Raw genomic sequence first — 72,089 nt, forward strand, 5'->3', positions numbered from 1 at the left:
GGAGTTGCACTTGACCACTCCTCAAGTAGACACCATGGCATCTGGAACCAAAATCAGACTCATTTGAATTGATTTGGTTTTAAATCCTATCTCAAGTCACAGCAGTGGTACTGCAGTGTGTAGAATAGGGCTGGCAGATTTGCACTCCATCTATTGTCCTTGGGTCGTTGGGGTCCTCAGCGCAGTGCCCCGGGGATGTTGAGAGGTGGTGCTTGCACTAGGGGACCAAGGTATGGCCGAATGCCCATGTCAACCATCCAAGCATCCAAAGGGTGCAGGGGAATCCTCTAGGGTTTGCTCTGGCAGGTTGGTTATGGGATCAGCTCACAAGCTGGCCCAGTATCCCCTCCCGGGAGGGTGCAGATGAGTACGCCTTGCGAAATGTAAAAACTTTCTGGGCCCAGAGGGAGTTCTTCCAACCCAAGTCAATTAACCTCTGTAAGGGTCAGAGGGGTGGTCAACGATGACTCTATTGAAATGTCAGTTTTGGAGATCCAAAGTCTACCTGCTGTCAATTATGCAATCTTTCATGCAAAGGATGGTCGAATTTTATATGATATGTAAATAGTTGATGTGTTGAATTTTTTGTCTATTCGTGTTTGATGGAAAATGTAATAAATAAGGCCTGAAAATTGTTAAGCTCTAAAAGCAAATACCTAATGAGTCAGGTTGTGTTTTGTTCTGCTTACTATTCTTGGTATGGTTCCCCAATTAGGGCGTTCCGCGTCCCGAGTTTAAGTGTAGTCTCCCACCTGTTCTTTGAGGCTCCTCCAACAGCACTCACTGCAGTACATTGGATTTTAGGTTGTATTCCCAGCTTCGCAGAGGAGTTCCCTGTCAAGGACATCAGCCATAGGAATCAGAAAGCTTTCTCCACATCCTGCTGTGTGGACCTGGGTAAAGTCGGTGATAAATCCCTGGGGCCTCATTTATGAAAAGCGACGCATCGCTGCGTGAAAACAGCGATGTGACACTTTTCACTGCGCCCTCCTTGCACCACCAATGATGCGTCATATTTACTGTATGAGTCATCATGTCGCAAGGAGTTACAGATACGTCAGTATTTCTGATGCATCTGTATGGCGCAAAAGTGACGCATTGCAGGAGTGTGTCACAAAAGTGACGTAACTCCAGCAATGTGTCCTTTCACATGGGGCAAGCCCCATGTTAAAGGGCCTGCGTCAGTCTTACGCCTGCTGTGAGGCAGGCGTAAGAAATTGATGCCTTTGTGTCCTAGAAGTGGCGCAGTGAAATCTCATAGATGTCACTGCGTCACTTCTACGATCCTTTCTTGCGCCGGAACGCCCCCCCTGCATACATTATACCTGGCGTAGGTATAATGTAGCGCAGGGGTTTACAAAGTGACGCATCTACCTAGATGCGTCACTTTGTAAATATGGTGCAACAAGGCACATTGTTTACGCTGCTGGTGCGTCACAAAAAGTGCCCCTGGAGTTTTTTACTTGGAGCATCTGATTAGCATTTTTCTTTTTCTGACAGAAGTGATTTCTGCAGGCTCTCTCTGTTTTGAGTGATTTCTGCTCTCAGGGAAGGGGACATCCATCCAACAGTGCTTCCCAGCCACGTCTTTTGTTCTGCATACTTGGAAGGTCAGAGGATGGAGCTGTGTTTTCCTGCCAGGGGACATGAAACTATGGCACACAAGGAAGGGATTTTTCCTGCATAACTACTGCACAGAACTGCCTGCATCACACCTCTGGAAAATAATGTATGAGGAATAGGGCAGGGAAAGTGTCTATACTTCAAAGGGGGCACAGTCCCTGCCCTCCATTCATGAGGTGCTGGCCAACTTGTAAGGGATGTAGGAATGTTCACTGACTTTCTACGTTCTACTAAATCACCTCCCTGCCTGACAGGCTCATCCCCAGCCCCCATCTTGGCCATGTCCACACACAGGAGCTCCAAAATTAAATGAATTCCTGTTTCCATGCAGTAAAGCAAAACACACATAATCCATGCTCAGACTGCCTCATTCCTGCAGCTCAGATACAAACCAAACACAGCCCCAAAGGTTTCAAAAGGATCCCACGCCATCCCTGTTATCATATATCCATCATCCGCTTGGACAGGAGATGGGGCAGCAACCATCAGCTGGGAAAACCTACAACTCAATGACCAGCTCTCCAGCTTTCTGTGCCTTTTAAAATGATTGCCCCCAAGCCTCTGGAGCTTCATGTCATATATCACCTGCCAGGAGGCCATACAATCTTTGTGGGGCAATTGAATGAGGGCGTTCGCTGAGGGGCACCAGGCCCAGCTGACAGAAAGGGTACCGCTGTGTAAATTTATTCGTCAGGGCTGTGTCCTGGCACCAACCCTGTTTTCACTTTTTATTAATGATATTGGGGCAGATGTATCAAGCCTTTTGCGACTCGCAAAGGCCGAAATTCACAGAATTTCGGCCTTTGCGAATCGCTAAAAGCCTTTTTGCATGTTTTGGAATGTATTAAAAAATCGCAATTTAAGGAATCGCAAAAAATTGCGATTCCTTATTTTGCCATAGCATTTAAGGAATCACAATTTTTGCGATTCCTTAAATGCTATGTATGTAGCAATTTCAATGTGCAAATTTTGGTTAAGAAATCGCAGATTACCACCAACTTGTTGTTAATGGTAATTTGCGAATTCTTTTAAAAAAGCACAAATTGTCATTTGTTAAGGTGGCATGTGACGCACACACATGCCCATAGGGCATGTATGTGAGCCATATGCACACACATGCACATTTCAGGGGTGCAGCAGGGTGTCTTTGAGACACACCTGCACCCTTGAAATAATTCTCAAATTGCGATTAGCAAATTGCGAATTCGCAATTTGAGAATTACTTCACAATCATACCTATGGGCATCCTGGCCCATAGGAATGCATTGGAAACTATTCCTTATTTGCGAATTCGCAAAATGCGAATTCGCAAATAAAGAATATTAAGGAATCACTTAAAAATTGCGATTTTGTACATACATCCCATTTTGCGAATTCCAAATAGCGATTCGCAAAAAATTGCTATTTAGAATTCGCAAATTGGAATCTTGATACATATGCCCCATTGTTTCCTATTTGTCCCAAGTGGAAGCAGATGCTCCATCTTTGGCTGGTTTTAAAATTCATATTCTTCTTTTTTTCAGGTGTCACCCTGTGGATCTCCAAGAGCCCGTCAGGGATCCAGGAAATCTTGACTCATTTTAATGATTTCTGTAATGATCAGGGTTTGTAGATCAATACCCTTAAAACCAAGGTGATGATTTTTAACCAGCATAAATATTTTATGGGAAGCTTTTTTGCAGGGGGAGTTCCCCTAGAGAAGGTTGACTTTTTGCATATCTGGGGGTCACATTTGCAGAGGGTATGTCATGGCATCTCTCCATATCAACAAGGCAACTACCAATCTCAAGCAGATTTCAGGTACAATACTTAAGGAGTTTTACTAAACCCATCTCTCCTGCACTTAAGATGTACAAAGGCCAAGGGCCTTGGATCAGCCCTGCATGGGGCTGAACTGTGGGGTTTTAGAAGCATGATGTTCCCATGAGAACCACAAATAAGTACCTTTGGAACCTGGCATCTCTTCCAGCAAGCACCCTTTATACCCATTATTTAGTGATCTGGATGTTATTGAGGTCTCGGGTAAAATCCGCCTGCGGCCCTTGTATTGGAGACACATGTGGGCGACTCCTGAATTTGTCCACTATACAGAAATCCTAAAGGATGTTATGAAGGCCGACCAATTTAATAAAATCTCATGGCTTACAAACATGAAATCAGCATTGTACTCACCGGGGCTCCACAACCTGTGGGATCATACAGCCTCATAAGCTTTTCCTTCAAAGGTTGTGCTGAAAAAGAAATATTGGATTTCTGGAGGCTAGAGTATCTCAAAAAGCAGCTACTGCCAAGCTGACCAGTGATTTAATGGACATTAAGGCGACAAAGGGACTCGAGTCATTTCGGAATCTATGAGCATATTACCAAGGCGGGCGATATGTGATTATTGACGCTTTAGCGGACGTTTTCGGCCGCTAAGCGGCGAAAATTTTATCGCCCTATTAGCAAGCAGTCGCTGACAGCAGTTAGCGACAGCTTGTAGGCGGTAGCGAGCGGTTTGGGGCCCGCTTTGCATTTCAGCGATATTTACCGCTAATGACATGCATAGTGGGCGTACCAAATCTGTTAGCGACTGAAAGCATTCGCTAACGACGCTATCGCCTATTAGCAAGGCAGGCGTAGCGATGGAAATATTCGCGCTAAGCGTGAATATCTCCAAAATATAACGCCTGCTCAGACCAGTTATATCCAATGGGAGGTGGATATAATGGCTAAGACCCTGTTAGCGATAATGCGTGAATATCGCTGTATTCTCAGCGATATTCATGGATTTCGCCGATATTGCCGGAAATATTATCGCTTTTGAGATAAACGTTGCTAATAGCACGTTATCTCAGCGATAATATCCAGCGATAAAAAAATTGCCGCTAAGCCTACTTAGCGATAAATATTCTGGCGTCAGATTCTCGTGCTGATGCTTGCCTGCTACGTGCATGATTTCAAGACTTTATTTGCCCCCTACGTGGGGTTTGACATATGTTTATATTGGAGCATTTTATCTTACGTGGACTTATTTGCTGGGATTATAATCCTGTCGATTTAACAACATTGTTTATTATAAAATTGGATTTTGCTGGCGGCATGAGAATATATCTAATTGGATCTGCCCTGAGGAAGTCTTTTTTGCGTATACCGCTTTTTAAGACGAAACACGTGCTGGCTAGGATCCACAAGGATGTTGCTGTGAAAATAATAAAAGAAGAAGAATAAGTATACGTGTGAACTGGAACTCTTTTGTTGGACTATAAATTGTTTTGTAACCATTTGTGATTTTACTTTTGTTCGGGATACAACGTATGGAATTTTATTGATGTGGATTTTTTCTACATCTAATGATGGCGTGTGATGGACGTCATCTTTATCCCTGGGAGCAGCCTGATATGTTTTGAAACTACTAATCACAACTGAGCGGAAGCCTATAACCAACTATCATCCTCTTGTTTTGTTTTGACTCCTGTAAGGAGTCAAACTTTCCATCATGAGCCAGATTTAAAGGTAATAACCCAACTACTTTTCTTGTCAAGGCTTGGCTACAGAACTTCCTTGCTAAGACGTATTCCAAACCTACCCCTGGCCGCTCTCGAAGCAACTCTCCTTGTGGCCGCAAGGTTGGCCATGGACACTTGGGCATCTCATCACATATCCCTGATCCTACTGTTGCTCAAAAGGCTCCCATTGAAATGAGAAGCGTCTTCAGCCTGCATCACACAAAGTTTTATTTCTAAGGACCCCCGATACCTCGCCTCAAAGCCAAACATCTCAGCTAGGTAGCCCCTCTTCAGAAGTAAGGATAACCTCCTCCCTGAAGCACCACGATTTATAGAAACGAAAGAATCCAAACAATCTTTCTCAGGCTGTGCCCCAAGGGGCTCCATAGTAGCATCCATCAGAACCATCTCCTGCGGTGACATCTTCACAAAGGGAAAGAAAACCTATCATTTCAAGGCCCCTATCAGACTTGATTGCCTCTCTTCACATCACTGACTTGTCATAAAGGAGATGCTGCTCACTAAAATGATGCTCACTATGGTGCCCGATTCACAGAACTAACTTAAGACAACATCCTAAACGTACTACTTTTGGTATTCACAGAAGTTAAGATTTTGTCTTAAGTTTGTCTTAAGACAGAATCATAACTTAAGTCTGTCTTAAGACAAACTTAAGACAAAATCCTAACTTCTGTGAATACCAAAAGTAGTAAGTTTGGGATTTTGTCTTAAGTTAGTTCTGTAAATCAGGCCCTCTCTAATTATCTGTTCTTCATTAATATTTTACATTATTCCCACTTGCTAATATTTGTTTGTTTTCCCATATTTCCATGTATGTAAATACGTGCTGAGGCTACCATTTCATTATGTAGTAAGGAGTACATGCTCTATTGATCTGTAAAGCGTTCTGACTGCTTTAGGTCACCACCGCGTCCTAAAAAAAACATTTAATAAAATAGGAAAAATAAAATAAAGAAGTTTTCTCAATCCCCATCTCACACGAACAGAGTGAAAGGCGCAGCTAATAGGAAAAGGCAGACCTTGATAAATAGGAGAGTCTGGTATAAAACTCTCTCGCTGAAGGAAACAGGTAAAAGTACCTGCTCCTTTTGCTATGAACCTTTTCTGCCCATCCAGCCTGTCCTCAGAGATGACACTTGTTAGAAAAGGAAGGGTACAGACCATCTCCAGACATCAGAGCCCTGCCTGTCCTTCTCAGCCAGAGAAATGACAGTAGTTAGAAAAAGAAGGGTATAGAACAGAGGTCTTCAATCTGTGGAGCGTGACCCCCAGGCGGGCTGTGGAATCATAGGAGATGCGTATTCCCCAGCCTTACTTTTGCCTGGAATCTGAAAAAAGACAATTATTTCCCAAAGATTAATTCTGATAGTTAAAATACATCAGCTGAGGGAGACGCGCGAGCGCGTCAACCAAGATGGCCGCCGCCACCGGAGCTCCGTGATCCTCGAAGCCTTTAAACTCAATTTAACGACGATTTCCAGTCATAAAATCAGCGAAAATACCAGCGCTTGCCTCCTGATGCATATCCTTACCTGTGGAGTCGTTTTTGTTTTTTTCACAACCGTTTTTATTGAAAGTTCAGGCAAGCATAGATACAGTTCCCCACAATCAGTAGAACACTGTCCACAATAGACAATTAGTAGAATGACCAGAAGCCCTAAACTTTGAATCACCCCCCTCCCCATCCCCTGTCCCACCAACCCCCAATAAACATACCCCAACTCCCTTCCCCGGCTACCCACCCCTTATACCACCCTAACCCTGTGCAATGCAGGCGTCAGACATCGACCTAGGTCCCAAGGTCCCCATCTGGAGGTAGCACATCATCTATGTCAACTGGGGGATCCAGATTCAGCCCCCTGTAGTCTGCCCACCACTTCCAGATCTTATAGTGTTTCCGGGGGCACCCCCTGGCCTCAAACACAGGTAATTCCAGCCCCATAAGAAAATCTAATCCCGCCTTCCAGGCGCTGAGTAGGGGGGCACGGTCACTCTTCCAGGCTCTCGCCAGATCCCGTTTAGCTACAACCAACCCCAGGAACAGGAGGTGGCGTTTGTAGATGTTGCCTCCCACATTCTCCAGGACATGGAGGAGGCCAGCCTAGGCGTACGAGGGAGGTCCCACCCCAGCACCTCCGACAGACAGTTCCACACCCCATTCCAAAATCGGGTCAGACCCCACAAGAGCACACCGCATGTAGTAGCGTTCCTCTTTCAGCTCCACAACGCAAGCACTCCGGGGCGGCAACGAGGCCCGCCCTCCACAACCTCTCCCTAGTGTAATATGCCCTATGCAGGTATTTAAACTGTATAAATCTGAGGCGTACAGCTATGGCAGCCCCACGGGGGGACTCAAGGGCCTCCCTCCAATCATCCTCATCCAAGGGGCCAACATCAGTCTCCCAGGAGGCCTTCAGTGGCAGGAGAGAAGAAGAGCAGTGCGTAACCAGCGTTCGATATATTTGGGAAACTTTCTTATCACCCAGGTCTCCCATGAAAAGTTTGTCCTCAACTGGGCTGAATTCGGGAAGCTGGTCCATCCCCACTAGGCTCGGGACGAGTGCATGGCGGAACTGGAGGTATCTGAAGAATTGGGTCTTGGGCATATTAAATTTGGAGCTGAGGTCCTGAAAGGATTTGAGTGTAGTCCCCATGAGGACATGGCCGAGTGAAGAGATCCCGATAGCATCCCAACCTCCAAAGCCCAACAGGGAGGCCAGTGCTGGAAGCTGTCCGTTATTCCACAGCGGAGTTTCGGCTGTCAGCCTGCCCCACCAACCCATGTGGCGCAGTGCCTGTCTCCATATCGCGAAGACCACCTGGGTGACCCGCGGCAGCACCCTCCGCCGCCTGGCCGAGTATAGTAGCGTATATAGCGTGGCATCTCCCATCAGAAAGTGTTCTAATGCATATGCCGGGTCACTGCGGTCACCATACCCCCACTCATTGAGCACCAGGAGATGAGATGCCTGGTAATAGGACAGAAGGTCAGAGGTAGCCAGACCTCCACAGTATGTAGATAGAAAGCATGTCCGCAGTGCCACCCTAGAGGCACCCCCGGCCCACAGAAAGCAGCTAAGTACTGAATTTACACGACGGAACCACTGCGGGTCGATCCTGTGCGGGTGATTCTGTAGTTGGTAGAGGAGCCGTGGCAGGGCGACCATCTTAAAGATGGCAGATCTGCCATAAATATTAAGGGGCTTGCGTGACCAGGTCTTAACGTCCAATTGGACCTTGTCCCATACCGGCAGCACGTTACGTTCCCACGCCACCGTAGCAGAGTCTGACAGGAAGACGCCTAGGTGTTTTAGACCACCGACTGCCACTTGTAGAGCCGAGGCCCATGGGTATGTCTCCGGCTCATCACCCAGCACCCACAGGGTCGATTTGCGTGGATTGAGGAAGAGCCCTGAAACCTCGCCAAACCCTTGCATCATGTCCAGTATGCGAGGGCCAGAGCGGTGAAGGTCGGTCATAAAGAAAAGGACATCGTCCGCATACAAGGCAATGCGGTCTGAAAGTTCTGCCCCCCACACAAAGCCCCGATACCGTGCATCTAGGCGCACTCGTACGGCCAATGGCTCCATGGCCAGTACGAAGAGGTAGGGGGAAAGGGGGCACCCCTGACGGGTACCCCTGGCAATTGGGAACTTCTCAGAGATCGCTCCAGAGACACGCACCGAAGCGGTGATGTCTGTATACAGCAGCCTCACATAGGAGATGAACACCGGCCCCAAGTTGAGGAGCGGCAGGAGGGCAAAGAGATAGGTCCAGCTGACCGAGTCAAGCGCCCTGTCGATATCTGCGAACAACAACGCTGCCCGATCCCCGGTTGCCCCCACAGCATTCACCGCAGCCTGTGCACGCCGAATGTTGTGTCTCGTCGCCCGGTGCGGCATAAAGCCTGCCTGATCCGGGTGGACCAGGTCTGCAATATGCGGGAGCAGGCGGTTCGCCAGTGCCTTGGCCAGGAGTTTGGCCTCGAAGTTGATCAAGGAAATTGGGCGATAGGACTCATGGCGGTCGGGAGGCCTACCCGGTTTTTGGAAGACCACAATTTCGGCCTGACGCCAGTCTGATGGCAGGCTACCGCATTCCCGCGCCAATTCCAATGCCCGCCTATAGTGCGGCCCAAGCTGCAAGTGGAATTTCTTGTAGAACTCGCTGGGGAACCCGCTCGGTCCCGGCGCTCTGCCTACGTTAAGCTGACCCAGTGCATCACCCAGTTCCTCCGCTGTCAAGGGGAGGTCCAAGGCCTCCCGCACCTCGTCCGAGACTGCGCGAGGGGGAACATCCGCAAGGAACCCATCGATCGCTTCGGGTGGAAGGTATTCCCGAGAGGCGTACTGCTCCGCATAGTAGCATGCAAAGCTCGCCGCAAGAGTCGCAGGGTCCGTTATCACGGCCCCCTCCCCGTCAGTGAGACCTGGTAGGGTGATCGGTTGCAGCGTTTGCTGACAGAGCCTATGAAGCATGGTGCAGGACTTATCCCCCCATTGGTATACTCTGCTCCGCGTAGCCAGCCATGCTTGACGAGCCTCGTCCATCAACACTGAGGCGTAGGATTGCAGTGCCTGTAGAAGCAGTCGCAGCGCCACGTCATCACCCTCTCCCCGGCATCGTGTTTCCAGCACCTCCACCCACTCCGCAGCTGTAACAATGCTCTCCTGTCGAGTACGACGGGCAGCAGCGCACCATGCAATGTCAATGCTTCTTATTGTGGGCTTCATGGCTTCCAGCACCGTCACCGCGTCAACCCCTCCCGCCAAGTTGTCCTGCCAATAGTGGGCAATCGCACTGAGCATATGCTGGGTGTAGGCCGGTTGCTGTAGGTGCCATGAAGACATCCGCCACCGAAATGGTTGGCGTGCCTTGCGCAGGTCAATCTGTACTGCTACTGGGGAGTGATCAGACAGCACCCGAGGCCGGATTGCAGCCCATCTCACCCTGTCAAGGAAGGCCCCCGGTACGAATACACAATCCAATCGTGAGAAGGAACCATGAACCGCTGACACATACGTATATTCCCGCGCCCTGGCATGCAGATGCCTCCATGCATCCCCCCATCCCAGCCCATCAATCATCGCCTTCAGCCGCGTAGGAGAGGCCGCAGCCGCAACCCCCTGCAATCTCTGCCTGTCCAGACTCACATCCACTACATCATTCCAGTCACCCCAATCACCGCCAGGGAGTGGGGGATCTCGGTCCATAAGTCAAACAGTTTCTCCGCCAGGGACCATTGCAGCGGGGGGGGGCATACACACTGCCAAACACTACCGGTTCTGCTACAATCCTCCCCTTCACAAACACAAACCGACCCTGAGGATCAAGCCATTGACGCTCGTGAGTATATGACAGCCGTCTGTGGACAAGAATGGCCACCCCCCTTGAGCCACTGGAAAGCCCTGCATGGAATACCTGGTGGAAGCCAAATCGCTGCAGACGCAAAGCCTTAGTACCCAACATATGTGTTTCCTGGAGGAGCATCACATCAGCCAATTCCCTTTTACCCCAGCGCAGCACGGCCCGCGCTTAATCTTGTCCAACATCCCCCGGACATTCCAGCTCAAAATTTGCAAAGAGTCACTAGCAAGTACTGGTCCCGGGGTGTCAACCATGGTCTCGATGAACGAGTCTCTGCGACCTCCAGGGCCCGGCCCAGGTCTCCAACACCATACAAGCAAAAATAGCAAGAATCACGTGCACCCCTTTCAGAACACCCACGTCCCCCCTTGCCCACAGCAACCAGCCCCGATCCCCAAACAGCCCAACTCCCAAGTCCCACCCCCCACCCCTATACCTCATGAAACACTGAAGTACCTGTCGCGGCATGGGGAGCTTCAGGCCCAGAACAGAGCGCCTAAAACTAACCATACCAATGGATCCCAACTACTCCCCCCAACCAACAGGGCACACCCTCAGGACCACCCCCAACCCAGGGAGGACCAGGCAGCCCACAAACAGTACCCCGAACCCCATTATATCAAGTATCTGGTTCACAAGGAGGGCGCACCCGATAGGCGCCAGCCCACCGAGGGCCCCCAGTCTCCACCAAGACCCAGGTCATACTGCACCAGTCGTCGTCCGCTCCACCACCAGAGCCAGGTCCTCCATAGAGTCCATCAATAGACCAGGGTTAATCGACAAGAGCCAGAGTTATATGGTGATCAGTTTTCTTTGCCAGATTGATCAGTGTCGGGCTGTGTGTCACCCAAAAGGGGGTCTCGGGACAGGGACCTCCGTCTTGAGCGGGACTTCCGATGTCTTTTCCCTTTACCGGCGGGGTTGCTCCTCTCCTGGGATGAACCACGCGAAGGTCCAGAGCTCAGTCCCGGTTGGACGTTCGGTCGGATCCTGACCGTCTCATCTGTCCACTTGAAGACGTCCTCCGGAGAGTCGAAGAAGTGGGTTTTGGAGTTGAAAATAACCCGGAGACGGGCCGGATACAGCAGTGAATATTGGATTTTTAAGCCGCGCAATTTGGCCTTTGCCGCCAGGAAGGAGTGTCGCTGCTGCTGGACCTGCTTGGTGTAGTCCGGGAAGATCATGATCCTGTGATTGTCAAATAGCAATGTCTCTTTGATCCTTGCTTCCCGGAGTATGACATCCTTGTCATGAAAGTTCAGGATTTTGGCGATGATTGGCCGAGGCCATTCCCCCACCGGTGGTTTCTGCGTCAGGGCTCTATGTGCGCGCTCCACCACGAAGCAGCGCGACAAGGTGTCCGGGGGAAGCCAGCTCTCCAACCACTGCGGAGTCGTTTTTTGACAAGTTTCTACGCCGGAAGTGTTTTCTCCAGCCTCCATGGTTTCTGCTCCCAGCTGCTCCTCCAGGTAATGCCGGAATTGAGAGCCTGGGGGCGGGGTATTATTTATGGCAGAGGCTGGCTTGGGCCTAGCTCCGTCTACTGTCCTGTTTAGCTGCTGCACCTGGGGTTTTACAGAGTTTTCTGACGTTTTTGTCCTTATTTACTACATTTTGCTCACATTTTGAGGCTATTCTTCCTCATTCTATTTATTCTACGTTTTAAGGAATATTTTTTCACCTCAAAATGGATTCTAAGAACTCCTCCACTAATAAAAGGAAGCAGCAGGTTTCCCTTCCTCCAACCAAATCTAAGTTGGTGGAATCCTCAGAACCTTCTTTGGCCCTAATTTTGGAGGAAATTAAAGCCTTACGTCTGAATACTGACACCATTGCCTCAAGTCAAAAATGTTCATAAAGATATGGCTTCTATTTCGATGAAGGTGTCAGATAATGTCATTAAAATTCAAGATAACAAAAATAAGTTGGACGCGTTTACACCTTTAATGGCCAAAATTATTCCAATGCACAATCAGCTGCTGGACTTGGAAAATCGCAATAGGCAATATAATCTTCGCATTTTTAATTTGCCTGAAGTAGTTGAAGGGACCAATTGTCGGCTCTATCTTGAATCTCTTCTGCCTGGTCTTTTGAATATTAAATTCACAGAAAAATTTGAGATTGACAAAGTCCATAGAGTCCCTTCACACCGGAATCCTCGTTATTCAAAACCAAGGCAAATGATATTTAAGGTGCTGCGTCATCATCATTTGGTTCTTATTCAAAAAGCTGTGAGAGAAATCCCGTCATTGTTGGTGAATGGAAAAAATCTTCATCCATCAAGATTTTGCTAAAGAAACTGTGGCTATTCGTAAAGAATTCTCTTCCCTTCGTCCACAGCTGAGGCACCTTGGTTTCAAATATGGACTATTTGATCCTTCTACAATGCGTGTCTGGAAAGACAATGTCTCTAAATCTTTTCAGCGTCCAGAAGATCTTCGTCTTTTCCTTGAACAGCAAGCTCCTCCATCCATGGATACACAAGATCCTAATTCTTGACTTGAGTTCGCTGACTTCTTGTGGCACGTTTATGAATAAATTTCTTCATGGGCTCCAACAGTAACTAGCCATGCTTGAGGAACGGGTGTGCATTTCCTTGTCTTTATTCATGTTGCTTGTTTGTGCCTTACTCTCTCTTTTCTGTTTCTCCCTCTCCTATTTTTCGCTTAGAGTTACTCCTTTGACCTGTCTTTCTCTTCCTTCTTCTTGTTCTCATTCCTTTCTCTCCTTTCTCTTAAATCCTAATGGCTAATATTCATAATATTAAAATCGTTTCTCTTAATGTGAAAGGTTTAAGACACCCAGTAAAACGTTTGAAAATTTTAGATTATTTAGGTAATTCTAAAGCTGATATTTGTTTTGTCCAAGAGACACACGTTGAAGATAAAGTTTTAAATTATATGAACAAAAAGTGGGTTGATTCTATTGTCTCTTCACCTGCTAAAGGTAAAAAAAAATGGGGTCGCTATTTTCTTTGCCAAAAGATTACATTGTCAAGTTTTAAATAAGATTTCAGATTCTGAAGGTAGATATATTATAGCCAAAGTTAAAATTCATGACTCTATTTTCTTTTTGATTAATGTGTATGGCCCTACAGCTGATGATCCTGTTTTCTGGGCTACTGTTACGACTGAAGTTCTAAAGTTGGGGAAAGTTCCATTGATTTTTGGTGGAGATTTCAATGTTTTTGCGGATACCTTGTTAGATAGATTATCTACCTCTAGATTTAGACCATCCAAGACTTTTCATGCCTTTAAGACTTTTCTTCATACCACCAAGTTAGCGGATATTTGGAGATTGCACTATCCCACTGGTAAAGAGTTTTCCTTTTTCTCCAATCCTCATAATTCCCATTCCAGAATTGACTATTTTTTACTTTCCCCTTCCTTCATTCAATTTGCAAATAATCCTACCATTGGTACCATTGACATATCAGACATATCAGACCATGCAATAATTTCATTTGTTTTAAATGTTTCATCTTCTTTTACTAAACAATCAAGATGGCGTATGAATACTGATATTGTCCTTAATGACACTCATAAACCCAAATTCAGGATTATTTTACATTCAATCCGGAAGGCTCTACCTCTATTACTAATCGATGGGATGCATTTAAAGCCTATGTCAGAGGTACTACAATTTCTATTATGGCTCTTGAAAATAAGAAATTTAATTCTAATGTTAAATCTTTAGAGAAACAAATACCTCATTTTGAACGTCTATTTATTACGTCTAGTGATCCTCCATATAAACTTAAACTACAAAAGCTAAGATATGAATTTAATGCTATTCTTAGTACAAGAGCTGGGATTCAACTTTCTAAATCCAATGCTAAATTCCGCTTTAACACCAATAGGTCTGGTAAGCTTCTTGCTAATTATTTACGTATTAAAAGAGATAAAACACAGATTACCTCTATTCAAGGTCCTCACGGTAAAATTGCACTTTCCCATAATGATATTGTTCAAGAATTTTTAAATTTTTATACCACATTATATAATAAACCAGATTTTTGTGATGAGTCTATAATTGATGCCTTTTTAAAACATTCTGATTTACCTTACATTTCTCCCTCTGATAAACTTGGGTTAGATTTGCCTATTACTAATGATGAAATCCTATCTGCCATGAAATCGCTTCCAAAAAATAAATCCCCTGGTCCTGATGGCATCCCTGCCGAGTTCTATAAAGAGTTTCAACATCATCTTTTACCTTATTTGTATCAGATTTTTTCTCATTTTTCTTCATCAGGTACCATTTCGGGTTCTTTTTCAGAAGCATTAATTGTTGTACTTCCTAAACCTGATAAAGACCCTACCCTTGTTGCTAATTATCGTCCCATTTCTTTGATTAACCAGGATTGTAAATTATATGTTAAAATTATTGCCTCTAGGTTAGCTCCTGTCCTTCATTCTATCATCCACCCCGACCAATCTGGTTTTATGAAAAATAGATACTCTGCTAACAATACGAGAACGTTATTACATATTATTGAACAAAGCTCCACAATTCCTGTCCCCGCTTGCGTTATGGCATTAGATGCAGAAAAGGCTTTTGATAAAATTCATTGGCAATTTTTATTTAAAACTTTACTATCTTTTAATTTTGGACCATCTTTTATTCGTATGATTTCTGCTTTATACTATGCTCCCACTGCTCGATTATTTATTAATGGCCAGATTTCTAACCAATTTTCCCTTTTTAGAGGAACTCGTCAGGGTTGTCCCCTATCCCCTCTTTTATTTTTATTGGGAATTGAGCCATTTCTTAATTTCATTCGTAAATGTGAAAAAATTCATGGTATCACTATCAAAGATGTTACTGTTAAAACTTTGGCTTATGGGGGCATGGCCAAGATGGCGACAGAGTAAGACGTGCCTGCGAGCTCCTCCGGCACCCCGAGCCTTTCATAGCTTTGTTTAGCGGCATTGGGGCGATTTCAGCCTCGGCTCTGACTCTCCTGGGTTCGCTGAGGTGTCCTGCATTGGTTTGCTCCTTCTCCCGTCGAGCTACGACATGGGACGGCGGACTTAGCCGAGGTGTTACTTTGGTGACGCACGAGCATCGGAGCGGCCTACGGAGCTTTGTCTGGGCGACATCGACTCTTCGCACGAGGGGACTGAAGCGCTTGCATTGCGAGTCCCCCCCACTGGGATGGTGGCGACCTGCCTGTGATCCCGGCGTCCTAGCTGGCTGTTGTCGCCGAGCGGAGGTTACGAGGAGGCGCCGGCCTGCCTGGAGCTTTGCTGGACAGCGCAGAAGACGAACGGACGGGGAGGTGGTGCCATCTTGCCTCTCACCATCTGAGTTGCGGAGTCGCACCATGTCGAAGAGGAGTCGCCTGAATAAACCGGGGAAGGATGGTCCCGGTAAGGGGGCATCTGGATCGCCCCCCGGCCCTAGCAAGTCGCCGACCAAAGACAACGTTGATGGCCCGGTCACGAAGGCCTTCCAGATTGAGCTTTTTTCCTCCATCAAGGAGGATATTACGGAGCTGAAAGCACAACTAGCCTCCGACCTCCGTGAGGTCCGCCGTGATGTAGACGGCATCGGCGAGCGTGTAGCGAGCTTAGAGGACCACGACTTAGGCCTCAGCGGGGATGTCCATCAACTACAGCAAGATTTGCTCCAGCTCCGCGAGCAAAATCTGGATCTCCAGACCCACTGCGAGGACTTGGAAAACCGGTCCCGTCGCAATAATATCAGAATACGAGCGGTGCCGTGGGATGGAGATGGCGGAAACCTGCGGGAATATGTGGAGGCTCTCTTTTTGCACATTTTGGCGGAGCACGATCGCAATGAAGTCAAGATGGACAGAGTACATCGGGTGGGCCTGCCACGTGGCGCACGCTCGCCGCCTCCCGACATCTTGGTTTGTGTCCACGACTTTCAGCTGAAGGAAACGATCTTGCGGAAGGCAAGGGATACCAACAATTTGCTTTTTCGAGGGCACAGCCCTCAACTTTTTCAAGACCTGGCGGCTTCCACCCTGCAAAAGCGACGGGACTTCCGTCCGATCACGGCCTTCCTGAGGGTGCACGGGGTGTCCTACTCCTGGGGTCACCCCTTTCGGCTTATCTTCCGGTGGCAAAATAGGCTGGTGCAAGTGCGGACATTAGCGTCCGCCAGGGAGCTGCTTGGAATGGAGGAAACATCTGCGTCGGCGAACGCCAGCGCCTCTCCAAGAAGACGACGCCGTTCCCGATCCCCAGCATGGCAGAGTGGGCCGACTTGGCGTAGCGGAGGGGCCATCTCCATCGGCAAGCCAGAGTGAAAGGGGAGAAGCTTTGGCCTCAGTGGCCCAGGTGACTGAATCGAGCCGAGTGGACAGCTCCTCGGCGGCCTAGGCCCCCTCAACAGCGGCCCGTGGGAGCCAGGGGGCTCTACCAACTCAGGTACTCTGTGGGACAGTTCTCCGCTGGAGGGTTACCCCGACCCTGGATTCGGGGGGGGCATTACCAGGGTCTTCCACCCCCGACCCTTACGGTCATGTACGACTTTCATTGTTCTCTTTCCACTTTTTGCTTTCCCTTCTTTATGTTTTGTTTCTGAGGCTCCGCTGGGTTTTGGTAGGCTTGTTGGGGATGGATCCCGGTGGTGGTGGCTGGGGACCTGGTATGGCTGTGGTATGTCTGGTGTGTGTCTAGCGGTGGGCTGCATTGATTGGAGCGATTGGGGGAGGTGTTGGACTCGATGTCGCCTGTTACGATAGGCTCCTGGAACGTTAAAGGCCTTAATTCTCCTCAAAAGCGCCAGAAAGTGTGAAAGTATATTCTTGATCATCAGCTAGATGTGGTGGGCCTGCAGGAGACTCATTTGGCCTGTAAAGATGAATCTAGACTTAAGCACAAGCAGTATCCCCTGATTTATAAATCCTCAGCGACTACTAAGCACCGAGGGGTTGCGCTTTTGTTCCGCTCTTCCCTTCAATTTCAGCCTGTGGGGGTGCGGGGGGACAAGGAGGGGCGGTGGTTGATGGTGAAGGGTATGCTCATGGGTAAGCTTTGCACGTGGGTGGTTGTTTATGCTCCAAATACGGGCCAACATGGGTTTCTTGAGGCTCTTCTGAGAGTGAGTGGGGACTTCGGGGAGGGAGCCTTGATTGTGATGGGGGACTTCAATTTGGTTTGGGATAAATGTCTGGACTGTTCGCATCAACAGAGGACGGAGACGGGTCTCTTTTCCCCGGAGCTCCGCGATACTTTGTTGAGTCTGGGCCTTATTGATAGCTGGCGCTCCCTCCACCCCCGCACTAGGGATTACACGTTCTATTCTCATGTTCACCACACTTATTCCCGTCTTGACCATATTTTTGTGCATCAATCTCTACAGGGCGACCTGCGCGATAGCAAAATTTTTCCACTTTCGGTTTCTGATCATAGCCTTTTGGCGACGTGCTTGATCTGGGCCCCAGAGTCGTCCCCTCACCGCAAATGGTATTTCCCGGCATCCCTTACGCGGGATGAGGATTCCTGCAAGAAGCTTAGGGCGGCCATTGGTGAGTTCTTTGCGCTTAATAAGATTGGCGACACCTCGGTCTTCACCCAATGGGACGCCTTCAAGGCGATGACTCGGGGCACGTGCATTGCATTGAACTCCGCCCTGAACAGGCTTCGTCGCGAGTAGAGGGAGGCGCTGGAGGCGGAGCTGACGTTGTTGGAAGCTGCGCATAAGCAGAATCCTTCTAGAAAGACCCTTCGCCCTCTTGCTGCGGTGCGGGGGAAGCTTAGGGCGCACTATAATAATCGAGCTGAATATACCCTCCTGTGCCTATGGCGCCTCTCCTATGCTCAGGGCAACAAAGTGGGGAAGCACCTAGCACGGCAGCTCCGTGATAAACATGAGAGGGAATATGTGGGTGGCATTCGGACCCCCTCCGGGGTGGTGGAACACAGGGATGCGGTTAAGGCAGAGCTCTTTGGCGACGTCTATGCCGCACTATACTCGGCGGACCTCTTGGTGCCGGCCGCCCAACGAGCTTACTTGGGGGCCCTGTCGCTTCCGCAGGTCTCCAAGGAATGGAACGAGCTCTTGGAGGCCCCCTTCACTAGGGAGGCGGTGCTGTCAGCCATTCGGTCCCTCAAACCGCAAAAGGCCCCGGGCCCGGATGGCTATACGGCTTCCTTCTATCAGACATTCGCATCCGAGTTGGGAGACCACTTGGTGACTCTTTTCAATAACATGAGGGAGGAGGGCCATACTTCGGGCACTATGGCGGAGGCTATGATTTCGATCATTCACAAGGCGGGGAAAGACCCCTCTAAATGTGAATCGTACCGGCCTATAGCCCTATTGAATGTTGATGCCAAACTGTATTCTTCTATTTTAGCTACCCGGCTCAAGGACCTTATGCCTGCCCTCATCCATCCGGATCAATCGGGCTTTATAAAGGGCCGTCAGACCCATGATAACACTAGACGGCTGATCCATCTGATCGAGAAAGCTGAGCGCTTTAAGATTCCAGCTGTTCTGCTAGGCCTTGACGCTGAAAAGGCGTTTGATCGGGTGGACTGGGACTTTCTCTTTGGTACTCTACATGCTTTTGGCTTTTCTCCCAAATTTATAGACATGCTTCGGGCCAATTATCATGGCCCGCGCTCGAGAGTTATGGTAAATGGTCATGTCTCACCCTTTTTTGCTCACTCCCGAGGCACAAGGCAGGGCTGCCCCTTATCTCCCTTACTTTTTGCGCTCAGCTTTGAGCCTCTTGCCACTAGGGTATGAGAGGACCCAGATATTGTGGGCCTCCCCTTTTCGGGGGAACAGCACAAAATATCTTTGTTTGCTGATGATGTCCTTTTGTCGCTAGCTGACCCCGGGACTTCCCTCCCGCGGGTGCAGGACGTGCTGTCCCAGTTTGAAGCAGTGGCGGGTTTTCGGGTGAATCCCGGCAAATCATACATTCTCAACCTCATGCTTCCACCCTCTGAGGTAGAGCGCATTCAACCGCTTACGCCCCTGTCCTGGGCTAGCTCCTCCATACAATATCTCGGGGTCCGGCTGACCTCCTCCATCGCCACCTTGTATGCAGCTAACTTCCCTCCTCTGCTGACTCAGATTCAGGCTGAGCTGAATCGATGGAAGCCTATGTTTATCTCTTGGCTGGGACGCGTGCATGCTGTCAAGATGACGCTGCTCCCCAAGCTTCTTTATCTGTTCCAGGCCCTATCTTTATCTGACCCCATTACCTTGGACGGGGTTTTTTTTCGTCGTCTAAAGACTATGGTTCTGCGTTACATCTGGCAAGGGGGCCGTGCAAGACTCTCCTTTCTTACGCTTCGCCGTCCATTGAGGAAGGGCGGGGCTGGCCTTCCAGACATGCTTCTTTACTATAAAGCAGCACAACTCAGGGTGCTTGCTGAATGGACCCAAATGGAGTTGGAGAAGCACTAGCTGCATATGGATAGAAGTGTGTCGGGTCTCTCTATATGGGACTTGGTTTGGAAGGCGAAAGGGGATCGGCCTCACAACGCATACATTAGCACCCCTACGAGCACCACTCTAAAGGTCTGGGATTCGATCTCTAGTGATGAAAGATGGACCTCCTTTCCTTCCCCCTTCACACCTATTCACTTTAACCCAGCGTTTCCGCCGGCTCTTGTTGATTGGCCCTTTGATGGGTGGAAGGCGGGGGGATGCCACGCACTTACACATTTGTTCCATGGCTATGAGCCGCTCACCTTCCAAAATTGCATGCGTGACTATGGAGTGCCACCTACTGAGCGCTACCGGCACGCCCAACTGCTGCACTGGGCATTGTCTCCTGAGGTACGGGACGCCGCGACGAGGCCTCCCACGGATTTCGAATCTTACATCCCACGCACATCATCTATGAAGGGGGTGATTTCCTTCCTCTGTGATTTACTGTTAACCACGGCTATCTCACCTCGCCCTAGATACATGGGTTTGTGGGAGGAGCACCTGGGGCGGGATATCTCCGACGAAGAGTGGTCTCATCTTTGGCGAGATCTGCACAAATTTAATCATTCTGTCGATCTGCGTGAAGCACATATGAAGACCATGCTAGATTGGTATCTGTATCCGACCCGGTTGAAAAAGATTTTTCCTTCCGCGTCTGACAGATGTTGGCGAGGATGTGGTCTTCTGGGGGACTTTTGCCATATCTGGTGGGATTGCCCCATCATACGCCCCTATTGGGAGGAGATTCTGTCTCATATTAGGGAGATCCTGGGCTACCCGATTTCAGATTCTATTGGCTTTGTGCTCCTGAGCCTTCGGGACCCGCTTCTGGAGCACCAAGCCAGGGCTGACAAGCACATCCTTTGGCTCTGTTTGGGAGCGGCCAAATTGACTCTGGCTGCTGCATGGAAAAGAAGGAGGCCCCAGCTCTTTCCCTTTGGTTCGCTAGGCTATGGAGGTTGCTGAGTGTGGAGCGTATGGCGGACATTTTTAGAAATAACTTTAAGAACTTTACTTTCAGATGGGGCCCACTGGTCTGCTTTCTCTCTCGACGGTTGCCGTCAGCGGTTTGCCCGCCCACCATACGCGCCCTTCATCTGTTTCAGGTGTGAACTGTGCTTGTGTGAATGGTTGTTGTCAGGCTGCCACCAACGGGGGGTAGGGTGCACCAGGGAGGATGGAGCCATTGGGGGGGGGTTTCAGTTTGTTTTTCTTTTCTGGAGGGGGATGTAGACGATTTGATTTTTTTATGGTCTTCTTTGCCTCGTTGCCTTCCTTCTGGCCGAACTGCTTGGAGGCGTACATGGACTTGGTCGATTAAGCCACTGACTTGGATAGCCTTGCCCGATGCCAGTGCGGGCTTTCCCCTCCGGGTTTTCTCGGGGGGCTTGACATTGTCCCAGGCAGATTTTTGGACTCTTTTTGAACTCTTTTTTCCTGCCCTGAGTGATAACGCTGTTCGGCCCTTCTTTACTGTTACTGCTGCTAGACCTTTTGCATTGGCCCCTGCTTGGGCACTTCTTTGATTTGCAATTCATGTGCTTTCATCCCTTCTCTCTGCTGTTTTTTCTATCTTTCTATTCTCTCAATAAAAATATCTTTAACAAAAAAAAAAACCTTTGGCTTATGCTGATGATGTGTTATTATTTATTAGTAATTCTGCTTCATCTGTTCCATTTTTACTTGATATTATTTCTAGGTATTCAACCGTGTCAGGTTATAAATTAAATGTTAGTAAAACTGATTTTTTTCCGTTAAATATGTTATGTACTCCTGATATGTTACCTTCACCGGATATTGTCTGGCAAAAGAGTAAGTTGAAATACCTTGGAATATTATTTTCATCATCCCTCCATGCTACCTTGAAATTAAATTGTGAGTTCATTCTTGAGTATATTAAGCAAAAAACTTCCAAATGGTCTTCCCTTCATCTTTCCTGGTGGGGGAGAATGGAGTCTATTAAAATGACTATTGCCCTTAAAATATTTTATTCTCTTGCTATGATACCAACTCAATTTCCACTCAAATTTTATAAAGATATTGACAAACTATTATCTAAATTTCTATGGAATAATAAGCCTCCCCGTATTGCCTATAAAAAATTAAAGATTCCTAAATGCCAAGTTGGTTTTGCCCTACCTGATTTCTTTTTGTATCATAAGGCATTTATCCTAAAACAAAGCTCGTTATGGTTTAATATTTCACCTATTGTTAATCCTCCTATCTGGTTTCATATTGAGACATCCCTTGTAAAACCTTTTTCTTTACTGTCCTTGTTAACTATGTCTCCTACCTCTAAGATTATACATTCCTCTTCCATAATCAAATCATCGAGATTAATATTTAATGATTTAGACTCCAATTTTGCGTCCCCTTTACTTTCTACGGTGCATTTGTCCCTATGGCACAGCGCCTTAATCAAATTAAATAGGAATGTCTCTTTTTGGTCTTCCTGGATTGCTAAAGGTATTTTTTATCTTAAAGATGTTTTCTTAGATGATGCTTTTATTCCATTTACTCAACTCCAATCAAAATTCAATTTACCATTATCAGATTTGTTAAAATATCAATTTCTTTGTAATTCTATTTTAGATTCCTTCCCAAATGGTATTCCTTCTACAGTGTCAGCTGATTTTTTAATTTATGTCAATACTGTTTCTTTGTCTTCTAAAGCAGTTTCTGTATTTTATAAGAAACTTACCATCTCTTTAGGCTCCAATGTTGATACAATTTCCACTTTTTGGAATACTGAGCTATCTTTGTCTATATCAACTGATTCATGGTCATTAATTTGGACTAATTGTATTTCTGGATGTTTACCAGTGTCAATTTATCAAACCAATGCTTATATTTTGTTTAATTCTTTATGGACTCCATTACGTTTATTTAAAGCTAAATTATTACCATCAAACTTATGTTGGCATTGTAATTTACATCCTGGTTCTTTACGTCACATGTTATTTGATTGCGCTATTATTATGAAATTTTGGTCTGAAATATGGAGTGTGATATTGAAAATGTTACCTCTTTCTGACTTGCCCTCTTATAATTTGATCATATGTAAATCAGTTGCTTTGAGTGTGCCCCTTGAAGATACTGAAGCAAAGGTTTTTAATTTTTTGGTTTCGGCTGCGTTAAAATCAATCACTTTTTGTTGGAAGAATGCTACTTCTCTTTCAGTTCATGCTTGGTGGTCTTTGATTATCTTTACAAGAAGAGGTGCTCAATTATCGTTACAAGGTGTTCATCATAATTCTTCACATTTTCAATCCTTTTGGTCTCCTATAGATTCATATGTACAGTTATGATTCTTGTTTTCTTATTGTTAATATGTTATTGGTAACTCTATTTATCTAAGTTATTATGCTATGAATTGTATATTTCCCTTTCCCTTTCTTCCCTTCCCCTTCCTTCCTTCCCCCCCTTATTGAGTTATCCTTTGATTGACAATACTATATTGCGATGTATTTTATTGGTGACTACATATTTATGATTGTTATTATTCGCTTCCATGTAATTTAATGAATTATTTTTTCAGTTTTTTGTATGTATTTCTGTGTTTATCCATTGTCAAAATTCAATAAAATCCTACTGAACTAAAAAAAAATACATCAGCTGAGGTGTCATTCGGGGAGTCTACTGTGCTGTGAAACTTAAGCTGGGGAGACAGCTAAACAAGCCTTCCTGCCAGGGTGCCTGCTTGCCTGAAAGAAATGTAAATGTGCGCTAAGAGTTAACATGCAAATTGAAAGGTTAATCTGTAAAAGATGCTGTGGGCCTGTACTGCCTTTAATTGATTGAATCACTGGAATCTTTGTGAGAACACCTAAGCTCTGAAGTGTGTGCTTTTAATTGTAATTGTATTTACACAGCACTTTTTACCTCTGACAATGTGTGGAAGGCGAGTAACAAGCAAGACACAGCGAAAGTCTGAGCTAAGGCAGGCTGGAAAAGAAGATGCTGTGAAAGTTATTGGAAGGACAGGAGGGTTTATTTCTAAACATTTGGGGGAGTTTGATGTAAAAGAAAGGAGGGAGAACCAGTATGTGCGGCCAACCTTTTCCACAAACCTTAAGCAACCGTCAAGAGTCAGTCATTTCCCAAAGTGGTAAATTTCTTTTTTGAATTAGCCACAAGAGTTTCAAGGGAAACAACTTAGGGGTATAAGAGACACAAACACATATCCAGAGACGTGCCCAAACACCTGGTAATATGCATTACAGATTGCTGCTGTAAACTGTTACTTACCTGCCACTGACTTTTTATCAGCGGATTTGTAGCCCTGATGCGATTTATGGGAGCTGGTAAATTGTTAAAAAAATGTTGGGGTACTTCAGTTTCATATTCAAATTAATTTTTATAAAAAGTATCAATGTACTGAAGTCTGAAAGACCCTACAAGAAAATGTGTTTCTGAATAAACAACTGAGCTCTGAACTGTGTGTTTTTAATTTTGATTGTATCTGCCTAGTACTTACTAACCTTGAGGAGGTGTTAAAGGGACAGTTATGTAAAATAAATTACAATACATACGTTCTGGGTATTACTAAAATCTCTGGGGCCGATTCACAGAACTAACTTAAGACAAAATCCTAAACTTACTACTTTTGGTATTCACAGACGCTAGGATTTTGTCTTAACTTTGTCTTAAGACAAACTTAAAACAGACTTAAGACAGTCTTAAGACTAAGTCTGTCTTAAGTCTGTCTTAAGACAAACTTAAGACTAAATCCTAACTTCTGTGAATACCAAAAGTAGTACGTTTAGGATTTTGTCTTAAGTTAGTTCTGTGAATCGGGCCCTATATTTTGGAAGCACCATTTTATGGTAAAGCTTTTTGCCCATTTTGTAGCAGTTTATTGTACACTGTGTGTAATGCAAGTGTTATATAATGACTTTCATATTCTCAGTACTTTCGGTCACAGGCTGTGACCTCATTGCGCTAAAAATACACAAATTGTTATTCTCCTCTGCACCAACCAAGATTTTATTTTGGGGCTCTCTGGCTACACACCGACCTCTGCAGTGAATTAACTAATAAAGGTTTCATAATGTACTGTACTGCATTTTCCTCAGAGTAACAACGAAGCTGCCATTTATTTTATGTGAAGCCACCTGACAGTGAAACACTTAAAAACGTACAGAATATTTTGTTTTTAGCCACACCTTTGACCGTGCCTCCACACTCAGATACTCAAGGCCCTCTAGGCCCCCAAACATGACTGAAGCCAACAACAGCAGCAAACTAATATAACCAGGAGGCAGTTTTCGCTAAAATAGGAGTGTCTATTTTCATAATTTTAAAAATAAAAACTTTTTCAGCAAAACAGTATGAAAGAAGATTAAGGGACCCCTTTCTCCCCTGGAATTAAAGAAAGCATCCTACTTGGACTTTACAGTTCATCCATAATGATTGTGAATTGTATGTTTTAAATATGATAAATGACGTTCAGCAACCTCCAGTTCCATGCAGATGTAAAAGCCAAGCCATCAGCATCCCATGAAATATACTATGGTTCTCCTTGGATGCCTTGCACTAAAGTTGCAGCCTATGCTGTATACCCATTATATCCAGGGCCACTAGAAATATGTGATTGTGTGGCTGCGGCAATTTTCGCATAATTATAGATTTTCCGTATTTGCCACATAATCCTTCAATTGCTGCATAATCTGCTGATTTTAACAAAAAAAAGGTTTTTATAGCTCAATCGGTTCAAAAGTTACGAAAAGCAGCAACACTTGTTGCCTTAAAGTAGAGGTCCCTTTACAAAGCCAGACTGGTCACCTTTCTAGGTCTCGCCTATGCAGCGCACATGCTTTGCATAGGAAAGAGACTTTTAGCCATCGGCATAGCTTTGCAGGAAAAAACGTGCACGTGTTACATTGCTTCCAATGGCAACGTTTGCACGTCTGGCGATTCCTTTGCAGGAGCGAGCGGTGCCATATGGTAGCAATCATCATGCCTTGCTGCTCGTTCCCACAAGGGAATCGTGCAGGCCCCCTCCTCTCTCCCCCTGCTGCCGCGCGAGGGATTTTTTTGGGGCGGAATATGGAAACATAATGCATACATTATATGACAATATCCTCTAGTGACTCTATTTTCCTTTTGCCCATCCCCACACACAATATAACCGGTCGCCACAGACACCAAAAAGTACTGTGTGTGTTTCAGTTCCGTATGATCCTATCCAATCCTGACCTGCCCATTATTAGCATTAAACCAACTACCCACTGCCTGCGCCCCTCTAAAACTTAAAAGTTGACTCCTAGCATTTGTGCAAACCCCATTTGCCAAACGGTACACCTTTAAAATAAAAACTCGTAGAGTAGAAATATCACTCAAACGTTTATGGCCGGAATGAGCTAAACCTCATCAGTTCACCACGCTTTAATTTTTTATTAATATTATCGGAAGACGCTGTACGCCTTAGTTATTGAAGTATTCACATTAAGTATGGGCGGAAAATTTGTTCCGCTCACGGAATTTGCGAATTTTTGGCAATTTTGTGATCCGTTAATCGCGCAAAATTGACCAAAAATCCGCAATTTCTTGTTCGCCCTTCAAAAATACAATCTCGCGCGAGCGGCATTGACTTACCATGATTCTGCGTTCGCTGATGAGTTTTTCTCCCTGTTCGCGTGCGCTGCGAGATTTTGGTAGCTGGCCGAGCGACGCCGCGATCGCGAACATGTCATTGCGACCCAAAACAGGAAATTGCAAACGCGAACACATCATTGCGACCCGAAACAGCAAATTGCGAACACAAACATATCATTGCGCCCCGAAACAGGAAAAAGGCATCACGAGCAGGCTGGTTAAGTGGAAACAACATGTTTGCGACCATTGCGACCGTATGCGCAAGTTCTCGTTCCCGAACTGGTAAAACATTCTCACGAACTCGCAAAAAAGAAAATTTGCAAGCTCGCGGAATTTGGCAGATTTTTGCGAATTGCGATTATGAATTAGCGCAAATTTGCATACTGCAAATTCGCAAATTCCACCCATGCTTAATTCACATCTACCCAACGCATCATGGCTACCACCCTTACAAGAAAGTCTGCTATCAATACCTTTCCCATCATAGCTACTGGTGTAGCCCTAGCAGTATGTGCCCCCAAATCATCATGGCTGTCAGGCTGCTGTGCTGAGAGTGGCAGCCAGGGCACAGGCACTGCAGATGCTGCTAAGCTTGTGTCTCCCTCCGCAGCGGCATGTGAACCAATTCCAGAGGCGTGTGTGAGCTGTGCATGGAAGAGAAGGAGTTGAGTTGTGTTCTCCCGCAGGTTTTAACCTCCACCCGAGTGCACGGACCAGCATGCTCCCGCATCCACCATGAGCTTGTGCCGGAGCCGAACTGGGGGTCTCCCGCCTTCTGCCTCCGGAGCAGGAGTGGGAGTGAGAGCTGAGCAGAGGGGTGGTCAAGGTGAGCCAGGCGTGCATGCCTTTCTGTGTGGGTGGGTGGGTGGTCAGGGTACCTTGTGCTTTGGGTCAGATCCTGTCTTCTACTGTGGTAGAGGTGAAGATGCGCAGCAGTTCCGAATCTGGGCGCACAAAAGCAATTTTCACAACGAGTGAGGATGTATTGAGAGAGGCTATAAAAATGCACTCGCTATCAACATTGTTACTGGATGCCTAAAATGCGAGGACAGTGCAAATAAATGTTACATGGCTGTCCAGAAACACTAAATAGTCCTTAAAAAGATGTCATTTATAAACGTTGGGGAGGCTTTCCCATCTGCACTCAGCCAGCTGCAGAGCTTCAGCCCGCACCGCTCTACTTTCTGCAACTGAAGCCAACTCCGGATTACTGGTTTCAATGTTCATTTAGACTGAGTATCTTTTTTGAGAATTCCTCATTAAAAAAGACGTGTTTCCTCAATATTGTCTGCACATGGGCTGCGTCCACTGTTGCGCTTGCCATGTTTGAAATGGCAAGCACTACAGTGTTACTAGACTCTGCTGTGTGCAGTGGAAACTGAGCTTTGCCTCTGAACCTACGCCACTCAAGAAGCCTCAGGGCCCCCTGGTTCAACGACGTCGCGACCCCCCTTAGCCTGCCCTGAACCCAGCAAAGTGCTTCAAAAAACAAGTCATCTCTCAACAAATATCTCCCGCCTACCTAATTCTCGCAGCCCCCAACCACCACCACCAGGCGGGCACTGTCCTAACCTGCCTGAGTGCTTGTGCCCCCTACAAATGTAACCAAGCAACTGGCCTTAGGAGGGGCGCAGATTTTCTGAGCCAATTTTAAGCCCTAAACTACTCATTTCACCCTGACACCTACAACCTAATTTCTGTTACTGAAAGGTGGCAGATAGCTGGTGTAGTGCTGCTGGGCTTTGCAGCCCTCCACCTGCTGGCATCCTCCAGTGCCCGAGATGCTGACAATCAGCAGATCACAATCAAAGCCCCTGAGTCTGCTGGTGAGGAAGATAGCTCCCACAGTATATCTGTTGTTCCAAGGAGCATAGCAGCGATAGAGCCCTCTACTGAAGCAGCAGCACAAATAAGGATCACTACAGGGACCCACAGTAAAAAAAAAAGCATTGGCATAGCCAATACGTCTCGCTTTTGGGACCATATAATTGTTTAGCCATGCAAAGTTGATGTTGTTGCACCAAGTATATTGTGCTGCATAACTAAATACTTATAAGGTCCCAAAAGCTAGACCTATTGGCTATGCCAATGCTTATTTTATTTATTTTATTTGAAAAGTTTTATATAGCGCAAACAAGATCTTTACAGATATCAGAGCACTTTACAAGGACAAGGGGGTGATAGGATAATAGTATGTAAAAGTTGAGGTAGTTAGGTACAAGGTGCATAGTTACATAGGTATGTCACAATACAAGAGGTAGGTCAAAATTGAGGTAGAGTAGGTACAAGGTGCATAGTCAACAGGTGCGCCAATAATATAAAAATACAAAAAGAAGGAGCATATACTTGTTTAAGCGTTCTCAAAATGCTTTTGGAGATAGCATAAAGGCAGGGATAGTTGAGGTAGGTGAGTACAGGGTGCATAGTCATACAGGTGGATCAGTAATACAAGAGTAGGAATAGTTGAGGTGCTGTAGGTACAGTATGCAGAGTCAGACAGGTGTGTCAGTAATATAGAGATATACAAAGAGGGAACGTATACAATCAGCTAAGTCGATAATACAAGTAATACACATAGTCCAGGGGGTCAGGCAGGAAGTAAGAGCGGATTCTTGAGAAATGCCGAATAATAGATCATGTGTATTTAGCCATGAGAATCGCTTTTACTTCTTTCTTAAAAAGTTTGTTGGAGGAGATGAGCCTGGTTACAGGAGGGAGTGAGTTCCAGATCCTGGGCGCCATTCCTGAGAAGGAGCGTTTATAGTTTTTTTCCTTCCGAAATCTTCGAGGCTTCAACAGTAGATTGTTTGTGCTTCTAGTAGTTCTCGAGCCACCAGAGATTGTCAGCTTTTGAGTGAGGTAGGCGGGTGAGTTCATGTGTACAGCCTTGTGTGTCATGCAGGCGATTTTCAGATGTATTCTGGCTTCAAAAGGTAACCAGTTCAGGGATTTAAAGTCAGGGGAAATATGCAAGTGTTTTTTTGAGCCAGTGATGAGTCTCGCTGCAGCGTTAAGGGACGCTCTTAGGGGTGCCATTGTAGTTAGTGGGAGCCCGCAGAGGGCGGTGCTTCCGTATTCTATGTGCGGGACGACTATGGATTGTACCGCAGTTTGGAAGTCTTTGGCTGGAAGGAAGGGTTTAAGTTTTCTCAAAGTATTGATTTGGAAGTTCGCTCCTTTGGTTGTCTTGCTGATGTGCTGCTGCATTTTGAGATTGGCGTCAAATGTTATGCCTAAAGATTTTGCTGAGTCTACGATGGTAGGTTGTACATTTAGAGCAGTTAGGTGATTAAGCCATGTTTGGGCGGTAGAAATTTTTGCGGGAGGTGCAATCAGGAGGAACTCGGTCTTCAGCGCATTGAGTTTGAGGTGATTCTCGGCAATCCAGGATTGGGTGTTTCTGATCGTGGTGTTCAGAAGCATGATGTCCTTGGGAGATTGTATTTTGAGATAAAGTTGGGTGTCATCGGCATACATGTGAAAGTGCACGTTGGATGCTTGTACCAAAGTAGTGAGAGGTTCCATAACTAGGTTGAACAGTATTGGGGAGAGGGAGGATCCTTGAGGGACGCCTAGCGAGACAGGTACCGGAGAGGACATCAGGTTGTTGCTTTTGAATCTCTGAGACCGGTTGCGTAGAAAGGAAGTGAACCACTTGAGAACAGTCCCAGAAATGCCCATTCCTATGTTTAGTAGTTCGAGTAGGTTTTCATGTTTAACTGTGTCGAATGCTGAAGAGAGATCAAGAAGGATGAGGAAGCAGGTATCGTTTTGGTCTAGGATTTGGAGAGCGTCGTCAACTATATGGGTCATAGCAGTTTCGGTACTGTGCCCTGCTCGGAAGCCTGATTGATGAGTGTTGAGGAGATCAAACTTATCTATGTGTTTAGTCAGTTGTAGCTGTATGCATTTTCCCAACAGTTTAGCGAGAGTGGGAATATTTGTAATAGGACGGTAATTGTTTAGATCAGAGGGGTCTGCTGTTGGTTTTTTTAGTAGCGGTGTGACTTGTCCGATTATGAGGGCGTTAGGGATGGATCCTTGTTGAAGAGAGCTATTGATAATCTTAGTCCAGAGTGGGAGGAGCAAAGGGATAAAGTCTTTTACAGCGTTAGCAGGGAGGGGGTCATTGAGGTGATTGGATGGTTTCAGGGTGCTGAGCAATCTGCCGATTTCTTCTTCGGAGTTGGTGCCAAAGGATGACCATGTAGCATTGTTCTTTGGTTCAGACATTGCTGTGTGTTGGGGGTTGGAGTAAAGGATTGCGTCATTCAGGAGATCGCTTCTTATGGTGTCTGTTTTTTGGTTAAAGAAAGCAGAGAAGTCTTCACAGGAAGGTGTAACGCCCATGGTACTGAGTGTCTGGGGTTGTTCTTTGGATTGTGTTCTGATTCGCTCAAACAGTTTTCTTGGGCGTTTTTTTGCTTGGGCGAGCTGGAGGCTGAAGAACTCTCATTTTGAGCATTTTATATCCTGAAGTAGGCGTTTCTCTGTTTCTTCAGGGTTTTTAGGTGCAGTGCAGAGGGGGCTGATCTCCAGGTGCGCTCTGCCATTCGCATGGCCCTTCTTTCTTCATTGAGGCTTCCGTCATACCATGGGTTGGAGATCTTGGACGAAACTCTTTTCAATTGCATGGGTGCGGCCTCATTGATTATTGTGGTCATAGCATTGAGATAGTGGTCAGTCAGGAGTTGAACGTCCGTATCACCGGAAGGGGGAAGTAGGAGATTGCAGTTGTTAGGCGGTAAGGAGTTTGGGTTGAGTTTCTTCAAGTCTCTTTTCCAAACTTTGGGCTTAGAGGGTTGAACTGGGTTAAATTTAACCTTTTCATTGGTAAGGAAGGAGACAATATGATGATCTGACCAGTCACAAGGTTGGATTGACTCAAGTTGAATAGCGTCCTCCTTGGAGATGATGAGGTCGAGGATAGAGCCTTTCTCATGGGTCGGGCTATTGCATATTTGGGTGAGATCAAGGGCGTTGAGGAAGATTTTGAGGCTTTTTACCACTGTGTCACTGCTGTCATTCCAATAGAGATTGTAGTCGCCAAGAAAAATTTGGGTGTTTTGCCGCCCTGAGTTGGTTGAGAATGTGTCCATGAGTTGTTGGGAGAAGAAGAGCTTGTCCCCAGGTGGGTGGTATATGATGTGTAGTGAGCAAACCGGTTTGCTTTCGCTGATGACATCCAGACAGAGGTATTCACAGGAATGAGGGAAGGGGCGGACGCTCTAGTAACTGAAAGGTTGCTTCTGTAAATACAGGCAATTCCACCTCCTGTCTTTTTGGACCTGTCAAGTCTAATGATACAGTAGTTGGGGGGGACTAGGATATCCATGATAGGTGTAGAAGAATCAGACAACCATGTTTCAGTCAGAATGGCTAGGTCCTGTTCCAGAGAAATAATGAGATCGGCGACCCCCGCAGAATGTCTTTGGGCCGATCTGCAATTGAGAAGTATGCATTTGAGTCTAGGGGTGCTGAGGGTGGTGGAAGGTTCTATAGTGAGGGGTACATTTGTGAGGTTGTTGGGGATGGAGCCTCTGTTATTATGCGTGTGGTGCCTGAGGGGGTTGGGGATAATCGTTGGGATGGACAGATGGTTGGTGGCTAGGCGATTTTGGGGAGCCGTGACGAACGAGTGGAGATGGGTGTGTATGTCATGGTCTGAGACCGTGTTGGTAGTGCGTCTGGGGCGATTGGTGGTATTGCGAGAGGGGATAGAGGTCCAGTGTGGGGGATGTTGTGTGATGAGGCGAGTAGGAAGAGAGGAGGGCGTGTTGTTAGATGTAAAGGTGGTATTTCGATTGGTGATATTGTGATTTCAATTGGTATTGCGATTGGTGGTATTGCGAGAGGGGATATTGGTGGTATTGCGAGAGGGGATAGAGGTCCAGTGTGGGGAGTGTTGTGTGGTAAGGCGAGTAGTAGGTGAGGGGGGCGTGTTGTTAGGTGTACAGGTGGTGGTGGGATGGGGGTGTCTGGGATGTGGGGGTGTGTGATGAGCAACTCTTTGATGGCGTGTAGTTCTTCTTTCATTTGGAGGAGAGTCGACATAATCAGGTCCAGCGTGGTGTTGGGTGCGGAGTTGGGGAAGGGTACTGACGGTGAACAGGCGTGTAGGTTACTGGGGAAGGGGGGAGCCGAGGTGAAGAGGTGGGGCTGGTGAGTGGGTTGGAAGTGTTACAGCGAGGATTGATGTTAGGGTTGGTGTTGGCGTTATTGGGCAGGGCATCAGTGCTAAGAGGGGAGGGGTAGATGGGCTGTGTGGAGGTTGGGGGTTGCGGGGGTGGAGGTGGGATAGTGGGGAGTGAGAGTGGGGGGTGAGAGGTTGAAGGAGGGGTGAAGGCTAGGCGTGCCGGGAGTGCCAAGTGTGGGAGGGGAGATAGGCGGAGAGAGAGTCATGTTGTGTGGGGTGCAGTTGGGGGAGGAGGAGTGTGCTGAGAAGATTGGTGTGAGGGATGGGTCGGGAATGCATAGTGTGGGGGGGGATGTGGGAAGAGAGAGTGTCATGTTGCGTTGGGTGCAGTTAAGTGAGGCGGAGTGTTTTTAGGAGCTAGTTGGAGGTGTGATTGTAGGGTTATATGGGGGAGGGGACGAGGCGGTGGCAATGCGGGGGACGCTAGAGGATGTGGGTTCGGCGTCTAAGATTGAAGGGTGTGAGATGTCTGTAGATGGAGGGCGATAGAGTAGAGTAATGGGGTGAGTGAGGAGGTGCGTGTTAGTATTAGGAGGTGCTGTGGGGTCCAGGATGTTGGGGGTAGAGTTGGGAGGCGCTGTGGAGTCCACGATGTTGGGGGTAGAGTTGGGAGGTGCTGTGGAGTCCAAGATGTTGGGAGTGAAGGCGGGAGGGTGTGAGCTCAGAGATTTAGAGAGGTATTCTTTGAAGGTGGGGAGCAGGATGTCTAGTAGGTCTAGGTTTCTATTTGTGGATTGGAATAGGATGGTGCCGTTGTTGTAGATGGTGATGGTTGCTCTAGCAGGATAGCGGTGTGATGGTGTGATTGAGAGTGTTACACCATAGGCATTTTTCCTAGTGGTCGAGACGGTGAGTAAGGTAAGGAGTGCTTTTCTCCATTGTGCTCTGCGTGTAGTGTATAGGATGATATCAGTGCTCTTTGTTCCATTGCGGAGGGAGAAGTAGGTGTCTACAAAGTGGGTTTCAGGGTGGGACTTCAAGAAGTTGTGCTTAAACTTTTTTGCGTTTTTTTTGGTGAGCCCGTGGGGGTAATTTATTTTATAAGTGTGTTTGCCCATGGGTTCCATGTTGGAAGTAGGGGGGGAGGTGGGTAAGGGGGTATGCGTGGATGGGTGTGGGAAAGATGCTAAGGTGTGAGCGAGGAAGGAGTGGGTGCAATCGTAAAGGCGTGTGAGCGGAGGAGTGGTGATTTAGACTAGTCTAGTATGGCCGCTTCATTAGGCATCATGCGGTGATAAGGATTGACTAGCCTAAGATGGTTTGAGCGTGTAGATATAGTACCGTGCTGTGGGAATAAGATCAAATAGTAATAGTAGTATCACCAAAGTGGGAGACTAGCTAGTCAAAGATGGCCTCCAAAAAGGAGAAGGGGAGACAGGCATAGAAGTCCTCTGTCTGTTGTAGTTACAGTTTAGTTTCCCTTTCCAATCTGAGGCAGGTCGAGTTAATCCAGTTACTAGGGGGGAGGAGAGAGTCTTATCTGTTATTGGAGAACCCTGGCCGAGATGTTGTGCAGCCCCGTGGACATCTGGAGGCCATGGCGGTTATTTATTGCTCCCGGTTTATGGCCACGGCCATTTTGGGCAGTAGAGAGGGCGGAATGCAGAGACAGTCAGCAGATACAGATTGAAAGAGCATACCTTATATTCTTAAATGTAAATGTAAATGTATAGGCATTTATATAGCGCACTACTTACCCGTAGGGTCCCAAGGCGCTTCGACCGCTGCGAAACCCTTCCTGGCTTCCCTGCGAGATGGTCCCTTGATGGGTATCTCCAGGGTGAGACCAGGCATCCCCGGCGGTCTGGTGGGGCCGTTAGTGAAGATGAGGCAAGCTAATGCCCAGAGTTGCCGAGTGTGATCGCTGATCAGAGTGGGCACCAAGGCGAGAGAATTATCGAGTCCGCTGACCCTGGTCCAGAAACATGCCGCGCCGGGAATCGAACCCTGGTCCCGGGCCGTCCTCTGCTCTCGGGTCTGCCGCCTCTAACCAGTGAGCCACACTACTTCCAAACACGGTGAACCAGATCTACGGTGATGAACCAGACTGTAGATCTGTGCAGCAGGCAGGCACCCCCACCCACTCCGCATTTCAGGCACTCCAGCAGCAGCGCTGCACAGCGCTGCACAGCGATGCACATTAGTTGCTCAATCCTGGAAATAATGTTGTCGGGGGGATGAGGGACACCACGTGGCCTGTGTTTTCAGCCACCGTGCGTTTAACACTTAAACTGAAATCCAAAATGCCAGAGTGAGGCTTGCTGATGGCTACAACCCCATGACTGGCAAAAGATGTTGCATATGGCGTGGAAACACTCTTGGCAGTTAGAACAGAGCGGGCGCTGTAGAATCTGCAACATCTGATGTTACAGCTATTCAAAAGGCAGTTCACGTCCTTTGAGATTCAATTCTTATGAAAACAGTACCATTTGGGACATCATCAGTTCGTCCAAAGACGCTTTCCTCATAGGGTTTACACTCCGATAGACAGTACTCCTCACGGGGTCATTCGAGGTTATTTCCAAGCTCCGACGGTCTGCGTTGCACTGCGGCAGCCATTTGTATTTTTTAAGAGGTTCGGTGGAACGCAAGCCGTGGCTGCTCCTTTCCTTCTTTCCTGAACATTTACCCTGGCGCTTGTCCCCAATTACAGCTATCCAGGCCCAGATGCTCCGGCACTGGGAGCGGAGAGAGGTTGTCGGCGGGTAGTTGATGGGCCCGGGATGAGGGAGGAAATGCCGTCGTCCAGAATCCGGCAGCCGGTGGAGCTAGGGCGATGGTATCGGCTTCGGGAGCAGGAGCCCTTTACGATATCCACAGACCGGTGCAGGGGGTGTGGGGGGGGTGAGCTTCAGATCGCCGACCCTCCGAAGGCTCGAGGCTCGTCAGGAACAGGAGCCCTTCAGGAATCCACAACTCCGGTGCAGGGGGGGGTGTGGTGAGCTTCAGATCGCTCATCGACCCACCGTAGGCACAAGACTCATCGGGAGCAGGAGCCCTTCACGGGATCCACAAACCGGTGCAGGGGGGGGGACTTCAGAACGCCGACCCTCCGTAGGCTCCGTAGGAGTACACAACTCCGGTGCAGGGGGGGTGGGGTGAGCTTCAGATCGCAACTCCGGTGCAGGGGGGGGGTGGGGTGAGCTTCAGATCGCTCCTCGACCCACCGTAGGCAAAACACTCGTCGGGAGCCACAATCCTGTGCAGGGGGGGGGGGTGAACTTCAGAGCGCCGACCCTCCGTAGGCTCCGTGGGCTCAAGCGTGGGCTCTAGACATCCGAACCGATGATCAGCAGTCGTCCGTTGAGGGTGGTGATGTCTCCAGGTGACCCGGACCGAGATGAGTGGCTATCAGGCTCCAACCATCCGCCGGACAAGGTAGGAAGGGATAAGAAGATGCTGGTTACAATCCTGTTACTTTCGATAGTTTGGTTCCATGGAGCGGTGGGTGCTGACAGGGATAAATCCAACAAAAGGGATCCCAAGCACTGGGAGCTCTTAGAGGGCTCCTGCTCCGGCGGCCATCTTGGGAATGCTTGTTGTTCCTTATTGCTATATTAGTTTGTTAAACTGGTACTAATGTTGTGCAACCACAAATTGACTGTTTCTCTGGAGAAAAACAGACACACCAATCACATCAGTTCAGAAAGGTGTTATTATATTCCAAATGAGTTTTGTTAAATTATGTTTTTCTTGTGAAAAATAAAGTACCATTGTGCATTTATGGGTAATTCTTTTTGGAGACTTTTTGTTTGAACTGTGTGGTAAGCCTCTGAAATGGTACAACAGTCACCCACAAACCTTTTGTCTGCTAAACACTGCTTAATATTTGCTTACCGTAAAAATGATTTGTTGTGGGAATTGGGGATGTTTATGACTGTCAATGGCAGTTGATGATGAGGAGTACCAGGTTCTAGAAATTTTTGTCAGGATGAGGTCCTCATGCCTAAAAAATGTTGGGGGGGTCTCGGTATCAAAAAGTTTGAAGACTTCTGGGTCAGGCCATCTCAAGACCTCAGAGCCCTGCTCATCATTTTCAGTCCAGGGAGATGTGAGAGTTAGAAAAGGAAGGCGCACTCTGGCGAGAAGCAGCAGTGTCTGTCCTCTAACCTTCAAGGAGGCGGAAGTGAGGTGTCTCCCATGTTAGAAATTGGTACGAGGAAAAAGGGCTCAGTGGGCCCGATTCACAGAACTAACTTAAGACAAAATTTTAAACTTACTACTTTTGGTATTCACAGAAGTTAGAATTTTGTCTTAAGTTTGTCTTAAGACAGACTTAAGACAGATTTAAGACAGACTTAAGACAAAATCCTAACTTAAGTCTGTCTTAAGTCTGTCTTAAGACAAACTTAAGACAAAATCCTAACTTCTGTGAATACCAAAAGTAGTAAGTTTAGGATTTTGTCTTAAGTTAGTTCTGTGAATCGGGCCCTCTGTGTGGGGAAAGTGGAGGAAAAGACTAGATAACAAGATATTTTTGCATGTTTGTGCCGCGCGTACCCCGCTAGATAGTCTGCTTGGGAGACAGAGCAGGAGCGTAGGCGTCGCTGGTGTAGTAGTGGGTGCAGTGACACCGGGGCCCATGGGCTTGAGACACCTTTCTCTTCTTCCTTTACTAACCCCACGGAGGGTGGAGGTACAGATCCGTTTCCCTGCCTTGCATTAGGTATGGGGCACTCTTTCTTTGGCAGGGTGCCCTACACTTTGCACACGTTTCTGTGCCCACTTAAGGTGGAATCTGTAAATGTGGGCAGATGTGCCAGTCCACCCATCTTCATGCATGCCTGAGGACGCAGGGATGCTCAGAACTCACTCATGTGAGCTTTGCCAGCCGAGCCAAGGGGGGTGTCTCACGGTTAAGAACACCCTGATGCAGAGAAGTGTCTGCTTCCTCTGTCCTGGGTGCAGTAAGGATAAGAGTCATAAACCAGCCTCGCCTCGCCAGGGTGATGTCCAAGATCACATGCGGGTCATCCTCAGCACCGACAAAGGTGTTCCCGCTGCCAAGCACGATTTGCAGCCCCTGATGCTACCGTCCTTGTGTTCGGCTCAGTGGCTGATGCATTGCTCCGCTTGGATCCGAAGAGCGCCAGAGAGGTGGCAGGGGGAGCGGTCTCGCTAATAAGATTGTATTTATGGGTTGGCGCTACTGCTTCTCTGTAACCTTGGAGCTGGAACAGGCAAAGACAGGGAGCATTGGGCCATATGTATGAAGGTACCGATTTGCGATTCTGAAATAGCGATTTTTAAGAAATCGCTATTTCAGAATCGCAAATTGGTATGTATGTATAAATTCGCTTTTTTTTGCGAATTCTTAGTATTCCTTAATTGCGATCAGTAAATTGCGAATCGCAATTAAGGAATACTTTCCCATTCATTCCTATGGGCCAGGAGGCCCATAGGAATGAATGGGAAGGTATTCTCAATTTTGCGATTCGCCATTTGAAAATTGCAAATTGAGAATAATTTCACGGGTGCAGGGGTGTCCAAGGGACACCCTGTTGCACCCCTGAAATATGCATGGGTGCACATGTGGCGCAAATACCCTAAGGGCATGTATGTGCATCACATGGCACTTTGAAAAATGCTGAAATGTGCATTTTTCAAGGAAATCGCAACTTATCACCAACTAGAAGTTGGTGGTAATTTGCGATTCCTTATGGGCATTTTGGAATTTTTTTTGGCTTCATACTTTGCATTTAAGGAATCGCAAAATTTGCGATTCCTTAAATGCAATTGCAAATAAGGAATCGCAAACCAGATTTTACGTCATACATATAATTTTGCTAATTTGCATTCGCAAAAGCCGAAATTCTGCGAATTTAGACCTTTGCGAATGTGAATTTGCTTCATACATATGGCTCAATGTGTCTTTTCTTTCTCTGTCTTTTATTTAACTCCTCGCAGAAAATTCTATTTAATCCGTTCTTTCTTATTTAAAGCAACCTTTCAACGAGGCCTGTTGCAAATGTTCTTTACCACTTTCGCTCACTTCGGTGTTCCCTCCTTACTTCCACCCTTCCTGCATCTCTCGCCTTACTTGGGGGCATATTATCAAGAACGGCATTAAAAATTATCCCCGGTTTTGCGGCAAATAACTGCGGCTAATACGGCGATAATGGGCTTGATAATATGCCCTTGAGAATTCCAATAGATGTTCATGTTCTGGTGTGAACATGGGCTTCTTTTGCAAATCTCCATGGCATATTATCAAGCCCATTATCGCCACTATATCAAGCCCATTATCGCCGCTTTAGCAGCATTTTTCTGCCACGAAACCAGCGATAATTTGAACGCCATTCTTGATAATATGCCCCTTCATTCATTGCCTTGTCGTTCTCTATTTCCTTACTTCCTTTAACCACATACTCCCTCCCTCACCACCTCATAGTCCTCCCTTCCAGCAGTTATCGCATCTTCTTTTACTCCCTTTTTCTTTCTTCCTCACTTTTCCTCCTTAATTCCATCCTTCCAGTATCTCTCACGCCCCTTCATTCGTTGCTGTGCCGTTGTCAATTTCCACCCTTCCTTCCTCTCTTCTCACTGTCTTCATCCCCCTCCATCTCATACTTCTCCCTCCCTGCAGGTATTTCGGGGCATATCAGCAAGGGCTGACGATAATTATCGCTCAGCGCGCTTAGTGCGATGATAATTATCGCAGGCTAACGCTGATTTTTTCACTGAGATAGCATGCTATCAGCAACGCTTGTCACAACAGCGATAAAATTCCAGGCGCAATGCTGCCAAATGTGCGATTATCGATGGAAATCCAGCGATAATCGCACAAAGTTTTGCGATCGCTTGTTGATAGGGCAGGGTAGACTCAGCCATGATATTCACCTTCCATTGGATATCGTGGCTAGTCAGATTGAAAGCAGGCGTAAGGAAAGTACCGATGACCACGGTTAGCGCTACTTTTCTTATCGCTCTGCAGGTTAGCGTAAGGCTGGATAATAGGAGAAATGTCGGTTAGCGACATTTCTCACGTTATTTTGGGGAGGAACGCCCACTTTGTATCTCATTAGAGATTTGCATCTCAATAGAGATGCAAAGCTGGGCGTTAAGGGAAAGGGCATGGATTCACGCGATAGCGGGACCTTAATATTAGTGCAATACAAATATCGCCGCTTTCCGGCCAAAAACGGCGATAAAGCGGCGATAATTGTCTTGATGATATACCCCTTCATTTCTTTTATTTTTCCCTAGCTTGCTTTTCTCCTTCCTGGTGTCTTTCTTTCCTTCTGTGCTGCCAGTCTTTTGCCTTCCGTTTTAATTCATACGTCATTGTCTCGTTCTTGTTCTTCATACCTTTTTCTTCCCCTTCCTATCCCTTCTCTTCCTCCATTCCTCTCTCACATGTCTCTTCATTCCTGCCTTCATTTCTTTCTCTCTTTCTGCTTTCCTCTCCTTTCCTTCCACCATTTCTTTCTATATTGTGCTTTTTCCCCTCCTTTCCTGTTGTTCTTGAGTTCTTTTTTCCTCAATTTTATTTTAACATCCCATCTCTCTTCTCGTTTTCCTTTCATCTCCATTCCAGAGATTACTGCAACAAAAGCAGTCTTGAAAAAACTCCTATGTGGACAGGGACGGACAGATTAAAGCCAGAATGTACAGGCAGCTCCCAGACGAATTCAAAACACTGAACTTCAGAATCCACTATATATACTTAAGTAGCCTTTCCTCAAGATCACACACATGAAAGTCAAAGAAAAAAGACTTTAGACCAGATTTGCAATCTTTAACACAGCGGAGTCCTGCATTTATTTTAAACAGTACTGGGCGAAGGACAGAAAACTGTGCAGCATCAGACGTACAATCAGTCGCTTGCCAATGACGTCATATAGTGGTTTAGCCTGACGTGCTCCATTGTGCCATGGTGCAAAGGCGAGACAGACAACCCTGTCACGTACCATGCATCAGGCGTTAGACTAACGCTTTTGAGTGTGGTGGTCCGCATCACTGAACTGAAATGGGAAGTCAGACATTCTAGTGCCTCCTCAGCTGTCAAAGCGGAAGCGCTCCGAATGCTCCATTACTTACTGAACGTACCCTGGAGTGGAAGCGTGCATCACAGTGCGCGCTGCTGAGTGCTCCCGGCATGCTTTGGGGCTGGCTGAGCTGCTCGCACCTCTGGCTGGTGCTACAATGTAACACATTCACCCTGCACTGCTCGTAGTGGCATTATTGTCGACACAGAACTGAGTGGCGTCTTTACCGGTGCCGTGGGTCCTGCGCTCTGCAGCCCCAGCTGCAGTTCATGAGAAAGATTAGGCTGCGGGCAATGATTGGCAGTCAGTGCAGCTTGCACCGCGGAGGGAAATCCAATAATTAAGCCTGTGACTGCACCCCACAGTTGATCGCCAGACCGGCACCTGTGTAGTGTTATGGTACAATAGCTGGGTTTCCTCAATGCCAAAGTATTTATTCTGTCATCATCTGAGTGTAGCACAGATCCCGTCAGAGAACCTTTTCCGAAAGGCTCTAAAGACATGGATTTTTAAACTCACAGACACAGCCTGTTTAGCCCTTGTCTAAACCCAATCCCCAGAGACACCAGATACTGTCTTACCGGTGCCTCACTAGCTCCCTGGCCAAACACCTCCTAGACATGAGTGGTTAGCACCAAGATGCTCCGTGGAGTGTAAGTCGCGGTTTACAAAAATAAAATTACATTACATTTCATCTATGCTTTAGGTCTTCACTGTTCAGGGTAGTAATATTATAAATCATCATTTTATCAGTGGGGTTAGGATATTACACCCAAACCTACACACTCTATCATCTGGACGACCCCCAGTTTGGTGATAAAACAACACCCCTTAAGCTTCTTTACACCATCTATAGAAGTCAAACCCCAGTGTGACTGCACTCTCCATGCTGGTACCTACAAGACTTAAATGACTTCCATTGTTTCTGCTTAGTCTTAATTCCTCTGCCAATAAAAAACTAAAATTGTGCACTTTCAGACAGCAACATTGTTTTCGATTCTCAGCTTCACAAAGGACCAAATTGTCAGCAAACTTTATTCTGGCGTGGCTAACAAGTAGTACGGAGAATGGAGCATAGAGTAGCAGGCACGTAATGGGGTCTCGCACCTTGATCTGGAGAATTCATACCTTATCCAAATAGTGTTCCCCCTAGGCTATGGTTACAAGGGTTACCTGATGCTCAGCCCTTCACTTTCACCCTCATGCAAGGTATTTTTGATTCTTCTTCTTGTTGCTGTTGCCTTCTTCTTGCTCTACATTCTCTGCAGGTTTATCATCTTATTTTGGTTGCACATTAGAAGGTTGAGACGGCATCGATGGATCTTCGTATAACTTTGGATTTTGAGATTCAGAACTACCCTCACATCTTCCCTTCTAGCAAGATAATCTAGGAGGGAACTGGATTACAAATTACCCATGTTCAAAATTAGGATTAGTGATTTCACTAATTTTTCTTTAGATACTTAGGTTGTGCCTTCGACTACAGTTTTCTCCACCATCATTCCTTTCCCACTTTGGCATTGATTGTTGTTCTAGGAATACAGATCCGCTTTGAAAGTACATCCTGCGCATGCGCTTGTTAAACTTCACTCATCTTGGATTGTTCCAGTCGGGACGTCACTTCTGCAAAGAGTGGTCCAGGTCCTTCTCCGATTTGTTTAAGCCGTGGTGCAACCCCTTCATCGCATCAGGAATCAAATGTCTCCTTGAATACCTGGCTAAGAAACAAGTTGCTCCACTCCATCTCTGTTGTCCAAATTGTGAGAGACCAAAAAATCATAAAAACTGATTTATTTTTATTTGACATCTTGGCCACCTGTCAGAGTAACCTTCGCATACTGGCTGACAGTCTCATTTTTAGTGCACTCTTCATGAGTGTGCTATGGCTTCTCTGCCAGTTGTTCTGGCTACTACAGCTTTGTTCTCCCCTAATTTAGACCCCTTTCCACATCTGACCCCAGGTATCTATTCATTCAATGCCCTCTGTTTAGATCCAATATCCCACCTCCTCCTCACATCAACCACAAATCTTCTCCATCAAATCATCCCTGGCCACCCTCTGCTCACAGTTATGATATCACTAGACAGTACAGTGTCCCAGTGTCTGGTGGCAGCACACCGTCCTCTGTCAGCAAATGCTCCATTCACTGCAGAAGTTGCAGCTTCCAACTTGGCCATCTGCTCTTGTTGGGTCTCCCACTGTGCTCCTGGCCTCATGGCTGCTCTTTCTTCATCTCTGGATTTGCCGGTCTCTCATGTGCATCACTGTTCACCAGAGCATTCTCTGCATTGTTTTACAGTCACTTGCTTCCTGAATGCTGTGTTTCATCAGTGAAGAAGTGGCAGCCATCTTGATACATTTAGTCAGTAGAGAGGGGGTGCTTCTCACAATAATGGTGATATTACAATACATTTTTTTGGTTCATGTTTACAAATGTATTGGGGCCATATGTATCATAGTTCCGTTTTGCGATTCCCAAATAGTGATTTTTAAGGAATCGATATTTAGGAATCGCAAAATGGTATGTATGAAGAAATGCGCTTTTTTTTAGCAATTCCTTAATCTTCCTTAATTGCGAATTCGCATTTTGCGAATTTGCAATTAAGGAATAATTTCCAATGCATTCCTATGGGCAAGGAGGCCCATAGGAATGATTGCGAAATAATTCTCAAATTGCGAATTCGCAATTTGCTAATCGCAATTTGTGAATTATTGCAAGGGTGCAGGGGTGTCTCAAGGACACCCTGCTGCACCCCTGTAAATTACATGTGTGTGCATATGGCGCACATGCATGCCCAATGGGCATGTATGTGCGTCATATGCCACCCTCACAAATGCACAATTGTGCATATTTACAAGAAATTGAAAATTGCCACCAACTACAAGTTGGTGGTAATTTGCGATTCCTAAACCTGAAATCGCAAGTCTAAAAAGCTTCATACATAGCATTTAAGGAATCGCAAAATTGCGATTCCTTAAATGCTTAAGCCAAATAAGGAATCGCAATTTTTTTTTCGATTCCTTATGTTGCTAATTGTTCATACATTCCTAAATTGGTAAAAAGGCCGTTTGCGATTCGCTAAGGCCGAAATTCGGCCTTAACGAATCACAAAAGGCTGGATACATATGGCCTTACGTTCTGCTGCATTTTGCGCTCAAACGGATATTCTGCTCTTCTTTCTGCAGTCCCGCCTGTGGCCAAGGTGGTTCTCTTGTTCCTGGTGAATTCCAAAGTTCAGCTGGAACAAGCCTTGATGGGCCCTCCCCACTCCACCACAACAACATACTGCCATTACAGGAAAGTAAAACACGTCAATGTGAAAGGGTGATTGGTAAATAACACTGGGTCCTTGTTGTATGCTAAGGCATCCAAATGAAATAAACAAACAAAAAGGTCCTAAACTAGCAATTAAAATGTAGTTGTGTCAGCAAAGTGCATAATTTAAACGACACACTTTCAATACTTTAACAAAAAGTAACCCTGGACAATTAACTTCACTCCTCTAGCAGAAGTTGCAGAGATTTAGTAACTATGCATTTAAATTAAAACACTCTGCTACGCAATGGAATTACCTACTGTACCCACAACCCTTTGTTAAATCAACTTTACATACTAAACATCATATAACCAATGCACAAAAATTTACTTTAAAAACATCAGGCAGTGAGAGAGGTGATGATTTTGGGGCCACCCCTTACCTATGGGGAGGGCAAGCAGATGCATTGAACACAAAGGGCATATCATGCTGAATGATTCGGTGGTGGTCCCGTCCTCCTAGGACATACCCAAGCAAAGTTATGGGCAAAAAAACAATGCCAACCAAAGTCCAAGCAAAGCATTATGGGGCGCGATTCTCGAGTGTAGTGAATATTATAGTATTAGCTCTTAGCTGAGCCCCAGAGCTTGCAACTTGAGAAATGTTTTGATATTGGATACTATAATATTCACTGCACTTTAGAATATCCTCCCATAATGCTTCGAAGGGCCTTTGGTTGGGGTTGTATTTTTGCCCATGACTGTGCTTGGGGTGGTCCTAGGAGGATGGGAAAAACCAAATCATTTCAGCATAATGTGCTCTTTGTGTTCAAGGCATCTGCTTGGTCCTCTCTCTAGGTTAGGAAGGACCCAAAATCATTACGTCTCATTTTCACTTTTTTGAGATGATGATATGCATTTTACCACTTAATAGAATTACTTGTTGTTTTATCAAGGGTGTGTGAGGTTTCTATTTTATTAATTGTGGTGAGATGGAGTAGAATTGCGGAGTGGAATTCACTGACTTTTTGAACAATTCTGCAGAATTCATGTAGTGATACTCCTTCAACTGCGCCCACCCTTAAAAAAAAAACTACTTTAGCCATCACTAAAACAGTTGTACTTTTAAATATCAACTGCAAATATTTTTACCTATTCAAGTACTGAGAGTAAAATATCTATGTCCAAACTAAATCAACAAAATATCGACTGCAAAAATATCTTCTTCTAAAACATTAACTACAAAAATGTAGTATGTTAAATTAAATTACAGTCTAACAATATAATATCTACTTGAAAATTCCATATTCCAAAATTGCTGCTGTTAGACCTGGGGGTCTCTAGTTGGCAGAGGTAGGTACCAATGTCCAAATAGGGACCCTTGCTTCTAGTCAGGGTAAGGGGGATACACTCTTTAGATAACCCCTGCTCACCCCCTTGGTAGCTTGACCCGAGCAGACAGGCTTATCAAAGGCAATGTTTAAAGTATTTGTACCAACACTCACAGTAACACAGTGAAAACACCACAAATAGACTCCACACACCAGTTTAGAAAAATTAAGTATCTTTAATGACAAATGTCCAACATACACAGTTCAAGAATATGATTTCAAAAGAGTTCCAGGGATTGCGTCAAAATAATCTATAGATGTGTCACGTTTAGCCCAAAGTACCTGTAGATGCAACAAAAGTTCAAAATCGAAGCTGCAGCGTTGAAAAACAAGCAATGCGTCACTCCTGAGACCCTGGGGAAGCGATGCAGCAGCCCTGTTGGACGCAGCCGGCGTGTTGCGATGAATCCTGTCTGTATGGGGAGGGATGCGATACCTTGTATGGATTCCGGTTAGCAGGTTCTGTAGGAAGCGTCTTGCACAGGCATGATGCGAGGATCTTCAGGAGGGCAATGTTCTCAGGTGCGGCAGCAAGGCGTAGAGCAGCGTCGGTCTCCTCTTGCGGCGCCTCGATGCGATGGCTCTGCGACGATGTTCGCAGCGACTAGATGCGGTCCGCAAGCAAGCGGTGCGGCGATCTCACCCAGTGACGACAGGCTCTGTGACGAGACCCGCAGCAACAGGAATCTTCCCACACCGGGCCGATGCGTTCCGCAAGCGAACAATGCGTGGGCTCTTGCAGCGGTAACAGGCGCTGTGACGGTCTCGATCTTCGCGGTGGCGGGAATTTCCTCGCACTGTTGGGGATGCGCCCCGCAAGCGAGCGATGCAGGAAAACTGCAGATTGTCTTTGTTTCTCCTAGTCCAGCTCCCCAAACAGCAAGCACAACTTCCAGAGGCCCCACATATCGATCAAGCACTCTACGAAGGGTAGAACTCTCTCAGCAGAGTTCAGGGGGAAGCTGGGGGTGAAGTCCTTTTGTTCCTGGGACATATTAACAGGAGGCCAGCTCTCCTCAGGCCCTTGAAGATCTCTTCAAGCAAGGGGACACAGCACACAGCAAAGTCATTTCCCTCTCCTTGGCAGCAAAGCAACTGTAGGTCAGTCCACAAGCACACAGCAGAAGAGTCCTTCCTCTTCAGTCTTCCAGCTTTCTCCTTGGCTAAGGTTCCCTTCTTTATTCCAGGATGATCTAATTTTCTGTAGTCTGGGTAGCCCTTTTTATACCAGACTTTCCTTTGTTCTCTAGAGGCAGAGAGGCCTTGGCTTGGTCAGAATCAGTTCAGGTCAGTTCCTGAGCACTTTGATTTTCTGTCTTCTCCTTTCCTTTCAGAGAGGGGCTGGGTCATCAGCTGCCCAGTAGGAGGTGGAGCCAGCATTGTGGAAGGCAGGCACAGGCCTATTCAGGCCCAGGTGCTGTCCCCTCCCACCACTCAAGATGTAGATGCAGTCATTCAGCCTAGGGCTGACTCATCCAACCTCCTGGGGGCTCCCTAGCCCCTGTCACTCACAAACCAGACAATCAATTCACAAACAGGTCAAGGCACACAGAAAGGTCAGACAAGAGAACAGCCCCTTTCTAAAAGTGCTGTTCTCAAACACAGGATTTAAAAACCATCTGTCCTAAAAGATGTGTTATCAAATTCTGAGTTCAGGGATACCAGACTTTAATTTTCTATCTTGCTCCTATGTGCAGGTAAACATTATACACAGCATTCCCCATTATAGCCTACGAAAAGATAGCCCTATCAATAGTGAAAAACGAAAATGGCTGTAATTCACTACCATAGCATGACAAACACACTAGTACATACTCTACCTTTCATATACACTGCACCCGGCCCAGGGGAGTACCAGGGGCCTTCTAGACGGGTGTCCAGTGTGTACATAAAGGGAAGGATTAGGCCTGGCAATTGTGGATACTGGCCAGGGCAGCATGGCAGTTAGCAACTGCACCCAGGCACTGCGGTGGCAGGCCTGAGACACCATTTTAGGGCTACTCATGTGGGTGGCACAATCAGTGCTGCAGGCCCACTAGTTGTATTTGAATCACCAGCCCTGGCACACTGAGTGCATTTTACTAGGTACTTCTTGGTAATACAAATATGCCAATCATGGATAACCAATTACAATAACAATTTACTCTGGGAGCACTTGCACTTTGACACTGATCAGCAGTGGCAAAGTGCCCAAAGCATCTAAACCAGCAAAAACGAAATCCAGCACAGCATCAAAAATATAGGAGGTAGAGGCAAAAAGTCAGGGGAAACCACGCCAAAGATGCCAGGTCTAACAGCTGCAAACATGTAATAGTATATATATATATATCGGATTGGCCGAGGTAGGGGTTCGCACAGCCTTTATAATGGGACTGCATGGAACAAATCTTGGAACAGCATTGATTAATTAGAAAAGACATCAGAAGACTGGCATTACCCACTGGAGGGTTTTAAATCAACATTGGTAAACACAAGTCCCAGAATGCACCTGATTTGCATCTACTGAGGAGGTCAATGGGGGGCCAACTTTATAAATTAGGCAATCCGATGAAGGTTTACTTAAATGTTTTAATGCCGGACTTTACCTTTGATAAAGGTCGCATTGACCGAAATGCGTCAGGATTGCCGTCAGTTTTGAAATAAATTGATTGAACTGCCCATTTGAGAGTGCCCCTTTACTTTTGTGAAGAAGGAGTTGCTTATATATATTACGCAGCTTGGTACTGCCACTGGGGACGCACCATCTGAAAAGAGCGCCACATTGACCCCAAGGACCAGCTGTGTGTGTGTCGTAATACATTGTGGAGTAATGGCTGCAGCCTCAGATTGGCCGAAGAAGGGGTTCACGCAGCCTTTAAAATGGGACTGCAAGGGAACAAATCCTGGAAGAACAATGATTAATTACACCAGACAGCAAAAGACTGGCATTAGCCACTGGAGGGTTTTAAATCAACATTGTTAACCACAAGTCCTAGAATGCACCTGATTTGCATCTACTGAGCAGGTCCAATGGGTGCCAACATTATAAATTAGGCAATCGGATGAAGGGTTACTAACATGTTTTAATGGCGGACTTTACAGTTGATGAAGGTCGTATTGACTGAAACAGGATTGCCGCCATTTTGGGAAAAAATTGATTGAACTGCCGATTTGAGAGTGCGCCTTTTCTTTTGTGAAGAAGGAGTTGGCTGTGTACATAATGTACATATATATCTGTATGAATATGTATATAGATGTACATTATGTAGATGTATATGGATATATAGATATATATAGATCTATATATAAATATGTATATCTATATATACTATTTAAATTTCTTTGCTAAATAAAAAAAACAACTGTATCTCAAATTTAAACAAAATAAAACTATTTATCATAGTAATTAAATAACTGCAATGTTTTATAAAAATAAATTTCAAGAAATAACAAAATAGCTTACTTAGTTTTAGAACAAATGTAATGATTATTACAGTATAAATAATACCACAAGTACAGTGAATTACATTAAATGAAAACATGAATAGAGACATATTTAAATATTAATAAAAAATAAAATAAAATTAAAACATGACCATATATATGAATCACAATGTTTTCTCACTATTCATGCAACAACTAAATACATTTTAAATAATATTTTATATTTTTACAATTTTCTACGTTTTTAAATATATTATTTTAACATGGAAAAACAAAACATCAAAGAACAACAAATAGCATACAATATCAAATTAACTTAAATAAATCTAACATTGTGGGGATACTATTAACTCCTTTACCATGGCGCAAATTTCGCTGCAGTGCGAGAGTTCTAAAGAGTAGGCAGGCTGCGTTGGCCAACGGACGTGCACAGCACTACCGAGGTAGTGCTTGCGGCGGCCATTGGCCGGTGCATGCACGCAAGGGGTTTACTAATATAATTCCAAACCAACAAACATTGGGGAAATTGCATATATATCGAGGGTCATCTTCAACGTTGGAAGCCAGTCTAACCAACATTGGCAAAAAAGCAAATATGTGTGGGAGTGAGGGTTAGAATTATTGTTCTTTCTTCAGTCCTACAAATATAGGGGGGAAGAGTGTACATTTTCAGGACGGGGAGCAAACTTACTATTCTAACTCCAGTCCACAAACAGCTGGGGAGGTGCTTATATTTGTGTGGGGGGGTCAAATTTACTATTCTTATTTTATCCCCACTAGCATATGGAAAATGAAAATGCATATACTTTAACTTGAACCACAGTATTTCAGGTTTAAAACAAATATATAAATCAATTAAGTAATTTCAATTATTTAAAATAAAACATTATAATTAAAAAGGGTATAAACCTCAACCAGAAAATATCCCAAAACAATGAATTAAAATAAAACGTTATAATAAAAAAATCTAAACCCCACAACCATAAAATATACATAAACACAAAATGATGTTCTTGATACAATTCAATTTATATTTCCTAATAACATACATTTAGAACAGTTACAAAAGACAACTCTTGAAATATAAACATCATTATTAAAACCACAAAATGTATATACTTGACATTGATATTTGCTTCCTCAATATTTTTCTAGTCATGTTATTGCGACCATGATATATATAGTCACTCAATATTTTGGAGTCGATATTCAGAATCTTTAACACTAAAGCCGAATAAGAAAGTAAATGGAATAATGGAATGTCATAACCTTGATGGACAAGTCATCCAATCAACAGAAAACTATAAACACCAGATTAAAATTAATGGCTGTAGGGGGCAGACCCAAAGCTCACTTTCTATGCTTTTTATTGCAATTTTTTGAAGAATTGATAACATGAGACACTCAGAGGCATCTAACTCTGTCTGTAACCTAAAAAGGCAGTTAGTTGATTAGGGCAGTATGTGATTATTTAGGGGCCAAACACACAGAAACCGATGGCAAACAAAACAATATATATATATATATATATATATATATCGGTCGCCAGTAGGTAGTTATAGTTAGGATTGTTTTCCATAGGAAATCCTCAACATTCTATTTGGAATAACTTTGGCCCTGGTGGATGAGTCTTTGCGAATTTCTCAAAGAAGATGGCTAGGTTCGCTGCACTCCTTCCCTGAAAGTTTGGGGGGGATTGGTCAAGTGGGGGCTGAGATATAAGGGGGGTCCCAAAACGTGTTTTCTCAATGTTATTTTCCATAGGACCTTTAGACTCGGCTACAGTTCGAACGGGTGAATGAATTTATAAGAAATTTGCCAAAACTGTAGAGTCATGTTCGCAGATTACGCTTTTTTTGGAATGGTGTAAATCCGTTCAGTAGTTGTTGAGAAAATTAAAGTTAAAGTCAATTATATATCTATAGGCGCGCACACGTGCGCGCACCCAAGCGGCTGCGCGTGAGCGGTATTTTTTTTGGCTGCGTGACGTCTGTTAACGTTCGATTCGAAGGAAATCAGGAAGTTTTGTCCGCCATTTTGTCACTGCGAGTAAATATATTGTTCATTTCAAAGCGTTGAAACATGGAAAGGGGAGAAGGTAGAGATTGTCTTCCTGCGTAGGTTTTCTCAGGGTGTGCAGTAAGGCCCTTAAACGCGAAAAGATATAATTTTTCTCCGAAAAAAAATACGGGGTGCGCGCACCCGGTCGCGCACACCTATTTACAAGAGTGTGAAAATGGAGGTAAATCAGAAGTTTGAGTGCTTAGATATAAGGTGGCTCTGAAAAGAGCCCTTGTGTTAATTGAGTGTTTTCTGCATTTATAAGTAAGTAACGATGCAGAGCCTGATGTTGCAGAGGAAGATTCTGTTTCCCTCATTCGTGAAATGAACACCGTCTCTCCTATAGACGTCTTGCATGTGGTAGCGCAAGTTGTTGTGGTAAATAGAACCCATGCTATAATCTCTGAGGAACGCAGAAACAGATTTATTTACATGTCTCCTTGCTTTCTCAAATTGTGCACAATGGTGATTGGACCAATTCCATTTCTGTCTTTGGCATATATTGGAATATACCAAGGCAGATCGAGGAAAAAGTGTCATCAATTGTCGAAAGGTGTCTTTTAGAAGCATTTCCAGACCTACCCCAGTGATTGTGCCTAGATCGTTCCCACCACAGTGCACAATTATAAGGTCTGGTTCTGGGAGATGCATAAAAGTTTTCACCAATGGAATTAATTGGTGACATTTCAATCCTCTTTTGGAAATCCATGTTATGTGTACATTTGGTAAGCTGAGGTTGCATATTCGTCTGCTTACTGCATATTTTTCACTCCAGTGAATATAACTGTGTCCTATTAGCCAGACCTTCATTTTCAAGGGATTTGTAGTCGTCTCCGATCGGTTCAGGAAGTGGAATGGTAGTTAGAAGTTGAAATTTTAAATGAAGAAAAAGGAAGAGGCTGGGTGTGGTTAAAAAAATAAAAATGATTGGTTGATTGTAACAAGTGGAGAGTGAACAGGTCAATGTTTATGTTAAACGAAAAGTACTATTGGGTGTGAAAAAACAAGACATGTAACAGAGTTGTGGATTGGCAGGTGTTTCTGGAGGGAAAATAGTCTTCTTAGTTAGCTGTAGAACTTTGAGAGATGAACTTTTGACCTGTGCCTTCAGCAAGGTGCAGAATGAGGTGTAACCATGGAAACAGCCGAAGATGGCAGTTGGTGATGGGTTCACTCTTTGGTGCCTCTGCATCTGAGTCTGTTCTCTGGTGGCTGGCGGACAACTGTTTGTTATTGTGGAGATGAAAGGGTGATAAGGAGTGAAATACGACATAGCGTCTGGCCTGTAGAAGCGTGGGAGCAGTGATTAACTCTGAGTGAAGCGGAACTGTGTCGGTGCTTAGTAACAGTAAAAAAAAAATGTTAACAGTGGTATAACTGTCTTTACGGTGCGCGACCTACTAAGAAAGAGTTCACGGGCCGTAATTGGCTTGCAGGTTCTAGTATCAGTAAGTGAGGTCGAGAAAAGAAAACATTCAGGACTTTATTTATGAAGGCCTTGCGCCACCGGTGCGTTACTTTTTCCCATTTTAAAAAATGAGGCACTGGCGGCGGAAGGTCTTCATAAATAAGGTCCTCAGTGACTACAGTTAAGGTTATGTGGAACCCATGAATAGTTTTTCAATATGAAATCATTTCAGTTGAGATTATGGATTAAAAGAGAAACCGTGAATATTTGAAATGTTTATTTAGAAATGTACTGTTTTAAAGGCAAATCATTATGTAATATGAGTACAGAAATTGCAAAAAACACAGTAATTGGTATTGTCAGTAGTACATGGAATACAAACGCTATAGTTGAAGAAAAATGAATATAGTTGGAAAAAAACATTGTACACTCTTATAAGGAAGTATACTATATTTTAATAAATGGAAGAAGGTTTCTGGCCTTTCAGTTTAGGAACGATATATGAAAATGCAAGTGGTTATACATCATTACTTTATGAATCAGCTGTCAAAGAACACGAAATCATAATGTCCACTGTTAGTAAAGCAAATAGGTCTGTTCTTCAAAAGAAAATATGGAAAAGAACGTGAAGAATATAGAAAACCAAAAGGAAATGAGGACGTCAATGGCTTGTTTGAGAGTTATTGAAGCATTGTTTAGGCAAAATAGGTAGCTTCTGCTTGTAACAGGAAATCAGTTTTATCATTTGAAAGTATGTCAGCTATCCAATGGAAAAGAGTAAAGCAGTACTCATGATCTGTTATAATCGGAGCCTCTTTTACCATCAGAGGGCAGCTCGGTGGGTTTTCGATGTAGCTCGCTGTTAGGAAAGAGTTAAGCGTCCATTGTGTAGGCAAAGTATGCAGCAAGTGCCTCTAACATGAAATCATTGTTATCATCTGAAAACATGTCAGCCATCCAATTGAGAAGATGAAAGGAGCATTCATGATCTGTCATTATTGGAGTGTCTTTTACCATCATAGGGCAGCTCGGTGGGTTTTCGATGTAGCTCTCTGTTAGGAAATCTTGCGCCGCTGCGAATATATTCCAATGACCCAGAACTCCTTGTATCGCTGCAAAGGCCATAAACCCTCCGTTGTAACAAAGCTGTTCATGATCAAGTAACGGATTCATGAGGTGATTGTAATTCGGTTCAGGAGGTACCAAATTGCAGAGACATAAATCCAGGGCCCACGTGAAATCACAGCTCAGGCAATGAAATACAGGCTGCACACAGGTGAAATGCGAATATCGAAATGATAATCGATATGAAGTATTGAAAGTCGAGAGTGGTAAGATGCCGTATTAGTCAAGCATCCTCTGGCGAAATAGTTCTAAGTGGCCCGGCTCGTTTGCGAAGGCAGGAGGGACATCCATTTTGAATTTCCCAAGATGGTACAGGAAACGGTGCAGCACCGCTGGTTGTATAGCAACTCCACAGAATTAGGTCGCCGGCTATGCAGTGGAGAGGAGCAGAATGACTTGATACATTTTCTAGGAGTCTAGTCACTTATATATTGCTTAGTGGTTATTAAAAAAGTAGCTTTTTTTTAACTGGAGGATGCGTTAAAAAATAAGGGAGTGATTTGAGGGAGTTGTAAAGCAAGGTCAATTTTTTTTTACATCAATGCTGTTTTCTGTGAATGTTAGCTTAGTGAAAGATATGTGTGTGAGCAGATGCAACGTTCAGCTTTAAATGTGACAATGGCGCTCTTGTTCATGTCTTCCGATTCAAGGTCGGTATTCGCTGCCAAATACAAAGATTAAGAAACGCATGCGTGGGGTACATAGTGTGCATTCTTAAAGGAAAGTAAATGAAGGGTTATTTTTACCGCGTTAGCATTGTCGTTTAAAAAGTTATAGTGATTTCTATTGTATGCGAAGAAAGTGTCACTGATGAAGACTGAAAATAAATCCTTATAAATGATACGGACTGGTGTATTTTAGAAAAGGTTTGTAACATTACATGAATTGTGGAAAAAAAATAATGTAATTGAAAGTGTATGGTTTGAAAATGAAAAGTAGAGGTTTATAGTTCATGTTTTGAAAGCAGTTCTAGAGGGTCAGAAGAAAGTGTATGGTTTGAAAATGAAAAGTAGAGGTTTATAGTTCACGTTTTGAAAGCAGTTCTAGAGGGTCAGATGCATGATAGATTTATTAAAAATAGAACATGTTTTTAAATAGTATTTTGGAAAAAATATGTGTCTTTATGTACTATTTACATTATGTGCCTGTTGCGTATTCTTTGAGTTTTAGTAATCCTGTGTCTTATAAGTTTTCTAGGGGCGGTTTGAGGTTCATGGTGGGTTTGGGCAGGGAGGGTAGGTTGGGGGTTTGTAATAGGGGGTTTGGCTGGGGTGGAGTGCGGAGTTTAGTGAAAAGTGAGGGGGGCGGGGAGTTACGGTGTTTGGTAATGGAGCAGAGTCAGAGGACGCCACATTTGTGTTATGGGCTGCCACGGAAATATGTATTTATTCTCAGAGGTTTATTATATTAAGGATATATATTAGCATGGTGGCTCTTGTCGTTTTGTTGTTTTGTGTATGTTTATAATGCTGGCTCTGTAGTTTTTGTTTATGGACCTTATTGCGACACACAGGGGATCTACGTTGCACAGTTGGAGATCAGAGACTTAGGAAATAAAACTTTATAATTGTAAGGGCTGTAAGCGATAGAAATCGCCCGTTCTCGGTGTAAAAAATATCACCGCTATTGGTGGTATTTTCTACGGTGTTAGTACTCGAAGGAGACTAGTAACATATATGTGTAATAAAATTATGTAATAGGCTCAGCATTTTACATTATCTTGGAAAACAAAAGTTGATTTTACATAGCAATAAGTCTCTTATAATTAAGGGACGGAGTGTATATAGTGCTATTTAGTACTCTGCTATGTGATTGATGTCGAATATTTCATAAGAGGAGGCTTTAAAAGATTTACGATAAACTGGTTTTATAGGGAAGTGGGTGGAGTGTTCCGTGTAAATTGCAGAATAGAAACTAGTAAGAACCAATTGGAAGTGTTGTTTTAAAGTCACATGACTGCACATGCGTGTCTCGACGCGATAGGTGGGTGCGCGCACCCGGTCGCGCACTATAAGAAAGCGGCGAGAAAATATCAGCTAATATGCTCTTCAAGCTTGTTTTGGTACAAAGAGTTAGGGGCTCATGCATCAAACTCCCGTTTTGCGTTTCCAAATTTGCGAATTTTACCGAATCGCAAATATGGATTCGCAAAACGGGATGCATCATGGAAAGTGCAAAACATTTCCGATTCGGTAAAATTCGCAATTTTTACCGACTCGCAAATATTTTGTGACTTCAAAATTGCGAATTCGCAATTCCCATTGATTCCTATGGGCCAAAAGGCCCATAGGAATCAATGGAAATTGCGAATGGCACTTAGAAAATTTCATGGGTGCAGCGGGGGGTCCAAAGGACCCCCCCTGCACCCCCGAAATGTAATTTGAAATGGATGTTTCACACACACATGTCCTAAGGACATGTGTGTCTGTAACATGACATTGTTTAAAATGTAAATTAGTACATTTTAAACATTTTTCGCAATTTACCACGAGGTTCAACCTCGTGGTAATTTGCACTTCCAAACCTTGTTCTCGCAATTTCATTTCTGAATGATGCATTGCATTTAAGGAATCGCAAATTTGCGATTCCTTAAATGCATTCGCATTCTGGAAAGTCGCAAAATCAGCGAATTCCATTCAGAAATGATGATGCATCTGAAAAAGCACTTTTGCATTCGCAAACGGCCGATTTTAAGGAATCGCACCGTTTGCGAATGCAAAAGTGCTTGATGCATGTGGGCCTTAGTTCTGAAAAGAACTTTTTTTTTTTTTTTTTGGAAACAAGTGTTATGATGCTTTTTATTTCTTAAAGTTGCGACGACATTTTTCAGTATGTCATACTATCCAAATAAAGTGAAGAAATTTAACTTTTCTTGGAGCATTTATGACTCTCAATTATTTGTTTAATTAGAGTAAAGCTTTGCTCTCCGTATACAAGAAGTTCTCCACAGTTCGTGCATTTCATGTGCACGTTCGCCAGATATGGTCTCAAGTCCATCTCAGCACTCGATGGAGATACAGGTCGTCCACCGGAAGATGTGTTGATTACTTCTGATGGTAATAGCGTGGCCTCCGTTTTTCTTGTGAAAGGTGGTCGCTCATTTTCATCAGATTCGGAAGATGAATGCGGAACGGTAGCCATTGTATCGAAGTCTTCGGGAAGATGTTCGACGTTGTTGTCTCTTGAGAGTAGAAAAGAAAGTGATGGTAGTGGGTGGAGTGCTGCGTGTAAAGTGCAGAATAGAAACTACCAAGAACCAATTAGAAGTGTTGTTTAGAAGTCACATGACTTCACATGGGAGTGTCAGGTCCTGTACGCGATAGAAGGGTGCGCGCACCCGGTCTCGCACTAAAATAAAGCGGCTAAAAAACATCTTATAATATGCTCTTCGAGCATGTTTTGGTGGAAAGAGTTAGTTCTGAAAAGAACTTTTTTTTTTTGGAAACAAGTGTTTTGATGCATTTGATTTCTTAAAGTTGCTATGATATTTTTCAGTATGTCATACTATCCAAATAAAGTGAAGAAATTTAACTTTTCTTGGAGCATTTATGACTCTCAATTTTGTGTTTAATTAGAGTAAAGCTTTGCTCTCCGTATACAAGAAGTTCTCCGCAGTTGTTGCATTTTATGTGCACCTTCGCCAGACATGGTTTCAAGTCCATTTTAGCACTCGATGGAGATACAGGTCGTCCACCGGAAGATGTGCTGATTACTTCTGATGGTAATAGCGTGGCCTCCGTTTTTCTTGTCAAAGGTGGTCGCTCATTTTCATCAGATTCGGAAGATGAATGCGGAACGGTAGCCATTGTACCGAAGTCTTTGGGAAGATGTTCGACGTTGTTGTCTCTTGAGAGTAGAAAAGAAAGTGATGGAAGTGGGTGGAGTGCTGCGTGTAAATTCCAGAATAGAAACTACCAAGAACCAATTGGAAGTGTTGTTTTGAAGTCACATGACTTCATATGCAAGTGTCAGGTCCTGTACGCGATAGGAGGGTGCGCGCACCCGGTCTCGCACTAAAATAAAGCGGCGAAAAAATATCTCATAATATGCTCTTGGAGCACGTTTTGGTAGAAAGAGTTAGTTCTGAAAAGAACTTTTTTTTTTTTTTTTTTGGGGGGAAAGAAGTGTTATAATGCTTTCGATTTCTTAAAGTTGCTACTACATTTTTCAGTATGTAATAGTTTGAAAATGAAGTGAAGAAATTTATCTTTTCTTGGGGCATTTGTGACTGTCAATTTTGAGTTTAATAAGAACGAGGCTCTGCTCTCCATATAAAAGAATTTCTCCACACTTGTTGCATTTCATATGCACCTTCGCAAGATATGGTCTCAAGTCCATTTCAGCACTCGATGGAGATACAGGTTGTACACCAGAAGATGTGCTGGCCACCTCTGATGGTAATAGCGTGGCCAGGGCTCTTGTTGATACTTTTGCATAATGCTCAGGATGCCTTTGTTTAACATGCCGCTGCATGGTGTGTGCAGAAAAGGAATATTTTTTATTTGGATTTCCCCTTGAGAGCTCCGAATTGCATATCGTGCAGGTTACTTTTGGCGCATTCACTTTCTTTGGATCTTCAGGATAAGCAAAAAATTGCCAAATGAAAGATTCCTTTTTTCTTCTTAACGGTGGTCGCTCATTTCCTTCAGATTCGGAAGATGAATCTGGTAGGGAAGCCATTTCAGCAAAGACTTCCGGAAGATGCTCGACGTTGTTGTCTCTTGAGAGTAGAAAAGATTGTGAGGAAAGTGGGTGGAGTGCTTCGTGTATATTCCGGAACAGAAACTACTAATAACCAATTGGAAGTTTTGTTTTCAAGTCACGTGACTTTACATGCGCTTCTCAGGACGTGTAGGCGGTGACACTATGTAGTTACGAACGTTATTACATACTTAGGAACTAGCATTCAAAAAAACTATGAAATTCACTGAAAAAACCATAGGTTTTACACACGTTATAGTTAGGAAGTAGCATTTGAAAAACCTATGAAATTCACTGAAAAAACCATAGGTTTGACACCAGTTATAGTTGGCTGGAAATTTTACTGACATAAAACCAATGAAATTCCACGTTATAGTTAGTTGGACTCACTATAACTTGCGCGTGTAATGCACTGCTGATGACATTACATATTACATCACTCATGCCATGGTCAGTGACATCACTTATGACACCATCCAGTGAATGTGTGTCTTTCTAAAAAATAAATATGTTTTATATATGTATATGTAAAGGTCGAGGAAAGAATAAATGTTTAAATTATTGTCTTAATGAATGTTTTTTTCAAAAAGAAATGATTGGATAACTGGCTTATTAAGTGTACCTTAGTGAATACATATATTAGCGAGTAATGTTTAAATATTTAAATATATGTATCAGTGTTTCACTTTGTGAATAACTGGCTGCATGGGTTGATGAGTACCTACATGTGTAGGTATTTGGGTTCTTAGATGTTTTTTTAGTATCAGTATGAGTGTTTCTATGGTTTCATGGGGGTATTACTAATCACATAGATGCATGAATGACTAACTCTCTCTTTGTATGTGTTTAGAAGACACCATATGTGCAGGACTGTATGGGTGGTTGAGTGTGTATAGTTTTATATGCAAATAAATGGATGTTCAATAGTTTATTTGCATGTGTGAGTATGTGTGTGAGTAACTTTTGGATGATTGTCGGTGTGTAACAGGATGTATAGGTGTATCACTACATATGATGAGTGAGTATATGTATGAGTGACTATATAGAACTGTTGGTGAATGAGAGAATGTGTATATAGATGGTGGAATTACTGAATTGGTTGTTGTAACTGGTATGGGTATGTCCATTTTTTTGAAAATGTTAATTTCTATTTTCCAATATGTGTTTTAAGGGTTACATTACACTTAAAGGAGGTCTGTCATCAGTGATGTCATAAGTGATGTCACTGACCATGTCATGAGTGATGTAATATGTAATGTCATCAGCAGTGCATTACACGCGCAAGTTATAGTGAGTCCAACTAACTATAACGTGGAATTTCATTGGTTTTATGTCAGTAAAATTTCCAGCTAACTATAACTGGTGTCAAACCTATGGTTTTTTCAGTGAATTTCATAGGTTTTTCAAATGCTACTTCCTAACTATAACGTGTGTAAAACCTATGGTTTTTTCAGTGAATATATATATATATATATATATATATATATATATATATATATATATATATATATATATATATATATATATATATATATATATATATATATATATATATATATATATATATATATATATATATATATATATATATATATATATATATATATTCTTAAGTCCGGTACAAATGAAGAATTGATAACATGAGACACTCAGAGGCATCTAACTCTGTCTGTAACCTAAAAAGGCAGTTAGTTGATTAGGGCAGTATGTGATTATTTAGGGGCCAAACACACAGAAACCGATGGCAAACAAAACAATATATATATATATATATTATATTTTCCACAGCTGACCAAAACCCACTGACTAATGCTTCCTTTTGCTTTGTGTTTGTTTGTGAATCAGTGTGAATCAGTGTGTGGGCAAGGGGTGGAGTCAGCAGGGTGGTGAGGCTAACTGCATTTTACCTCATGTGTGTGATGTTGGGGTGTGGATGGATGTGTTGGTGTGTAAATCTTGCACTGCTACTGATCATGATGTATCAGTTTTGGCTGTGAATGGTGGGGTGGTGCTGGAAGGGCAGCGAGGCGCTTGCACTATCATCGGTAATCTACCTGAAGTGTGTGCAGCTGTGTGTGTGTGTGTATGTGTGTGAGAACTGGGTGGATGCGTATGTGTGTAAATCATGCACTGCAACTAAACAGGATGTTCTTCTTCCTAATGAGAGACCCTGCTCTGCTGCTGCCTGTGCGTCTCAGTGATGAGTTTGTGTGTAGGCAGAGTGACGGAATGGTAAAAAACGAAGGGAATGATTAGGAGTTTGGCGGTGCAGCACAGGGTCCTCCTTACCACTGCAGCCCTAAACCGGAAGCGGGCAGCGCAGCAGATTATGAGTATTTATCATGTTTGACGGGCCTTTTTCTGATGCTCCCATGATGGTGTCCTGAAAATGGGCACCACAATGGGAATGCCAAAAACAGTTCCTGCACATCATGAATGTAAAGGAACGGTGGTGCACCCCAAAAAGGGGGGGTTCATGTTCTGACCCCTGTATGCACCCTTGGGTGCAGAGGCACAAGGGGGCCCTGTAGGGGACCCCTTTGTTTCCTCTGCACCACCGTTTTTATGGAGGAGGAACCACCATGGAAACCGTGGCAGAGAGGAAACTGGTAATATGCTTGATGGGGCAATGGACGTCCCACCACCCTGATTGTAATAGTGTAGTCAGGAGACTGCCACTAGCATGCCCCCACAAGTCTGGCGGTCCTTGGACCACCAGACTCGTAATAGAGCCATTACACTGCTACATGCTTCCCTAAAGAAAATGATATTAAGTCAGTCAGTCAGTCAAAACTCTTTATTTCGATTAATTAAAATCATAAAAGAAGCAGCAAAACATACATTCATTTATACATAAAATCAATCAATAAAAAAATTTAAAAGAGTTAGTGCAATAAATAAATAAATATATATACACTTATGGACAGTCATATGTGTACACTATATACAGATCATGAGTTGTGCAAAACAATACATGAGTTGTGCAAAACAGTACATTATTTATATGACCACAATGTGTACAACACTAAAAATATAAAAACCCCAATTCATTTCACGAAATAGAAAGGACTCAATGCCCCCTCATCTTCTCGGACTACATTTCTTTGCTTAGTGCATGTCGATATCTTTTTTATCATTTATTCTGGCAGCAGCTACCAGAAAACTGGCTACGATGAAGATGATACGCACGCTACTGAGCAATTGCAAATGTAAAAGTGCGGGTCTGACCTGCAGGAACCCCGCTTTACGCAGTATTGGATATAAGCATTTTTTTCGTGCAGTGGAAAATTTATCGCAAAACATAATCACATGGAGAGTGTCCTGGGTAGAGAAATTGTCCCAGGAGCATGGTGGGGAGTCCTCTGGTTTTCCCCAATGTCGGAAACTTCCTAAAGTGAGATTAATTAAATTAAACCTAAATCTTGTCAACAAGAAGCGATGGAAAGGCTTAGTGACAATCTTAAGGTAGGGTTCCATGTCTGGGGAGGACTGTAAAACATAAATGGTTCTAACTCCTAATTTTTTCAGCTCCAATTCTTCCCTCTCTGCCTCTAGCATAGATCCAAAATTCTGTTTGATCCACGCCAAGTCCTCTTTCCTTATACCCTCCGGGTTTGTATATAGTTCAGGGCGTCCCAGTCTGATACACGCCGCTCTAACGTATGCCAGCCAAGGGATACTATCTGCTCTATCAAGGGCCAAGCAATCTTTGAGGATTAGGTGATTAAGGGTAATTTCCTCGTTGAGCCACCTCTTGGCCCAACAGATCAATGGAGCTGCTTTTAGGTCATCTGATATGTAACCCAGACCTAATTCAGAATGAACGGACAAAGTCGGCGACGTCTGAGGTACCGCCAGTAATGTTCTAAGGAACCTATTTTCAGCTATTTGTATTTTGTCCACAGGTGCGTACCCCCATATTGATGCCCCATGGGAGGCTATTGCACAGCACTTAGATTTGTATACTTTCAGCATAGCCTCCATGGGCCTCGAACCCAACCTTTTAGCAAAACTAAGGAGGGCTGTTGTTGATCTTGCTACAGCATTACTTTTATATTTCTGCTGAGGTCCCCAGTTACCCTTCTCATCGAAGAGTACTCCCAAGTAAGTGAACACCGGAACCCTTGAGACCTCCGCACCTAGGCATCTGAATGTTTTAACCTTTGGAATCTTTCTACGGGCCCGACGATCATTACATGGGATTTTTTGCTATTTACTTTTAAGTCTAGGGACTCCATGAATGCACCAAAATTGTCCAGTAGCCTCTGAAGGCCCAGGCCTGTGCGTGTGATCAGTACGGCATCGTCCACGTACAGGAGGACCGGTATGTCCATTCCCCCTGCTCGCGGAATGTCCATACTTGCCCCGACCAGAGATTTTTCCAGGCCAGTGATGTAAATCGTAAACAGTTAAGGGGCTAGAATGCAGCCTTGTCTGACCCCACGCTTGGAACTAAATTGGTCTGTGCATCTGCCTTTCTGCGTGACCCTAATAGCGGCCACTAGATCTTGGTGAAGATCGCTAAGGAAGTACATCAAGGCTGCGTCTACTCCCAGTTCCAACAAAATAGACCACATTTTGGAGCGATTCACCAGATCGAAGGCTGATGTTAAGTCCATGAACCCAAGATATAAAAAGCCCTCTTTTACAACGGTGTACTTATTAATCAAAAGATGTAAATTTAGGCATTGGTCCACGGTACTTCCATGTTGCCTGAAGCCATACTGGAGGTTCGAGAGGACGCCCTTGTCCTTCATCCAATCTCCCAGTTTCTGCAGGAGGACTCTGCCCATGATCTTGACGGCAGAGTCCAACAGAGAGATTGGTCTGTAGCAAGCGGGGTCCCCTCTACTCCCCTTTTTGAAAATAGGCACAATAATGGAGGAGGCCCAGGAGACGGGGCAACCCTCTTTCGATGCGGCATTAAACACGTTGGTCAGAATCTTTGCCCAGAAATTGGGGTGCATAATGTAAAGGTCAGCTGGGACCCCATCTGGTCCAGGCGCCTTGTTTTTTAACGTGTCTCTAATGGCCCTTTCCACTTCCCCCGGGGCAAAGTTAATGCAGGTTACAGGGCGTACAGAAGTGTCTAAACCTGTGGTTATCTCGAGATGGTCCTTGTCTCCATAAATGCTCTTAAAATGCTTGAGCCAGGTATCATCTGGTATGACACATTCTGTGTCCAAGTTGTCACCCTCTGAGAAGAAAGGCTGGCTTATTGTGGCCCAAAACTTTCGACTGTCCCTTAGTACATCTGTTGACCGCAAGTTGGCCCAAGCCTCTTTTTTGATTTTGAGTTTCCGCCTATTGGTTGTTTGTTTGTATTTTTTGCGGAGAGAGGATACTAAGATCCTGACTCTCGGGGACCTCTTCAAGGCATTTAGGAGATTCTCATGGGCCCTGGAGCATTGGGAATCAAACCATCTATGTGCTTTCCTGGGGTGGGACCTTCCCCCCTTGTGCAGGTTTACAGCAACTTGCTTGCAAATTGCAGTAAAGGCGGTAATTGTTCCTGTTCCCACAGTGAGCTCATCTAGGCAGATACCGATATTTGTTTCTGCCTTGGGAACAAGGTCTTCAAAAAAGGCCTCAGGGACGACCCCCTCCCACTTTAACCGTCTGCCTTGATCTTTTGCAGTTAGATCCCTTGCTGACTCTAGTCTTTGATTAGTGCCGATTGTCTTGCACCCCAGATCTACTGTCTGTTCCAGGGGGTTATGATCGCTAAATGTTGACGTCAACACTTTATAAGTCAGGGTTTTAGTCAAAACAGAGGGGGATAGAAAAATGTAGTCGATAATGGAATTGGCGCCTCGACCTATAAAGGTTGGAGTGCTCTCGTTATCACTTACTTTACATGGTTCTAGTAGGTTTAGATTAGAGAGTAATTCCTCCAAATCATCGTCCTGTTTGCCATGTTCAAAGTAGGGAGCCCTCCCAAGCATGTATCCATCAAGGCCATCCCTGTGACAATCATATGAGCATGGATGTGTATTAAAATCTCCCATTAATAAAATCTCTGCCACAAAAGAGTTCTTAAGTTTGTAGACTGACAAAAATTCTTCTAATACATTGAAACGCTCCTTCTGTGTGGAGCCTTCCATAGCATTATATAGGTTAATTAGCAGGTAATGTTTATCACTGACACTCCATTCAAGTATGAGGAAATTATCTGAAGCCCCCTTTAGTTTCCTAAATGTTCCAGCCAGGTTTAAAGAAATAAGGAAGAGTAAACCCCTCTTTGGCCTTCCCACAGAGCCTCGGACTGCCGGGATAGTAAAGCTATAATATCCATCCAGGGCGAAATTATGCTCCTGGTCCCATGTTTCCTGGAAGGCCAGGATGTCATATTGTTGAATATAATTTGCAGCCAAATGGGGTCAGTGTTTTTAGATTTAATTCCTGCCACATTCCAGCTTAGGATTTTACACGCATCTGGGCAGTTATTCTTTATATAGTTAGCCCCACCTAACCCAAGCCCCTGTGTCGTAGTTTCTGGGCCCAGTCAATCATTACATTCCATTTGGGACAGGGGGGAAAATCGGTTGCAGAGATCTACCTCTCCCCTTGATTAGTAGAGTATATTGGATACCACTGGAATAAGTGTAGGTGCAGTAACTGCTCACTGAGCATGTCCCTCTGACCTTCTATTCTGTGCGCTCATCATGGCCTGATATGATAGGGAACGTTTGTTATGTGGGTGGGTATGAGGCCTGGTGGGAGGCTAGGGGTTTCTATAAGCCCTGGATGGGGGATAAAAGAATCCCAAAGGTAATGGTCTTATGCCTTTGTTATCTAAATCCGAACCATCCCAAAATAGTCTGTCAGCCACATGCCTGTTACTAAAATTCACCACCACACAATCACCCGGAATGTTCTTATGCGTCGCCCAACCCAGCGAACCCTCTTTGCCATGGTAACAGTACTAGCAATGTCGCCTCCTCCTGAGCTGAACTGTTCACACCACTGTCTAGACAAGAGCATCAAGTTGTTCGAGGTCTCACCGCGGCCCCCTCTAACAGGGGGGACCCCAGTGAAGACCGCCACCAAAGGGGCAGCTTCTGGGGGTAAGTCCAGGGTGTAGCCAGGATATCGAGTGCGTATATTAGTGTCATCTGCTTGATGCGTATTAGAGTTGACTTCAAACGTGGTGTTCCCTGTTTCCCCCCTTGTGGACGACTGTCCTATTATGGTTAAAGGTCCCTCCCGGTCACGGGGTTGACTGGAGCTAAAGTTGGTTTTCCCACTGTCATCTCTTGGGCAAATGTCAACAGGGCCTGCTGTGGGGCTCGAGGCCTCATTTAGGGCTCTATGTTGTTTAATTAATTCATCAATTTTTGCACATTTAGATAGAAGCCCCGCTACACAGGTGTTTAAAGTGTCTACAATGTCCTTGGCAACGGAAACAAGTGCAGGTTCCAGACGTAATACAAATAAATCCTCAATTATTCTTCCAATTTGCCCCTTAAGTCGCTGGTCGGAGCGATTAGTCAGTATTGAGTCTTTTCTCGACCTGCTCGTTGTGTTTATCAACTTTGTTTCTTGTGAGATTTCACGTTGGTGTCCACTTGTGTAATGGGCAAAAGATGAGATGGGGGCTCTTGGGGAGTGATAGAGGCAGTATGTATTGGGCTTGCTTTCCGATTAATAATCACAATGTCAGGTTCCAATGGTGTCACCCTACTATGCTCTGCAGCTGAGACCGTATCAGCTTCCCCCGAGTTCAAGCCCAGCTCTTTCTCCGCAATCGCAATCTCTTGGATCAAGGCCCCTACTGCTGAGGTTAGGTATGAGATGATGGATTCTGACTTTCTGGGGTGTTTAGCTTTAGACCCCCCATCGCCCTTGGCACATACCTGTTTCCTTTTGACCATTGTAGATGTAAAGGGGGTAGCCCGGCCCGGCCTCCTTCGGCCCCGGACGGCCACAGACGGCCTGCCCTCTGCCTGGGCTCCGCCGGGCGCCGCCCGCGCGCGTCCGCGACGCGGAGGAAGTGTCCATTGTTTAAGCACCTCTGGGCGCGTTGCAGGGCGGAAATGGGCGGTGCAGTGTTGTTGCCTGGGAGCTGTAGTCTCCCCCTGCGGCGGCCTTTCCACGGTGTTCGAAACGGCGGCAGGGAGACCAACAGCGTATGCAGCCCAGGGGATTACTCCTGCAGGTGAGGATGTGCGCCACTAGCTGCCCCGTCAAGGATTGACCCCCGCTCCACCGAGGGAGCGTCCGTTGTTTAAGCCCCTCCGGGCGTGTTGCAGGGCGGAAGTGGGCGGTGCAGTGTTGTTGCCTGGGAGCTGTAGTCTCCCCCTGCGGCGGCCTTTCCACGGTGTTCGAAACGGCGGCAGGGAGACCAACAGCGTATGCAGCCCAGGCGATTACTCCAGCAGGTGAGGATGTGCGCCACTAGCTGCCCCGTCAAGGATTGTGGGAGTAAGGGCTACATGTATCATGCATTTTGCTGGTTGCAAATAGTCCTATTCGCAGAATTAGTCCGCTTGCGACTGGTAAAATGCATTTTGGCATGTATGAGTTCCAATTTGTGATATAGTAATATGTTACTGGATTACAATTTGGAATCGAGATTAAATACTGAGTCAATATTAGGAAGGGGCGTGTTTAGGGCATCCTTTCCTAATGCTGAATCGGAGCAGTATATAGGAATGTTTTGCAACAGAAATGCAGGCGAAAAACATTCACTTTTTACCACTTACTTTCCCTAAGTGTCCCATGGACCACTGCCTGCTTTTCAAAAATGAAAAGAAACGTTTTTGTTTTCTTTTTGAAACACAACTAGTTTTCCTTTAAGGACAATGGGCTGCATTTAATAAAAAATGATTGCTTTATTTAAAAGCAATCACAGACATGGTAGTCTTCTGACCCCAGCAAGCCACCATCCCTGTGACTTTAGTGATTCCTAATGCGTCACAAATTGCGTCCTGCCTCATTAATATTAATGAGGTAGTTTGATTTGTGACCCATTAGGAAACACTAAATGAAACTCACAGAGTTTTAAACATTCTGATAGCCTATAGCTAATTGCAATTTTCCGAGAATCGCAATTAGGTAAATACTATTTGAAATTATGATACATGTGGCCCATAATTAGACACCCCTTGAGATCTCTTGCATGTGATAATCATTTCAGGCAGGACCCTGCTGTACATTGCACTTCAGCACAATTCTGCCCCTGGCATCCATCTTTAACTAATGAATGTTTGTTCAAGGGTTCCAAAGGGATTTCATGTGTGTCTAGTTCTGAGTATTATTATTAATTGAATCCATTGGGGCGCCTTTAATCTCAGCCACTAATACCAAGTGATGTCTATTAATATTGCAAAGTTGATCCAGGGCTGCTTACCCTTGAGTGATAAAATGCTGCATTAATTAAAAGCTGCAGCGAGAAAGAACATAAGACATTTTTTACATTATCTCAGCATGAGCTAATTGGCAAGGTTATGTGCTTTATGCTTGATTACTTTATATTGTAATTATGTGTTTGTTTTCATTTCTCCAGGTAAGCCTGCTGTTTTGTGGGAGACCAGTATATACCCAGGGTTTGTCTAACTGCACGGAATTTAAATGTCACATCGACACTGCAGTCTGTGTGCCTTATAGGGTCGCAAAATTCAGAGGTGACCTTAATATCCTGATTAAACGCATGGCTGGTGTAACTTGTTCCTTATAATACATCTTGACTCAGCTCTCGTCACACGAATACACACACTGGGTCATATTCTCAAGAACGTGTAATAATTACTGCAAATTTAGCTTAATACAATGCAGTCTATAACGGGAAAATAGCTCCATGATGTTAACGTTGTATTCTCAACACAGCGGCACCATGTGATACTCTCACGATAACCAGTGGCGTAACGTAAGGCCCACAGCCTTGTGTGGGGGGCCCCCCCGAGCTCCTAGTCACGTGGGGGGCCCCTCAGTGTCAGTGGTACTATAGTTTATAAGTATACTTTCGGTAGGACAGCCTGCCCTGCCCATGGTTTCTAAGGGCCCCCTGGTCTTATGGTCTTTGTCAATCTGCTGCTGAGCCAGTAAATATTAATAATATATTTATTAATATATAGGCACCTAGAGCAGAGTCGACATCCATAGAGGATCGAGAACGAAGTGAAAGCAACATTCCACTTCCTCCAGCCTCAGCGCCTGGGTATCTCCTTTTGTTAAAGGCGGGGCAGGGAGGGTCGTGTCATGGTCATGCGCAGTGTGAACTGCACGTGAGGCCATTCGCACTGTGCGAGTCAAAGCAAGGCATTACTGTGAGTACAATGCCATTTCCTTTAATATTATGGCATATTATCATCGTCTTTTGCTCTATTTTCTTCATTGTGGTTCGGGAACAGCCCCCTCGTAATGGCTCTCTCCTATTGCGTGCCCCCCAGCTCCCCACCCTATTGTAATAGGTATATGGTATCCAATATCAATGCTTTTGTATTTGACTTGTGAGGGACATCTAGTAAGGACTAGTTGAACTGCAGCTTGATGTAAGAATAATTTCAATGCTTTTGCATTTGACTTGTGAGGGACATCTAGTAATGACTAGTAGAATTATTTTTATATTGGATACTATAATATTCACTGCCCATTCCTAATCTCGTCCCATAATGCTTTGCAGGGCCTTTGGTTGGGATTGTTTTTTTGCCAATAACTGTGCTTGGGGTGGTCCTAAGAGGATGAGACCACCACCAAAGTTCAACAAGATGTGCTTTTTGTTTATGCTCTGTGTGTTCAAGGCATCTGCTTGGTCCTCCCCCTAGGTTAGGGGGGGCCCCCAAATCATCACCTCTCTCATTGCCTAATGTTTTCATTGAAATAGTTCACTTTTGTGAATTGGTTATATGCTTTTTAGCATGTAAAATTGTTTGATCAAAGCATCTGATGATGTTGTTCATGTAGCTGCTAGCCACGTGATTAAGCACAGTTTTTGTACTGTGCTATTTGAGTTAGTGGCCCCGCGACCGGCAAACCGCCACGGGAGCTGAGCGGGTCCTCGTTGATGTTCAAGGAAAATGTGGCAGAGTGTTACGGAGGGCATGATGCAGAGGCCAGAAGAAAACTGAAACAGGCAAATGGAGGAGTTGAACGCTACAAACTCCTTTTAACCACCATGCCTGTATCAGCTACATGATGATGAAGACAACCCCCAGGCCATAGACTCAGATGCCACCTAAGTTCAACCAGAGAGTGTCCATGACTTCTGTGGCACAGAGTCAGTGGCACCAGAGCTGGAAGGGGATGCAGTCTTCGATGAGGCCTGAACAATGATATGAGCTCTGCCATGAAGAGATCAAGACTCTGTTCCAATTGTGTGACCTAGTCGACCACAGTGTGTGCCGGAGGCAGCGGTCAGCAGTGGCCCACAGCCATGTGTCGTCGGCTTGCAATGCACAGAGTTAGTGGCACCAGTGCAGTTGCTGGTAGTGTTGGACCAGCTCTGTAATGGAGATCCTTTTTTTCTCCGGACTGAACCACGTCTTCCTCTTACTCCTCTCCTTGTGTACTGTGATATGAACTCAGCCATGAAGAAATCAAGACTCAGTTCCAAATGTGTGACCTACTTGACCGCAGTGTAGGCCGGAAGCAGCGGTCAGCGCAGGTCAACCGCTGTTCAGCCAGCTCCTCCTGGATCTCTAACACATGAGGTTGAAATAGCACGTGGAGATGATTTGTGGTTGACTGAGGGAGAGGCACCAGAGCTGAGGGGTGTGCAGCCTGCGACGATGCCGTGCCCTACTTGGTACGGACTATATTGGATTGGACCGCAGTGTAGGCCGAAGGCAGAAGTCAGCAAGGGCCAACAGAGGGTGCTTTTTGGCACCCTCATTCTGGAACTCCCTGCCGCTGGAACTGAGACTCTCTTCCTCTCACCTTCACTTCAGGTCTCTTCTAAAAACCCACCTCTTCCATAGCATTTACTCATAAGTTCTTCTCTCCTCGCCTTCTGCCTCTCACCGAATAAAGTGAACAGCGCCAAGAAACCGTCCGGTGAATGCCGCGCTTTATAAGTAATTTTTACATTACATTACATTACATTACAGACACGTGTGGTTGGAATGCTATGCACAGAGTTGGTTGCACCACATTGAAAGGAGTATAGGAATATAAACTCTGCCATAAAATATGTACTCTGCCATTGTGTAATCAAGACTTAGTTCCAAATGTATGACCTACTTGTCCCCTGTGTATGCCGGTGGAGCACGTCAACGAGAAAGGAGTACTGCGGGCCTTGCTTGCGGAGGCCGTGATGATCTGAGGAGGCTGCCATGGTCATGGGCCTCGGGCTTGGAGCTTCCACTGGCATGTGGTGGGCCCTCCGTGACACACGCCAGTGTCGGCAGGTGAACAGCGAGGCCTGGTTGCACAGGGGCAGACAAGAATGGTCGGGGGACCAGCGGCCCGGGCTGTGGCAGGCGCACAGGATCGCAGGCACTGCCACTCACAGCGTCAACCTCGTGGCGGGGTGGGGGTGAGAGTAGGCCTGGGCAATAAATTCTACTCTGCTAGAGGAGTTTGCGGAGATTTGTTATCTACGCATTCCATTAAGAACACTGAATTCAGTCAAAGAGTCCATTCCTCCACGTAGCAGAATCAGCTACTAAACTGCACCCACAAATGATTTGATAAAGCAACTTTACATGCTAAAAAGCATATAACCAATTTACAAAAGTGAACTTTGAAAAAGAAAAATATCAGGCCAATGATGGGAATTGATGATTTCGGGGTCCCCACTAACCTAGGGGGAGGACCAAGCAGATTCCTCGAACACAAAGAGCATATCATGCAGAACGATTTAGTGGTGGCCCCATCCTCTTAGGACCACCCCAAGCACAGTTATGGGCAAAAATACATCAAGCTGCAGTTCAACTAGTCGGTGCTAGATGACCCTCAAATCAATATAAAAATAAGCGTGGTGGGCACCTGCGATCAAAGCATAATGGGGGGAATCCCCATGATGGGAATTCCTTCTTAAAGGGGCTGCAGCCCCCAGGCTCCCCCTCTCCTTCGGAGAAAGTCAGAGCAAAGCGCTCACAGGGTGCAAAGTTCCTGGGTCCTGGAGGATGAGAAGACAAAGCAAAAGGGTCCAAAATATAAGGTCCAGTGGCAAGGCAGGGCCCGGGGAGGCAAGCCCTCATGGTAGCCCCCCCTGGGCCCCAGCAGCAGCAAGCCCTGGCAGGAACAGAACTCCAGAACTGAACATTTTCATGGGGTAACAACCCCCATATATCTAATTTCCCTTTGTGTAAAAGTGCACGGCATGGGGGAACCAGATGCAACTGGTTCAGGGGGGATTTGGAGCACTTTGTTTTGCCAAGCTCCTCTCCCCTTTGTCAGGTGGGGGCTCAGTGATCAAACACACCACAGTGGGTGGAGCCCGCATTGTACTAGGGAAGCACCATCCTATTTAGAGTCAGGGGATCTCTCCTCCTACCGCTCTGAGCTCAGATGTCCCATTCAGCCCAGCAGTGACTCATCCTGCCCCCCTGGAGCCACCCACACCCCTCAGCCCCTGTCACTCACAAGCCAGACATGCAATTCACATCAGGCAGGCAGACACATAGCACACAGAAATGCCAACTTCTAAAAGTGGCATTTCTAAAATAACCACAATAAATCTGCGCACAAAATTGCACAGCATGTATTCACACAATTAGCACACACTTTACACTGGACCACAGTGCTAAAGTGCCCAGAGGCCTAAAACCACCAATACCATGTTAGAGAAAAGGCAAAAAGTTTGGGGGTGAACTTGCCAAAAAGGGCCAAGTCCAACAATGCCCCACTGACTATTGCTTACAGGGAAACTTATCTGTGAAGTGCTAAGTGAAATAGTATGATGGGATGGTCTTGACATACGTGATATGTTCTGTTACCTGTGACCGTGCAAAAACAAATTTGACCACATTTGTGGTATTCCTTGGGAAGTCTGCTTTTTGAGGAAAGCGTTCCAAGAAATGCAAAGAACTGACAGTCTTCACATTTCCACTTTTGCTCTGAAAATGTTTACAGCTTT

This window comes from Lissotriton vulgaris, chromosome 1_2, assembly GCF_964263255.1.
Source record: "Lissotriton vulgaris chromosome 1_2, aLisVul1.2, whole genome shotgun sequence".
Classification (NCBI taxonomy): domain Eukaryota; kingdom Metazoa; phylum Chordata; class Amphibia; order Caudata; family Salamandridae; genus Lissotriton; species Lissotriton vulgaris.